The sequence below is a fragment of the Apteryx mantelli genome, chromosome Z (genome assembly GCF_036417845.1).
Source record: "Apteryx mantelli isolate bAptMan1 chromosome Z, bAptMan1.hap1, whole genome shotgun sequence".
NCBI lineage: Eukaryota > Metazoa > Chordata > Aves > Apterygiformes > Apterygidae > Apteryx > Apteryx mantelli.
This window is the reverse complement of record NC_090020.1, coordinates 2,230,698-2,302,786: the sequence shown is the minus strand read 5'-3', so window position 1 is coordinate 2,302,786 and position 72,089 is coordinate 2,230,698.

Sequence of the window (72,089 nt, the reverse complement as noted above, 5' to 3'; positions counted from 1 at the left end):
CTTTGCCACAAGGGCACATTACTGGCTTATGCTGTGATGTGCCAATAGAGGGCTTCTGGTATTCTTTCACAGTCTGGGATTAGTCACACTGAACTCAAGAGATCATTTGTCAAGTATAAGAATTTATTAGAGCCAAGTAGTTCCAGACATATGACAGACACTGGATAACACTAAACAATTAACACCAAACAATCTACAAGTACAACAAAGATAAAAATATGGTAAAGCTAGAAATATAATAGAACTAAGAATATATATATACACATCAGAGCTTTATGGTCAAGCCACAGATGCATCGTACAATGACTGTTCTCAGATGCACAGTACAATGACCATCCTCACACTTTCCTTGCCCTTATGGGCCATCCCTTCAGTATAGTTTTCCTCGGATTGTTCTCATCAAGCTTGAGTTGTGCCAAGATGATTCAGGTTCTCCCTGACAGCTGGCATCAGGGGTGTCACCGCTGATGGGTGGGTTGTCAGGCCCACAGGCCAGCTGATGGTGAGTCCAAGTCCACACAGAGGTATGTGGCTTACTCTCTTGTATCCTTATCAGGCTTAGTTCATTATCCAATTGAACAATGCCAGACCACAGTTATGCAATAAAACAGATGGCCTCAGTCAGTAACAATACATATACCAATAGATAACAGTCCACATGCTCAGCAGATAACCCAGTGCAAAATTCCACACTACCTAGGTGCTTATGGTGTGAGTCTGAGCTGTCACTACCCTTCACTGACTAGGTTTGTTCAGCAATCATGGGGTCATTGGAGAGCTACAGCAACCCCACAGTGTGGTGACTCTGTCTGTAGTACACCCGGGGTTCCAAAACTCTTGGGGAGCACCCCAGAGCACACTTCTCTTCTATGGGCTGCACCATCCTCAGTTCCAAGCTTCCCTGTGTGGTGCCTATCGCATGGTCAACTTCTTGTCCAGCAGTACTCCCAGATCCTTCTCTGTGGAGCATCTTTTTAGCAGGTCAGCCTGCAGCCTGTACTGGTGCAAGGGGCTATTCCTGCTCAGGTGCAGGACTCTGCTCTTCCCTTTATTGAACTTTGTGAAGGTCCTCTGGGCCCATCTCTCCAGCCTGTTGAGGTCCCTCTGAATGGCAGCACTGCCCTCTGGTGTATCAACTACTTCTCCCAGCTTTGTATCATCAGAAAACTTCATCATCCAGGTCACTGATGAAGAGGTTGAACAGGATTGGACCCAGTATTGACTCCTAGGGTACATCTCTAGTTACTGGCCTCCAACTAGATTTTGCACCACTGAGCACAACTGTCTGAACTCTGCTGTTCAGTCAGTTCTCAGTCCACCTCACTGTCCACTCATCTAGCCCATACTTCATCAGCTTAAGCTATAAGGATGCTATGGCAGACAGTGTTGAAAGCCTTGCTGAAGTCAAGGTAGACAACATCCACTGCTCTCCCCTCATCTACCCAGGCAGTCGTTCCATCAGAGAACGTTATCAGGTTGGTTAAGCATGATTCTCCCTTAGTGAATCCATGCTGATTACTCCTGATCACCTTCTTGTCCTTCATGTGATTGGAAATCAGAATTAGCTGCTTCATCACCTTCCCGGGGATGGAGGTGAGGCTGACTGGCCTGGAGTTCTTGGGTCCTCCTTCTTGCCCTTTCTGAAGGCTAGAGTGACATTGGCTTTCTTCCAGTCCTCAGGCACCTCTCCTGTTTGCCGTGACCTTTCAAAGATGATTGAGAGTGGCCTTGCAATGATATTAGCCAGCTCCCTCAGTGCTTGTGGTTGTACCCCATCAGGGCATGTGGACTTGTGTATCTCCAATTTGCTTAAGTGATTCCCTAACTCACACCAAGGGAAAGTCTTGCTTTCTTCAGATTTTTTTCCCTGGTCTCCATGGCCTGGGATTTCTAGGGACGGTCTTACCAGCAAAGACAGAGGGGAAAAAAGCATTCAATAACTCAGCCTTTTCCATGTCCTTTGACAGCAGGGTCCTGCCCCATTCAGCAGCGGGCCCACATTTCCCTTAGTTGTTCATTTATTAGTGATGTATTTATAGAAGCCCTTTCTTTTTGTCCTCGACATCCTTCACCAGATTAAAATCCAGATGCAGCTAGTCCTTCCTAGTTCCATCCCTGCATGCTTGGACATTGTCTCTGTATTCCTCTGAGGTCACCTGTCACTGCTTCCACCTTCTGTATGCTTCCTTTTTATGTCAGGAGCTCCTTGTTCATGCAAGTCTCCTGCCCCTTTTGCTTGACTTCCTGCTCATTGCGATGGACCATTCTTGAGCCTGGATATCAACCAGCTTGTTTGGACCCCCCCCTCCTTTCCTCTAGCACCCTATCCCATAGGACTCTTCCACACAGGTCCCTGAAGAGGCCAAAGTCTGCTCTCCTGGAGCACAGCGCTGTGATCCTGCTTTTTGTCCTGCTCCTTCCTTGCAGGATCCTGAACACCACCGTCTCATGGTTGTTGCAGCCAAGGTTGCCCCTCACCTTCACATCCCCAATGAGCCTTCCCTTGTTTGCAAGTGCAAGGTCCAACAGAGCAGCTCTCCTTGGTGGCTTTTCTATCACCTGTTTGCCATTGCCTCTATCACATGTTGCCATTGATGCTCTCCAGGAACCTCCTGGACTGCTTGTGCCCTGCTGTGTTATTCTTCCAGCAGATAGCAGGGTGCTTCAAATTCTCCATGAGGGCCACGGCCTGCAAACGTGAGGCTACTTCTAGCTGTCTGGAGAAGGCCTCACCTACCTCTTCTTCCTGATCAGGTGGCCTACAGCAAACACCCACCGTCAGGTCACTCATAAGCTCTCAGACTGCTCATCATCCACCACCAGCAGAGCTCCACACATTCTAGCTGCTCTCTCACCTAGAGGACAAGTTCCCCTCCTTGCCTTCCTAAAGAGCCTGTATCCATCCATTGCAGCATTCCAGTCACGTGCACACACCCTTCCCTCTCACTGGCAGGACTGAGTAGAAAACCATCTGGGCCCCCACACCCTGACCACCGCCCCCAGAGCTAGGTAGTCACGTTTGATACTTCCCAAGTTGTCCCTGGTAGTATCACTGGTGCCCACATGGAAGAGCGGCTGGGGGGGGCCAGACGAGCCTTGGCAGTCTCTTCACAGCATCCTGGATCTGAGCTTGTCTGGATCCAAGCCAAATTAGCAGAGGTGGCAGCATTTTAACCTTACTTGCTAAATACGTAGACTATAACATTTTGGCTCCTTTGAGTGTATCCCATCAAGTATGCATCATGTTCCTAGGAATCAAGTCAACATTATTTTGTAATCTTCTGAGAACCTAGTTAGGAAAGTTGATCCTTGAAGATGGTGGCTCTCAGAGCTCCCTTTCAGTTGTTGTCCTTCTGCCCACAGAAATTCAGGTACCTGGAGTGCTGTTTCTTGTAACACAGATTATATTATTCACAAACTTACCTATAACATCTCTCCCACTTAAACTTGAAAGCAGTGCCATTCTGTGTGTTGCCTTGATGTTGTAGTGTTTTGGGCTGCTACTCAGAGGAAGTTTTGAGAGGTTCTGTGTGGGGGAATGGGTGGATATCGATTGTTTCTGACCTGCTTTTATGCTTTTTTAGTATAATATTCTCCAGAGCACTTGGAACTGAAAATTCATGTGTATACTTTGACTAACAGATGGAAAAGTAATTTGGAAGGGGGGGGAAAAAAAAAACAAAAAACCTATGCTTCCCTTCATTTAATGGAAGGTAATCTTTGTTTCTATCTTCCTGGCTCTGGTACTAGTGCACATGAGTGAAGTCGGGCTACAGGTTTTAACAGGCTGATTTAGAGTAGCTGTGCAAAGGTGCAAATAATAGATGTTTGGAGCACAGAATGTTTCTTCATTTGTATGTGTGTCTGCTCCCCTGAACCAGGTGTGTCATTGCAACAATGAAGGGCCAGAGAACAACATTAGCCTTTTCACAGTCATGCCTGGGAAAAGCCTCAGGGTATCAAGAACAGAATTTGGGAAGGACTTTCTGGCCATGGGCCCTTTGCCTTCACTCAGAGGCAATTCCTCTTCCTTCACCAGCCTCCGTGGCTTCCTTAGTTGCCCCTAGGTATTCCTCTCACCATTCCTTTCAGACCAGGCCAGACCTGCTGGGATCCAAGCAGGTACAGAGCCCGCAGTGGAATTTATTTGGGCTGGAGTGGCAGAGAAATGCTCTCAACTCCATGTCTGAAAACGGCTACCGAGACACATCAAAGGTGGAGAAGTAGGTGACCTTTGTCTTCTGAAATCTATGTTGCTCGTGCCTGGGAAAGCCTGAACTCTCGGTCTGTTGTTGTGCACATTGTAGAAGAGGGGAGAGGTGAGCTTGTCAAAGGCTCCTGCTCAGACAGCTTGGTAGTTTGGAAATGATTCTCTTTTTTTTTTTCAGACCAACTGCTCCAATCCAGTGTTGAGCTTCCACTTTTTACTACTGATGTCAGGTAACTAGTAGGAAAGGCCACTGACAACCACTTTAAAGCTGGAAGAAGAAATTTCTTCTCTCTTCTTTCTCCTACCACCATGGAGTTCAGAGCAACTCCGCTGTCACCCCAGACCCTGTGATAGCTGGATATGCCATCCAATCCTTGTGCAAACAGGTTGTGTTCGATAGCATAGCAAAGGTAAAATCATGTCACCCTTTTCTGCTGCCATCATATCCTAACTAATCTACTTAATCCTGTATTAGCACTACTGATCAGAACAGATTCTTTCTCAGAAGAGAACTTACCTAAGTGTTCTCCCTGTCTCCTGTGTTCACACATTGGTGTGGATTCTGGGGACAATAACCTTGCACTTCTGAAAGCAAATGTGGGCTAGATGTTGCTTCTGTTTCTCTTTTGTTGCTTGGTGCCAGGACAAACAACTCGTGACTTGGAGTCCACAAGTTTTTATTATGGAGTCTACTGCATTCCCCTGGCTCTTTTCTCCCGTCTTTTGTGTTGCACTTACTGGGAACTGTCTTGCCAACTGGACTGGAAACCAACTTGATCTCACGTGCTTCTTGGCTGAATGCCACTGGAAAGGAAGCGCTGATATCATGGACCTTGGAATCAGTAGGTATCGAACACTGACTTGACCTTGAACTCCTGTTTTAGCTAGCACTACTCCACACCAGAAAGAATAAAATATCTTGGTCATAGTGCATACAGTGTTGCTCTTTTTCAGCAAGAACAGGACTACTCATTCACCTAGCAAGTCCCTGGGGTTAGATATCTAGCCTATTGCTTAGATAACCAGCCTGTGATTCTGGACATGTGGGCCTTGTAGGCCTGCACCTTTAACAGTCTTCTAACAATACCTCTTCTCCAGCCTTTCTACTTTTCCAGTTGGAAACGAGGAATTAAGTCAGCAAGGAATAACAGAGTTAAACTGCCACAAAGCAGATCCAGGCTGTAGAAAGGAGGAAAATATTTCCAGTAGCTCAGAACTGGAGTAGTTACAGGAACCTCCATCTAAGCGAGTCTTTTGTGAACATGTGAGACAAGCGTCTGTCAGCAATGACAGAGGTGGGACTGATCTGCTCCTGGGTAGGGTGAGCTAGACCTCCAGTCCTAGGCCTCTTTGGCTTATATGTGCTGAAACCTACGCGTGGTAAGAAGTAGGCATCTTTGTACCCTAATCAGTAAAGAATTCATCACCTCCTTTGTCCAGCCTTTGTGATAGTCTCAATTGTGATAGACTTCATTGACACATTCACTGTTTTGAACAGGCAGCTCTGCAGACAGCCTACACTAAATGTGCTTTTGCAGCATCCCTTTGAGTAAACCTGACAACAGCGAAACCCTTTGGAAGGAACCAATCATAATCTAAAAAGTGTGTGTGTGTGTTGGGGGGGGGGATCTGAGCAGTAAGAAAAGAGTGAAGAAGGAAAATGGGGACTTATGATTCTTCTTCTGTCATTTCACCAGGTGTGTAATACACTGTTTTTACAAAAATTACACTACAGTTTGTGGGTATGTGCACTTCTTTCCGTTGGCAAAACAAAGTTTGTAACAGAGATCATGTTTTGTGTTACATCCACTGAAGTATTTGGAAAAGGAAGACATCTCTGCTCTCAGGCTCAGAGATCCTTCATTGTCTGGATATGAAATCCACTTGGCTGATTACAAAGCGTTTTAGTCACATTCATTATTTTGTTAGCTAAGTTGATTTGCACATGAAATTAATTGGATTATGTCTCAGGCACACTGATTAGCAAGGCTTGTGGAATCGTTTTGTTTCAAAAATATGTCTTCAAACTACCAATGCTAATACTGATAAATATTACAAGCAATGAACACACAGGATGACTGGTGTATGAATGAAAAAAATGTGTTTGGGGGCAGCCAAAAGGAAAGTGAAACAGCAAAAAAGATGTACTAGACTCATAGCTCTGTTGTTAGGCAAACTATCAATCGATTATGCTTTTTTCTTTCTAATGAGCATCATTAGGTGCTAAAAATATATCTCAGGAGAAAATTCTCAGTGATTCATGATAATGCCAAAAGAAATTGTATCAGTTGACTTACATATTAATATAGATTTGCATGAGTAGAGCCCCACGTTAACTCCTGAAGACTGGAGGATTTTTCTCTTCAGCGCTCCACATGCGAAGATGGATATTTCAGGTAGAGATTTGGGGATTTCACTTAGTTCCCATGTGGGAAAGATAACTAACTTCCTGTTTATCATGGATGTTTCAGCATCCGTCATTTTTTGAGTGCTGAGTCCAATAACTTGGGCTTCCTAAAACATCTCTTTCAGAAAGACTGCTGTCTGGGCAGGGAAATGTCACAAACAGTCTTTGAAATGGTAGTCAGTGTGCTGGTAGTGAGTGTGCTGTATGAATTCCGTGGAGGCTACAGAACCTTTCACTCAGTGACTCAAACAGTCCTGTGGAAGATGTTATGAAATTCTTCAGACATTGACGGCAACACTCACAGCTACTGCAGAGATACAGCAAGTCAGGTAACAGTAAAAGTGGTTACACGTCTGAGAGCACAGTAGGCAGAGCTGTCTTCGATCACTCACATACTTCTGCAGAAGTTGTACTGGGTAATAAGAAATACTTATTCCAGAATAAGAACCTGCTTTTTGTCCTGCTCCTTCCTTGCAGGATCCTGAACACCACCGTCTCATGGTTGTTGCAGCCAAGGTTGCCCCTCACCTTCACATCCCCAATGAGCCTTCCCTTGTTTGCAAGTGCAAGGTCCAACAGAGCAGCTCTCCTTGGTGGCTTTTCTATCACCTGTTTGCCATTGCCTCTATCACATGTTGCCATTGATGCTCTCCAGGAACCTCCTGGACTGCTTGTGCCCTGCTGTGTTATTCCTCCAGCAGGTAGCTGGTGGTTCAAGTCCCCCATGAGGACGACGGCCTGCAGCATCAGCATCAGTATTCATGGGAGAAGCACTGCATTGCCTGCAGAAAGCATAATAGAAAGTTTTGGGGCCAGTTTCAACTAAAGGGAGTACATTGCCTGCCTGTGGCCTAAATAGGAAGCTCTGCAAATACAGGTGGCTGGACACCAATGGAGGGAGATTCATGGTGCTCTGAAAGCTCTTCAGTCAATGTCTCCTCTGTTTTCTCTGTGCTTCAGAAATGTCTCAGAAAGCATATGGCACAAGTTCAGACCGAAGGGTGTGGTGTTTGAGGAAGGTTTTTTCCCTTGGTCTGTTGAATCATTAGAGAGTGTATGTTTCTTTTGGCAAGCACTTCTCAGCATGTTGCAGTGATATTATTTTGGCAGCTGGTGGAATGCAGCGCGAGATGTTCCTGTGCCAACTTGGCCCTCAGGGGCACATTTAAAATAAATAGCTCTTTGTGGCTCCTTCAGTGCACTTGACTTTGGCCACAGCAGTCTGTTTCAAACCACTTCATAATCTGGGAGACAGCTGGCCCATTGAACAGCTCTTTGGAGCCACAAAACCTCTCTAGATGATAACTTGTATCAGACTCTGTGGAGACAGTCCCAAGATCTCTGAAGACTGGATTTTTTTTTTATAATCCTAAAAATGGAATAAAAAGTTTGCTCTATAAAAGCCTCCACAGGAGATCTGTCTTTGTTGGTGAGTTGCAGATGTCCCCACACAGCCTGCTTCTATTGAAATCATTCTCCTCCTGTTGGACCAGCCTGTGTTACTTCCAGCAACAGCTGCCAACATCCTGGCTTGCTTAAAAGCTCCAGGGCCTGCTTACAATAAGGAAAGTTATCAAGTTTGGAGACGAGCGCTTTAAACACAAAGAGGCTACCAGAAAGTTAGAAAGCAACTGAAGATGTGACGTCAATAGGCGTGAGTTGAAACTTTCCTCTCCCCCAACAAGATGTCCCCAGTCAGTGGTAGAGAATAACCTCCTGTAGCTCTGAATTGAGAATCACTGTTTACACAGACCCAGCCAATCCCCCCAATTACTCAGGCAGCTCTCAGAATCTCTCCTGTCTTGAGAAATGTTCCATAAAGGGCAGCCACTGGAATTTATTTTGTCCCATATTTTTGTCATATTTTGTCCCATATTTGGCTTGAGGATCTTACTCTTGTAAAGACCTTTACTCTTGTAAAGTAACAGTTTCTGAGTATATCTAAGGAGGAAATAGTCCTCTTCGTGCATTGCACAGAGTCATTACAAGTGCTCACTGCCACAGCTATATGGGCCCATCTGGCTGCATTTGACCTGGACATTTATGCAATGTGAGTGCTTCCAAGACCAGCAGCTGAGCAGAAAACCTGCTGTGTTCGGGAGCACTTACTCCCTTTGCCTGCCAGATCTGCCCTTAGGCAGCACATGCAACTGCTCACAGAAAAGGAAGAAAAGGATAGCTCCTTTGTAAATGATGTAAACCAAAACAAAAGCCATAAATCTTAATTACAGGAAGAAGTTTTCTGTTTCCAGACTATTACGCAAACTTTCCATTTCAGTCCCAATGATTTAGTAAGCAACAGATGACAAGCATTTTTCTGTAGGCAATACAGAATTTAAATCAGCTGTATACTTAAAAGAGATTCCAGATATTAAAAGGAGGAAAGGAATCCACTGAGTGGGAACATAACAGCGTTAACATAACAAAGAGGGTAGATTTTGCCAACAGCTCTGTGTGTATGTGTGCATGTGTGTGTGTGTGAACATCTATGTGTAGGTACAAATGTGCACAAATATATTTTGCTGCCATTACAAGAGCTGTAATTGTGCCCAGATAAGTTATATCACCATAAAAAGTTTGTTTCACCAAAGAAATCTTAACGAAGATATGTTATATTATATATACTATATATATAGTAAGCTTTAGCTTTCTCGTACATTTAGGTCTGTACTGTTTCTTTCAAAAAAAGGGTGTCACTGTTGACTACTTGGACTTCATACTAAAATATGACTACTCCTGTGAGAAGTCTTCTATCATCCTAGGAATGCTTTCTTAGGTAGAGTTCCCTTCTGTTTAACTATGTTCATATTTCATTCACCTCTCTGATCATTTTTTCTCTCTTCCAACACTATTTTTGCTCTCGCTTTGATGCCAGACTGTTTCTCTATGCTGTCTGCAACACACGGATCCACAGATCTGCTTTTTCTTTTCCTCTTTCCGTCTTCTGCTGCACACCTGTGAAGCTCTTCTCCCAGCAACTGAGCCCCAGCTTGTCCACGAGCCCATCTTTCCTGCTCTGCCTTAAGGCAGTGTAACTAAATTTTGTTCAGTGCTTGGAGACACCTTGCCACAGGCCAAACTCCAGCACAGTCAGCAGGGCTGGTAGGGAGTTATTTTCCTTCACCTCTTTGGGGCTGGGCCATAGCTAATTGCTTTTGCCTCCAAAGGGGAGGAATTAGCGAGAACAGTGAAGTTGCACCTCAAGGACTGAGCTAACCTGGAAGGACCTTTATGTTTCTCAGTGACAGCCACAGGCCTGAAGTGCAAAACAATTGTAGCTGGATTCAAACTCAAGGTGATCTAAGCATGGCTGATTCTTCTCCTCATCGCTACCAGAGGACAGTAGAGCTGAACACAGTGCTACAAAACTCTGTCCTAGTCCCCAGCCACCATTGCAGGTTCTCTCCTGGCCCTGTGGAAGGACTTATCATTTTACAGATACTCTGTTTTCAAGGCTTACCTCTCTTCTGCTTAAGCAGCTCCTTCCCTGTCCAAAAGGACAGTGCATCACAGGTCTTCAGAGTAGCTCCTGAGGAGACATGAAAGCCTCATCTTCTGCAGAAGCCATGTCAGAAGGCATGAAGATAATGCCAGGAGAAGGGCAGAGAGACAGAGCAGTGCACCTGACCCACCTTCTGCACAGACATTCATCCCTGCCTTCCAGGGGCTGAGTGAACACAGAAGTCTGTGGGGAATGGAGCCAGATAGCAGCAGGGGATTTGTGAAAAGCAGGGACATATGGCATTATGGGATTGTTTGGGGGCAAGAATAAATGGTAGCAGAGAATTGTTCACAAATGCAAGCTGAAATGCAGCAAGGGGAGCACAAATGGGCCAGTATAGGCGCTACTTCTGCTCTAAGTGCAAAGATAAGGATGACACAAGCCAGAAAATTTATTCCTACCACTTCAGGTGGGCCTGGAGACTCATCTGCCATGGGAAGATGCCTCCTAGTGTCCTGTGTGCAGCTCTGCTCAGTAGGACACAGAGATCCAGGATATGCATAGACACTGATTATCACTCTTTGATTTGCAAGCAGAGAAAAGATGATTGAGAAGCCCATCTCCTTTCATGAACAATGTATTTCCTGGTATGATGCACAAATTGTTTCCTGCCTTTGGCTGGAAGATCTATGCCTGCATGTTAGAGGAAATACTTGTCCTCTCTTCATGAGCAAGCCATAGTTTATGTCGATACCTGCTAACAGTGACTACCACTGCCCAGGAAGATCTGCTCCCTTAGATCTCATCCCACACAGTCCTTCCCAGGATCTAAGGCAAACTTTCTCAAGCCTGTCCCATGGTAGGAGTAGTGCTTCTGTAGGAAGGAGGCTGCATGAGCAACCTGCTACCTTCTCTCTTTTGGAATTTGAAGATCTAGCTGATCTTCTCAGCTAACACCAGGACCATAGGAGCAGCTAGATGGGGTTATAGTGCTGCTCCAAACCCACATCTATATTAACAAGCAAAACACAGCTGTAGGAGTTGATTAGTAGGGTCATCCTGTGATAATGGCTGTTTCTCAGTTTGTTTTGAAGTTCCTTGTTTGTCTCATTTGGCAGTACTGAGTGCTTCAGGCAGTCAAGCCTCACAGAACCCTTTTCCATGAACCAGGGTTTGAAATAGCGTTAAAAATACTAGGTGCCAATACATTATGCAAAACCAGAGGAACCAAAGATAGATGCTGTAGCAGTTCTGAAGTTTGGCTCTAAGAGGAAGAATCATCTCACCTCTGGACAGTAGGAGGCAGGTGCTTGCAAGAATATTGTACATATACCTAGATTGTAATTAATTCTTCGCAAGCAGTTGTTCTGCAGGCCAGCACCTTTTGCACAAGAGAATAATGACCAAGGCAAGGCAAAGCAGGAGCTAACTTACTGATCTGAAGAATCTGTATTAAACTATATCATTTCCATACTGCATATGATCTTGAGTCTTTAAATCCATTATCAAAGGTTCTGAAACAGTTGATGCATTTGTGAGGCAAAGTGGCTTCAATCTCTCTCTCTCTCTCTCCATTCCAAGCTAGAACAATGCATTTTCTGGAAAAAAATACTAATTTTGCCTAATAGAGAGGGAAAGTTTGGTGGATGGAGAGAAAACTGCAACTAAATGAGAGAAAATCTTACACTGCAAACCTCTGTAATTTCCAGAGGTTGCATCAATGTATGCATCTTGCACTGCTCAGCTTCTCTGGAGCTCTTGGCCAGGTCTCTTGGAGCCCCAGGCCTGTTAACTTGGCTGGTATCTTGCCCCTGCTTGTCATGATCCTTCCTTAGTGCCGCTGCTTGTCCTTACCCTGATAGACTGCTGGGACCTGATGTAGGATCAACTCTGCTTGAATCTTTGCAAGGTGCTTAGCAAAGGTGAGTGTTAATCTCAGGCGAGTGATAATAGATCATAAAATGAACAATCAGTTATAAGCTGGGGACTGAAAACAGGCCAGTTAGGCAAATATAACTAACAGTTGTTTATGTGGTTGTCACCTTTCCTTTAGCTATAAATTTGAAGGCTTCTTAATATGGTGAAGAAAGGGAGATGAAAGTTCTCAGAGACAGCTCCTCTTCCTTCAATTCACAGAGCTGAGATCAGTATGCAAACCTGACGTAATAAGGCAGACCAGCCAATTAAGATTGGGAGGCAGCTTGGGAAGAGACAGAACAGTATTATCTCACCTCATCTTTCATTGCTCTGCTTTCAGAGGGAGGGAGCCCTTCTCAAAATTGCATCAAGTCATTTATCCTTCTGTGGTGACAATAAGCAAAATTCAAATGCAGTCACATTTGTGCTAGTAATAAGACGGCCAGGTGGTTGAACAGAGAGCCAATTTTATCTTCAGAATTGGTTGTCAAGACTGCATGATTACCACTCAGACACAGAACAGAGTGAGGGTGCCCCTGTAATGCCTGTCATCCTGCCTGCTTTCAATGACAATACATTGCCACAACATTCAACCTCCACTGTTGTCCTGAAAGACTTTTGTCCTTTTGTCAATAAGAAAATATCCAGTCTTCCTAGCCACTTAATATTCTCTTACCCTTAATATTTCACTTGTCTACATCTCTGTCTCCTTTATGTTGATAATCCCAGTTTGCTAAGCATATGTCCGCACTGCACAGAAAATCACTGCTTTCCTTAGTGTGCCATTGTATTACAGTTCACTGATTCCTTTTTTTTTTTTGGTTCATACAATTTCCTCATTGTTAACTTGATTTCTTGATAGACAGAATGCAAATTAGTTTTGCTGACCCTGCAGCACGTTCTCTGTGAATAATTATTTATTTGTACTGCAGGACTTCCTGGAACATAATTTTCAGAGGTGTTAACTTTATCTGACATTTAAAATGAATAAATCCTTATCCTGGGCTGTCAAAGATTCCTGAATCAATCATCTAGGAATGGGACTCATACTTCCCTAAACAGAGCTGATGGCAGGGAAACCGGCAGTGTTTTTGCAGTGGGACTAAGGATAGATTGAGGTTGCTTGTCTGAATGTCTTGACAGACTACCTTTCAGCTGAGGAGGTTTTCACACTTTCTTTCCCCCCAGATACAATCCACTGCCCCTCAGTGCCCTTCATCAGGCTCAGGGTGGGTGCAGCCTGTTGGAAATAGCCTAAAACAGCCGGTGCATGAGGCCAACTGAAAGAAAATGCTAAGGTATCTAAAAATCCTTCTCTTAGCCAAGCACCTTCCCTACCTGGTGAGAGGGAGAGAAGGACTTTGAGAGGTTCAAAGTCACACACCAACAGGCTCTTGTTTCCTAAGGAAGAGTTCTATCAAAGAGCAGTCACATACCAGAGAAGTATGTTCTCTCAGGTGTCCTCCAAGTTACTGATCCTGCAGCCCATGTCTGCGTGGTCTCAGCATAGTCGCTGGACTGTGCTCATTTGGATGCTGATTCATGTAGACCTGGAGGTGCTGGGCTGACATGGTGAGATAAGACTGTTCTGGATATTGGGAGAAGCAGTAATTTCAGCAGTGAGGCTGTGCCTCCATTTCTGGGGGAAGTAAACCCATTACTCTGACTGCTTGCACTCCCTTGACCTTGAAGGAGAGGAAGAAAATCTCTAGTCTGGCCCACTGTGACCATTCTTATGTGGATTCAGCCAAAATGGCTGGGTCAGGCTGGAGAGAGCTCTTACATGTCAGCCTCTATTCATTTTCTCTTTTCTCCTTTGGTAGAAAAGGGGCTTTCTTTTTACCAAGCCGTCAGGGCAGAGGTCTGAGATTGAAATAGATTTGTATGGATTCCTGGCCACATGAATCTCGTGCGGCTTGAGTTTCACTTTTTGCTTTCCCTTTTGTTATGCTTGTCCCTTTGTGATATGTGCTAATTTGTTGCATCAAAGTGAGAAACAGCCTTGGGAACATCTTGTATTGTGGTATGTACTAATTTGTTACATCAGCGAGAAACAGCCTTGGGAACATCTGTGGGAACATCCTACAGCCTGTGGTGGGGGGCATGTACCCCGCCTGAGAAAATTGAGCTGAGCTAGCGAAGCGGCAATGTTAGTTTAGATAGCCTAATATGGCACACAATGCAGAGGAAGACTCCAGCCTTCATCCCCACGACCACCAGAGGGCTGAAGAAGACCCCCTAGCAACAGCCGGCGCAACCACAGAAGTTCCAGGAGGTGCCCCGTATACCCGGAACTGGAATCGCATATAAGGAGACTGTGAGGGGGGGTTGCGCGCGCCGTTGGTGGAGCAGGAGACTCCCCCCCGGCCACCCAGCGCTGTTTTGCTTACTTGTGACTTGCTCAATTATTTTATAAATTGGAATTTATGCAACCTGGCCCCAGTGGTTGTCAATTTGTCACGTTTACCTATAACAATTTTGGTGTCGTGACTCGGATGCAGGCTTCCCTGGTTTCGGGACTCTGACTCAGGGGAGGCGCCCCATCCCGTTTTCGGATGGCCCCTGAGTGGGTAGTTCCCCTACCATAACCTGTATTTCCGAACCCTAAATCAGGACAAGTAAGCAAAAGAACTGCAGTACCCCATAAACTTTGTGCACGAAGATCCGAACGAAGACTCAGGACTGAGTGAGTATATGTATGCGGTTCCGTTCGGTTGGGGTGGGATACCCAGAGCACGTGAGACGTCCCCAGGAAACGGAGTGAGCGCGGATCCTCCAGGAGAGGGGGTCCTTAGCGCGGACCCTCCAGGAGAGGGGGTCCTTGTGTAACCGGGGACGGTGTGAGTGCGGACCCTCCAGGAGAGGGGGTCCTTGGTGTGGATCCTCCAGGAGAGGGGATCCTTGTGTAGCGGGGGACCGAAAAGGGGCACCCGACAGCCGACTGGGCCGCCCTCTGCGAAGGGACAACCGTCCTAGCAGTAGAGACTCGGGTGGTGTGAGTGTGGTCCCCTGCGGAGAGAAAGAGAGTTGTAAAAGAAAGTGACTGAGGTGGGTGCTCCGGAAGATGGGACAGAAAAAGAGCAAGTCTTCTGATCCCATAGAGGGCTTTACGGTACGGTTACCGGATATACCGCCCGATAGCCCTTTAGGATTAATGATTAAGTATTGGAACGATTGGCCCTCCAGAAAAGGCAAAAGCCGAAAAAAAAAAAGAAGAAGAAAAAAAGGTATATTACTGTATGCAAGTATGGGGTGGGAAGCAGATTAGAAGAGACCACCTTTATTGGCAAGTATACGGGTCTTTTGAAAATTGGATGTCAGGCTCTATATATATATGTGAAATCAAAAGAGCCCTTTAGTTTAGAAGAAAGTGAGTATGCTAGTTTATGGATAAGACCAGATACTCGGACCATGATATTTACCCTGAAAGAGAAAGGTCCGAGGAAGAAAAATAAAATGCTGGAGGAACTTCCCGTTTTTCCTCCCCCCCCCCATATTCCCTCAGCTCCGGCTCAGAATGCCGAGCATCGGACGCATATGTCTGATCTAAGGACCATAATGGTTCAGGGAATCAGGGAATCTGTTCCCAGGGGGCAAAATATTAATAAGGCCTTCATGGAACAACAGAAGAAGGACGAAACACCAACAGAATGGCTCGAGAGACTTAGGAAAAATCTGCAACTTTATTCCGGGGTAGACCCCAGTACCCCTGTGGGACAGGCTCTATTGAAAACAGTTTGTAGCAAAGGCCTTTCCAGATATCAGAAGGAAGTTAGAGAAGTTAGATGATTGGCAAGATAGAGGACTGGACGAATTGCTGAGGGAAGCTCAGAAAGTGTATGTGCGAAGGGAGGAGGAAACCCATCGGCGGCAGGCAAAGATCCTGGTGGCAGGAGTCCGAGAAGGACAGAGAGGAATCCAGGCACAACCCTCTAGGTCATATAACAGACCTAAAAGGAAGCCACCTCACCAAGAAGGACAACCCAGGGAAGTTGTGACGAGGGACTTGAGGCAGGTTGAGTGTTTTTATTGCCAGAAGAAAGGGCATCTGAAGAGAAATTGCAGGAAACAAATGCAGGATGAGCAAATGTTCCAAGAAGAGTAGGGGGGGGTCAGGGGCTCTATCTGCTGGGGACTCATAAAGGAACCGAGCCCTTGATAAAACTGAAATTGGGTCCCCAGCGACAAGAAGTAGAATTCCTTGTGGATTCTGGGGCAGAAAGATCTACTGTCCAAACGGTACCCTGGGGGTGTAAACCATCCCCAGAGAAATTACAAGTGATAGGAGCTAAGGGAGAACCCTTTAAGGTCCCAGTAATTAAAAATGTGGAAATAGAATCAGAATCTCGACTAAGTGTTGGATCCTTTTTATTAGTTCCCGAAGCTGAATATAATTTACTGGGCCGAGATATGATGGTTGAATTAGGAGTCAATTTAGAAGTAGAGAATCAAGAATTAGTTATAAAATTATGCACCCTTACTATTGAAGATGAGGCCAAAATCAACCCTGAAGTTTGGTATACCCCAGAATCAGTAGGAAGGCTAGATATTGCTCCCTTTGAAGTGAGTATACGAAATCCAGAAATCCCTGTTAGAGACAAGCAATATCCAGTGTCACAGGAAGGGAGGCAAGGACTCCGACCAGTAATCCAGAGGCTAATAAATCAAAGGTTACTGGAGCCTTGTATGTCTCCCCATAATACCCCCACCCCATACTCCGTGTGTTGGCTGAAGAGCCTGTCTGCCCCATGTGCGGCTCCAGGCACAGAGCGATGAGACAGCCCCCGCCCTGGCAAGGAGCCCCCTTCCCGCATCAGCCCCTACACCGCCCCGGGAAGGCAGGATGAGACCCCGGCTGCTCCTGGGCTGAGCACCCTGCTTGGGGTCCCAGCAGGCGCTGCGAGAAGTGGGGTGCAGGCTTCCCCCTTCTCCCCGCTGGAGACGCTGCTGCCCTGGCTGGCGGTGGGAGCAGCCCCAGGCCCCCCCCAGCAGGCAGGTAGTGGGGTGACGGTGCCTCCCCCAGCCCAGCACCGCCTGTGCTGCTCCGTGCGCCGAGGCGGCTCGCTGTCTTCCTCTGCTTTAGTCTGGTGCTTGGAGCCGGGGCCCCACCTCAGCTCTGCCAAACAGAGACCTCCACTAGATGTAGCCATTCACCGAGTTAACCCTGGAGACAAGGTTTTAATTAAAAACCTGGAAAGACTCGTCCTTGACTCCCCGCTGGGAGGGATCTTTTCTTGTCTCACTTACCACAGACACTGCTATTCGTACCGCAGAGCGAGGATGGACACACGCTAGCAGAATTAAAGGACCGATTTCAGAATCATCGTGGGAAGCCTTTGGAAATCCGGACAATTTAAAAGTAACCTTTAAGAAGAAACCTGGAATCCTCGATAAGTGAGACCACATTTTGTAAAACCTAACATAGTATTTGTTATAACCCCACATTGTATTTGTTATCCCTTTGTGTGTTATGCATGTAGGGTTTGTAAAGGGAAGTAGTGGACTCATTGTTAGTACGGGTATCTCCCTAGCGGCATTTGCCGCCCTTGTTACTACAAAATTGACTTATTAGACATTAAAAGATCTTAAGAAAAGGTCGGTAGAATGGTGGGAAGCCTTTGTTAAAGGAGTACAACCTGAGAAAGGTTGTACCCATGCCAACCACCCCGATCACATAAGGCTAAAATTAAAAACACCAATTGTAGGTGGACTGTGCCGTATGTTGGGTGTCTCTCTCAAAAAACTGGGAAGCCTTTCAAATCAGAAAGGCACATAAAGGAGGTTCCCCTGAAGAATACGGCTGCTGTCGAGAAGACAGGTACACCCTGCTGCTCTGAGCAAAAGAGTAGGCAGAGGAGACAAAGACGTATAGAAACTGTGGGGATCGAGGCCGACAAGCCACCTCCTAAGCAGGAATACCTAAAGTTATAAGATCCAGACTCTTTAAAGTCCCAGAGACACCTGGCATCACGGATCGCCCCTCCAAGGCATTAAGGGTTTGTAAAGTATCTGTTAACCAAGCCATGGGTCCACTACTCCTCTGGAAGATGATTGTGCTGGGCTTATTAGGAAGACGAATCAAAGGGGAACATAACGTACACCAACCCTTTAAATGGTAGAAAAATCCATCACCTCCTTAGAAAAGTCGTTAACATCACTATCAGAAGTGGTGTTACAGAACAGAAGAGGGATGGACCTCTTATTTTTGCAACAGGGAGGATTGTGTGCAGCCCTAGGAGAAGAATGTTGCTTTTACGCGGATCATACAGGAGTTGTCAGGGATACTATGGCGAAATTGAGAGAAGGCCTTGAAAAACGTAAAAAGGAAAGAGAAGCCCAGCAAGGGTGGTATGAATCATGGTTCAGTCGTTCTCCCTGGCTAACAACCTTATTGTCTGCAATAGCGGGTCCATTAGCTTTACTAGTACTTGTGTTGACCTTTGGGCCGTGTATAGTAAACAAAATTATTAACTTAGCAAAAAGCAGACTCGAAGCTGCCCACCTACTGTTGATAAAAAGTCAATATAAACAACTAAATGAAGATGAAAGTAAGCATAACCCTATGCTCTCCCTGGCACAGGAGGCTGTTGCTCGATTTGATGAACAAATTAGAAGGGACCAAAACAAAAAGGGGGGATTGTGATATGTGCTAATTTGTTGCATCAAAGTGAGAAACAGCCTTGGGAACATCTTGTATTGTGGTATGTACTAATTTGTTACATCAGCGAGAAACAGCCTTGGGAACATCTGTGGGAACATCCTACAGCCTGTGGTGGGGGGCATGTACCCCGCCTGAGAAAATTGAGCTGAGCTAGCGAAGCGGCAATGTTAGTTTAGATAGCCTAATATGGCACACAATGCAGAGGAAGACTCCAGCCTTCATCCCCACGACCACCAGAGGGCTGAAGAAGACCCCCTAGCAACAGCCGGCGCAACCACAGAAGTTCCAGGAGGTGCCCCGTATACCCGGAACTGGAATCGCATATAAGGAGACTGTGAGGGGGGGTTGCGCGCGCCGTTGGTGGAGCAGGAGACTCCCCCCCGGCCACCCAGCGCTGTTTTGCTTACTTGTGACTTGCTCAATTATTTTATAAATTGGAATTTATGCAACCTGGCCCCAGTGGTTGTCAATTTGTCACGTTTACCTATAACACCTTCAGGCATGACAAGTGTGGAGCTTCAGGCCAAGGCTCTGTGAACTGCTGTCTGGGTCTAAGCTGTGGGGAAACTGTAGGAGTCACCTCAAGATTTTGTCTACAGCATAGTTCTCTACGCCTGCCCCAGACAACCTGAGTGCACCTGTAAGGCAAGTAGTTAGTGTCACAGCTCAGGACATAGGAAGCAAACAAAGTCTGTCCACATAACATCCAGGAGCCAACTCATATTTCATTTGTTAAAAAAGTAAGGCGAACACTGAAACCCTTGCAGAGAGCAATATGACTGCTGATTACATAACTGTTGTTTCTGGTATAATAATTCCGCCTGAAGAAAGCCAGATTTTTCAGCAACTATGTGCATCCCTCACTTGGCACTGACCTGAAAGAGTTTTGGTTTGTGTACCTGAAATAAAAAAAAAAGAAAAAAAAAAAAAGGATGGCTAAGATTTCATAGTTGAGATGACCCATTAGCATGTATTATTAACTAAGCATCTCTCTCTCTTTCCACTCTGGATGGTAGAATTAAACTCTTGGTAAGGTGTGGTCATGTCTATGCCAATAGGAGAAGTTTGTACTTCATTCCAATAGGAATGTACTTCATTCCAAAGGTTCAGTGAATGTTGTGATAAGATAGCAAGTTGGCTCTTTCTAGAAGGTCCTGGAAATTTCTCAGTGCAAAGCTTGTCAGTGCTCTGGACATTTTCAGGGAGGGCTCAACAGTCAAAGAAGATGTCACCTGAGGGAAACTTTCTGGTATCCTGCTGTGAGTCTTCTGGGATTCTGAAGAAATTAGGGGAAGAAATCCCCAAAACTATACAGGTGAAAATGGGAAGAATTTATCTTTCAAGTTTAGAGCAACCAGTGGATGAGAGTTTCAGAGAACTTAGGTAAACAAGTCCTTCCAGAAATCTGAAATGGAGAGTCCCTTGCATCCCACCTGGAGATCACAACTTAGGGATTGCAGAACTTGGCCAATGTAAGACAAAGACAAGGGAAAGATTCAGTGGCTTGTGAGACTTCCTGTCCTCAAAAGACTTTTGTAGGAGTAGATCTAAGATGATTCAATTTCACATGCTACATTGTTCTTCAAGAGTAAGTCCTATGTAGGCTCACATGCTGTCTTTAAAACTAGAAGTTTCTACATTTCTTAGCAAATTTTCTATAGAAACAACTCTACTCAACTCTGAAATGTAAAAAGATATATTCAGAGTATGTTCCCAAACTGAGTAACTGAATTTAGACTTACCCAATATATGTAACCTTTTGTTATCAAAAGTTGCTGTTTAGTGTGTATATTCATCACATATGCTTGTATACTGTCTTCATGGAGCATAGTATTCTGAGTCTTTTAGTCTCATATCCTGCAAAAGGTTGCATATATTGGGCAAATCTAACTTCAGTTACTCAGTCTGGGAATAAAAAGCAAATACTTAGATCCTGCTCTTAGTGTGTGTTCTCCACAGTAAGCAGGATCTAAGTATTTTCTTTTCATTGCTTCTAAAGTTATTTGGCTTAGATTCTTTCCTAGATCAGGACTATGGAAATGATTGCACTGATGATGTTCCTTCATTGCAAGATAGTACTGTCAGTGAAAATATAAGGATTTGCACATTCTTGAATAAATGGATAAAAGATCTTGTTTGGATCAGTAACTACATGAAAAGCTTTGATATGGGTTGATGATAGTTTGTGCAGACCCCAGTTGCTCTTAGGCAACAATTACATAGAGGCAACTGTAGGAAATCAAAAAATAATGCTCATGATACACACCTTCAGGCTGAAACCTTTCATCCTGTACCTACAATGCATTAGCTCTTCTTTCACTTGAGGAAGAAGTTAAAATTATTGAAAGGCCATGTAATTTTCTGTGTTCAATGATGGCTCCAATCAGAAAAATATCTAAATATTTCCAATAACTGTTTGTTTTTTCACAGCTGAAAGGAGAGTAAGCCAATATCTGCTCCACTTTTTCCAAGACAGCATCAGGAATATTTGAAAATATGGAAAACAACCTAAACAAGTGGCTTTGATTCATCAGTGTCACACTATTCACAGCTGAAAATGGTAGCACTCACTCCAGCAAAACCCATTAATCAAGGGAAAACAAGAATGAGCACTTGTTCCCAACTAGTCATAAATCTCAAATTTTGCGTGATACAGCAAAGCATGTACTACAGCTACATTAGCATTTGATTATGCAGATCCCAATCATTTTTTTCTTGGCTGCCAGAGAGTTTCAAAATTTGGGGGATATATTACTTCTTTTCAGCCTTGAATTCACAAAAATATTGAGACATGTCTCTGCAAAATGGAGTTCTCTAGAAACTTCCACAAAGAAAATCTTAAAACATTTCTGAGCTTTTGGAGACAGTTAGTCCAAAAGGTGAGGATTAAATAAGCTGCTATTTTGGCATTATTCTAGGATGACAAAAAAGAGGATAGGGTGGGGACACTGTCAGTGACATACTTTTTCACAGAGTGCTAGAAATGTTTTTCTTCTTTTATAGTTTTAAAATTTGTTCTTGCATATGCTGACTATGCTGACTTTTGGCATAACAACAATGAAACAAAGGGTAAATTGTGGCAAAAATGAGACATCCTTTCACAAAAAATGTGGTTCTGCTCTACATAAAATTGGAAAATCGCCAAAAGTGGAAATGGTGCCATTCACAGGCATACATTCGTTCTCAAGTGTTTAACTTTACATTTTGACTTCAGCAAACAAAGTTACCATAATCTGACCCAGCCACTTTTTCATCTCTTTAGGAAATTTTAAATGTTGCTGAATGGCTGAAACTTATCCAAAGGCCACATATTTGTGTGATGAATATTCTGATCTAGAAGATTTGATAAAAGATGTATGAATTAAGGAGATTTTAATAGGAAAAGCTGATGTTTCAGCTTGTGATCCAAATCCTTTCAATTTCTTAAAATGTGTGGAACCTACTGTGCAGAAGAAGAATGAATGTTCTTCTTGTATCAACAGACCTGGACAGAAGGTTTCCATAGAGGCTTAACTTCAAATTTGATTTAGTGTTGCTGGTTGTATATAAACAGGTTTTAGCTGACTTGCAAAAATAAAGAATGTTAAAACATTTTAAAATGGTAAGTGAAATTTTCAATAATAAATGGAAGAGTCATAATATTGAATCAGAGATCAGAGGCAGCAGAAACCTATGTTTGAAAGGAAGACACTTTTTTTTTTTTTTAAAGATGAGTATGTTTTTTTAAAGACAAGTGTCTTTATTTTCCAGCCGAGTAAGATGTATCCTACAGGAACCAAAGACTAATTCTACTGTGTCTGTTCACAGCACAGCATTTTATTGCAGGTCACTTTAGATCATCCAGGACAAAGGCCTGATTATTGATCTCTATTCACAGAATCACAGAATCACTGAGGTTGGAAGGGACCTCTGGAGATCATCTAGTCCAACCCCCCTGCTCCACCAGGGTCACCTAGAGCACATTGCACAGGATTGCATCCAGGCGGCTTTTGAATATCTCCAGAGAAGGAGACTCCACCACCTCTCGGGGCAACCTGTTCCAGTGCTCTGTCACCCTCACAGTGAAAAAGTTTTTCCTCATGTTAAGATGGAAAAATTATTATCTCAGGCAGCACCACACTGAAAAGGCCTCTTTCAGCTCAGTCCTATAAAAGCTGCTGTGAAGCATAGCAGCCTTCCCCTTTGGAGAGGCCTTGAGCCCCATACTGTTCAGAGCACAGTGTCCTGGTTTCTGTAATGGTTCTGTATCTGTAATGGCCTCCATATTCAGCAGTGTGTGCCACAAAGCAAAAAAAAAGTGTTGGCTCAAAATGTTTATGCTGCATTAAAAATGGAGTTCATAAGTTCCTGTGGTCTTTCAGCACAAAATATACTTCATGTATGTTTTACTGCAGAACTCATTCATATTGTCGGATCTTTTAAGAGCTTTAGATTACTCTATGCAATGGGAAACTAGTAGTAATAATAATGAAGACTATTGTAAAATGGCATATTCCACTGCTGGGCTGCAAGCATGTATTCTTTTCTTACAAATAAGAATCCTAGAAGTAATTTTTTATTTTCTCTACAAAAGGCTGCATAAATAATTACAGGGATTTTGCAGAAAGAAATTGGGATACATTCTGTGGAAAAGAATATCTCCACATGTGATCTATGACGACACTTTTGAATGACACATTATTTTATTGTTCTCTACTTTTAAGTTCTCTTTTGTTATTTTTTGTCTTTTTTAATTAGGGTAGTTGTTTGAATGCCAACAGACTCAAGATGTTTAAATATTTTGTCTATAAAAGTAGGTCTCCAACTGCTTTTATCTGTAACATCACAAATTGCTTAAATATTTCAGCAGATTTCTTAGCTGAGACTGGTTTTAATCAGAGGAATTCTTCATTTTGTTGAGCACTGTGGTAGAAAAGAAGAAAAAATTTTCAAATTATCATTCTCATCATAAGGACTGAACATGCAGTTTGGAGCTTCTGTAATATTTCAGAACTGAAGGATTTGCATTCGCTTATGCTAGCATGGGACTGGTGTCTTTGAATGCTTTAATCCAAGCATTTGTAAGAGTCACCACTTTCCAGTGATGCTGGAGATACTGCTCCTTTCTGGCAGAAGCATCTTTTCAGTATAGATCATAGCGTTGGTACTGAGTAAGGGCACAGAATGGACATTTTTCTCTTCTCTCTCTGCAGAGAAAGAAAAACTTGACTAGCATGGGCTAAAGAGCTTTTGGAGGATATTAATCCTAAAAATCTGTCAAATAGTGCTTAACTATCAAATCTGGAGTTCTGCACAATGCACTCTGTATGAGGAGACATATGAATAGGTTAAATTACATTGAAATTTGCTTTTTAATAAAGTGGACGGATTTTCCCACTTGTTCATGACAAATTTATGTACTCTTTATGGATGAATAACAGCAGAAACTGCTATGCTGGTTTACGTTATTGGCTGGACAATGAAAAAAACCCAATCCGATTAACATGGAGGAATCATGCAAACCTGCTAGCTACATGCTTTAGAATGGAGCTTGCTGTTATGGCCCTGATCAATTTCTACGCAAATTACTGGTCGATTATGGTCAATAGGCAGAGCTTGGTAGAAAGAGATTTAACACACTACAGGCAATACTGTTGCAAACGGAAGCAAGAGTGCCCTCTGTCAAGGATGCAGACAGAGAGAACCTGAAATAAAATATAAGTTATCCTTTCATCTCAGAGGACAGTTAACTCCAAGCCTTGTCACAATACTTGCAATGCCAGGCCTGATTTTTGTATTTCATTGCTGTTCACTTCAGCAAACACATTTGGCTCCTTAGAGAATGTGCATTGTGGATTGAAGAGAAGGTCCATAGTTGTCCGAATGCTTTACAATACCTAGATCTGTTTGAAATATGTTTCACTGGGATGGATTTATAATGTCACAAATGGGAGACATTGGCAGTGTATTGTTGGGTTTGCCAGTATCACAGATTCTTCACCTCTACTTGGACTAATTGCTGAGACTGTCTGTTCTCAAGAGCTATGCCAGGATATTCTTTTATTCTCAGTGAGGTATTCTAGCCATATGATCACTGGAAGAGTGTGTAGCAAAGAGTAACCCCTCAAATTTAGTGTGCTCCTTCTTTGTACTAACATACCAGATGAGGAACATGTGATTGACTTTAGTCTCCAGGGCCTAGCAGGGCAGTTCGTAAGATATGGATTGTATCTACAACATACACTGGCCTGTATACGCTGCTGCTGTACTCTGATGTTTTTTTACCTTGTTAATTCCTTGCCCAGGACCACCACCTTTACAAAACCTGGATTTATTGTCTCAAATTTTCCCTCTTCTGACCTTGTTAACTGGTAGATCCAAGAACTCTCTGCAGCAGTTCTCCTGCTAGAAGTGCTGCAGCAGAGCTGAGAATGCACGGGCTTTACTATTCTTCTGAAGATATTCCTGTGTCACCAGCTCAGGCCCTGGCAGGAAGGGTCATAAGCCAATTCCCTAGCAGTGGAAGGAAATGATAACTAAAACCATGATCTTAAAACCTAAAAGCTTTTCAGCCTCATTTGAATGTCTATTTGCCCTCATGAGACTAAATTCCACTGATTTTAAATTTCTTTGAGAATTTTGGTCCAGTTTCTTCCCTTCCCTCTGTGGAATCCCAACTGTGAATATGAATTACTAGGCTGAGTATGGGATACAGTCTCCTGCCATCTTCATCAGGAATCTTTTGGATTATTGACAGGGAAGATGATCAGGAGGCTCTAGGACAGATACACCACTATCAGCTCCATCAAAATGGTTTATAATGTAGAGTGGCATGTCAGTGATGCATCCTTGTGGCAATCAAAGCCAACAGTACATGAGACTGGGATTCAAGCTCCTGCAAGATTTAGAATCTGAAGTCAGCCAAAAGCTACTGAGCTTGGGAAAACTGGGTGTTTTCTTCCTCTTCCTCTTCCACTTCTTCTTCCTCCTCCTCTTTTTCTCCCTCCTCTGTCAGTTTAGAAAAAACATATTAAGTGGTCTGATGCCTTTTTGGAATTAGGCTTCTCTTGGGACTGAGGAGTCATACTCCCCTAGGAAGCAAATGCTGCTCTTACTAGCCTGCTCTCTGAGCTGTGTGTCTTGGAAGCAGACTTTGCTGTTGACACTGTGCTATGTGTCTAACACACACTGATGTGGTGGTTGCACTCTGGTCAGGGAATGCCTACAGTATTTTCCATACAGGGATGAAATTGCTAGCTAGGCAGGTGCATGCCATTTCACTTTCCCACCTCTCCACAGAATACTCCTGCTCTTCCTCTGAGGGCATCTCTGCAGGCAGCTAGAGATAAATGTCTGGCATGTTATGTGTGGGAGAGGAACATCTTGACACCATAAGGAATAGGTGGGTCTCCCTGAATGGAGGCCCTGGGAGGACATCTCTTATACCCTGATTTGTGGCCTCAGCACAGATGTAAACATGGCTGCTCCATGACCTGCCTGCCTCCTGCTTGCTGCACCAATGGCAGACAGTCCGCAGTTACACTGGGCTCAGCCAGACCATGCCTCTTTGGAGAGCCAGAACAATGGCATCCTGTTTGTGCTATGATCCTGAGACAGGCAGGGAGCTGAATGGAGCCTGCCCTCCCACCTCTCCCTTCAAACTGACCTCCTCCTGGCTTCGAATCTTACCAACCTATCAGAGGGACAAGCAGGAAAAAAGGAAACTCCTGAAACACAAATTAAAATTAAAAAGATGTTTATTTTCCTGACATCTGCATCATCTCACTCTCAGTCCAGCAACACCTTGGACGGGGGTAGAACATGCTCTATACCGGTCCCTGGGTGTCTAGGGAAGTCTCTTCTGACTCCACGTCCTGGCTGCCTTGCTGCTGCTCACAGTGGGGCCTAAGCTGTTTGGATTCTTCTCTGTCCGCCCTGCCGTCAGCCCTGTACAGCCGCTCCTCCCCTCATAATATACTCAATTTGTCTCAGGAAAGGCATGGTCTCCTAACCAAAGCAAAGCAATCACGAGTAGATGGACATCTTTCTCCCTGATGTGAAACCAAACTAATGAAAGAGGTACTATCTGCTCTGGCTCTCTAAAGGCTGCTCTAAGGTGTCACCTGCTCAGCATTTTGTCAAGCAGAAGTGAGTAAGAGCTGGCTAGAAACAATTCATTTTTCATTACTCCTGCAAAGGACATGGGTTTTGTTTTGTTTTTTTAATGGAGAGGTAGAGACAGTAGCTATAGCAAGTGAATCACTGGAAATAGAGCACCAGAAACTATCCTCTGGGCAGAAGAGTATTAGGGAGCTGGAGGCAGAAAGAAATATTGTTGAGATTTGTTCAGCCAGAAAACTAGAGGAGGCACAGAGGAGGAGAATAGCAATGCCTGGCAGCCCTGAAGTTTTGTTGATTTTTTCCCCTAGGAAGCAGAATGACTTGTGAGAACGTGTTGGCAAAAAAAAAAAAAAAAGATTTTTCTCATGCCTGCCTTCTATATGGAAATTATCTTGGAAGATAGAGTCTAGCAGCAAGTTCCATGACAGCCCACCCTGGCAGAACCCCAGAGCTAGTAAGCAGGATCAACACTTCAACTGTAGAGTGGGAATCACTATTTCAAGCTTGGTTTTCTGCCTTGCTAGTTCTTGGACATAATTTTTTTCTTACACCTCTCTCCTTGCTCTTCAAGGGCAAGGATTGCTACTGAACCTCTATCCTTTATTTCACGTTGCACACTCCAGTGTAGTTGACAGAGCTCTCCCTACTGCCTTGTAATTTAATTCCTAAACAAGCTTCTGCATTACATATTACCAATGGGATGTTCAATGGATAGGTGATCACGTGTCTTTCATTAGCTCCCAGGAATCTAGATGGACTCCAGCTAATGTCAGAGCCTGTGCCCAGTCTTTGCTCAGAGCCAAGTTCATTCTGGCTGCAGACATTCATAGAATAAATTTTGCTACATGGTGCTACTCAGGATACAGGTCAGAAAGGTTTGAGGGGGCAGGCAAAGCATTCTGATAGCTGTATTTTCCATGATACTGCACTGAAAGCAGCAAGTCTGAATTCCTGATTGATACAATTTCTCTGGCTTTATTCAAGGCCCTGTGTTTTGCTTAGTGCCACTGTGTGGTTGTTTTGGAGCTGACAGGGACGAAAGTACTACATCTCATGTGATACATTCCTTGCTGTTTCCTGTGCATTCTCAAGGGGTCCCAGGAAGCACACGTACATTACTGAATCAGTCTGTCTTCTCCACATCTGCTGAGGGTGGGCCTCAAACCCTTCCTGGTTCTCACAGGGCCTCAGCTTCTTTCTGCTTTCTGCTACTGTCTGGTGTGGTAAGGTCTGGATCTCTCTCTGCAGCTTGAGTAAAAAGAGGGTGTTACAGAAGGATAGAATGCTCTAAGCTGAGAGAGGAAGAAGGAGGGATATCACAGAGACTGGATTTGGAGCATTATTGGCTTTTCATTGTAATATTACAAACCCAACCTGGTCTCAAAGTGCAGCAGAGAAAATATATAATTAAGGTATGTCTATTTTGGCTGATGTTCTGTATTGCTTTTTTTCTATCAAAATAAACAAATAAATCTATTTGGAATTGTCTTCAGGGAGCCTGGCTCAGTGCCTGTGCTAAAGAGCTTTGAACATGCTCTGCTTATTGTCTTTGAAAGATTTTTGGATGGAAATTATCTGTCTTAGGTAATTTGTTTGAGGAGGGTTCTCAGTTTCTGTAAGTCTTCTATTAACTATGTCTTTTCCTTGGATGATAATGCCCCATTATCCATAAAGGGATCAAATGTTCCCTGAATAAAGATGTTTCCAGAGATGATAATACCAGATACTTTCTGAAATGGTGATTCAGACCATGTGCTACTCACTCCCCAGTTAGTGAGAGATAAAATTATTACCCATTTGTTCTGTTCACATAGTGCATGCTAATTTTCCCACCTTATTTTTCGATTTCTACATATCACTCACTTCAGTTGAAGCAATATGTTTTCCTCCTAACCAGATAGAAGGCTGTCCTAGTATCTGAGTATTTATTAAGATTGTGTCAATTTACTTTTACATGGATCCGCTTTGTATCTTTGCCAGGTGTTGAGTATTTCAGCAAGTCATGCCTTACCCTCTAGATTTGAATATGAAGTGGCTTGACTAGAGCAGGCTCTAGTTTGCCTGTATGGGCAATCCATCCCCATCAATGAAATGCTTTCTTCTTAGTCCAGCTGGAATCGTCATCACTAGATCACACTCTAGTGCCATCCATGTCCAGTACTGTGCAAACAGAGAGACTGTAGCCTCTAACACACCTATTTTGTATCAAAAATCTAAGATTTTAAGGAAGTGAAAATTAAAATCATTAGAACTGATCATTATATCAGTGGATCATTAAAATGGAGAACCTTAACCTTCATAAGAGAGTGGGAAGTTATGAGAGAGCGAAACTTTATGCTTGTGGTTTGAATATAGCAACAGGTGACAGGAGAGACTCTTTTGGTATCTGCAGGTGCAGGGACAAAGTGCACTGTTCAGACTGTTGTTTGGCCTGGTCAGCTCTCCCACACTTGAGTGAAGGCATGACTACTCTGGACTTTGCTTTCTTCTAAGTGGAGCATCTGTTTCAAGCTGCATCATAATGGACCTAGGTATGAGGAAGTACATCTACTGCACGTGTATCCAGCTGACAGGTCTGTGTGTTTCTCTGCTTTATCTTTTCCCAAGGTGATGGTCAACAGGCACAGCAGGTAAGAATAAGAATACACATGATAGTCACAGTAGTCCTCTTTTCAGATACCTTGTGACTCTGGGATTTACCTGCCTTCATGATAAGGCAATTTTCTCCTTCTATTTATCTTATGTATTTGTTCCTCTTCCCTGTTCTGATTTCTCTGTATTCATCAGCCTAGATTTGCCTGGTTTGACTGCTTAGGTGCAGGGTCATAAAGACGGAAAGCATAGGCTTCATCTGTTTTCATACTGTAACCCCATCTAGCGGGTTACATCTGTAGAAAAAAACAGATAAGTACTTTGTTTATAACTTGGAGCATATTCAGTTCCCCTATAGCTGGACCCATTTACATTATGCTCTGTATGTTCAGAAGGTACCTTCTGAAAAACCCTTCTCTCCCCCTCCTACTAGGGCATGAGCAGATGAAGAGTAAGCCTTAGATTCAGTGGAAAAGGAAAGTGTGCATTATGTCTTGACTATAAACACCTGCTATGCTGTGGGTCATTCCTGCTCTCTCTCCCAGGCTGTCCAAACAGTCTGTCCATGGCCTGCCATTCTGCATGGGGGCAAGACTAATGTTGCCTGACAGAAAACAGAATTAGACTCTGCTGTACAACTGGCTCAATGACTTTCAGTTTTCCAAAATTTCAAAGTTCAAGGGAAGCACTGAGCATGATAGAGACACATGAGGGACTTAGAAATTGATGCAAGGTTTAACAAAATGCTGAGTGATAGAAGACATCTCTTTCTAGGCAAATTGTAGGCCCAGTCTTGTATAGGTCTTCCTCATCTACTGTGAACATTGAGTTCGCATCCACCACTCATGTCGGCTTGCTGAAAATAAAACAAAAAAACTTTTCCATCCTGACTGAATGGCATGGAGTGTTTCTGGTAGAAGACAGAACCTGCTCAAGGTCGAGTTGGAATTTCACTCCAGAATGGGCCAGTCTTCCTATAATTTGGGCTAAGTGGTGAGTTTGCATATATTTTGATGTCAACACATGCACTCTGTCTTGGAAATAAATAGCTAAATAGAAGAGTAGGCTGGATGGGCCTCTTCAAATCTTCCTGAGTAGTGTAGCCACCCCTGTTCTAGACACACTGCCATTCAGCCTGTGCTGAATGCTGATACTGAGCTTAGCCCTGCAGCTGCAACATCCTCCGCATGGCAGTTGCCTAGAATCCCTGCTATGAGTTCCATCCCTGGCAGACTTTGCTGCCTTAGCCTTTCAGGTAGCTAGCTAAAGGCCAGCTCCGGTGTGTCCATGGCGTTCCCTGAGGTTGAGAGGCTCCTGAGGTTCTTACAGCTGCTGGCCAGCTAGGTCACCTCCACTGATCATCCTCCCTGTTTCTTTTAAACTTCAGCCTTAAGCTTCTGTTAGATCCATTTGGACCGGTGCATCTGATAACTCCATGGTTTGCAGCACTCTGTGGTCACAGTCATGGGAGAAAAGAAGACTGCAGCTCCCTTTTTGTAGAAGCCAAGAGAAGCTCTGTGGATCGTTTAAAGTTGATGTTGTTGATATGTTGAACATATGACTAGATTCCATTGAGCCTTGGTGGCTGTACCCATCTGAGAACCTCCTTTTGATTTGAACTATGTTTTCTGGGGGCTGCTGGAGAAAAATGACCCCTGGTATCTTGGACATTCCACCTACCACAGGTTTGTTTGCTATGATGTGGGGAGCAGCACTGCTTTGCTGTCCTTGCCAGGCACTTTGAAACTGTGGGGCAGCTGCAGGTCCCCCACTGTGCTGCCTCCAGTAGGACAAATAAAAAGGGAGGAATACTTGTCCTCCCTCCTCAAACTTCTGGGGCTGGAGTTGAAGACGGAGGGTGTATCTTGCATGCAGGTTGGCAAAAAGGGGCGTTGCCTGAGACAATATCTCTCCTGTTATGCAGGACTTTGCAGGCACAAGTAACTTGGTTTTTCATGGGGAGCAGTGATCTAAGCTTCCTTGTCCATGTCAGAGATGCCAGCTTGGACAGAAGGCACTGGGAGGTAAGCCAGCCTGGAAAGGAGATGCTGGGAAGAATTGATGCTTACTGGGATGGGAAGCAATCCCCAAGCTTTGGCCTTTGGACTACTCAGAGTATCTTGATGTGGCTTCAGTCTGTGTGTGGGGAACCTGAGCTGAGAACTGATTGCTGAGCTCAAGGTTCCACAAAGGAATGTCACCTTTTGTTATGTCTGTTGTCGGGGGATGTGTGGGAAAGAAGTTCTGCAGGATGTCTGTTGCCACCATCCTCACTCTCCTGGATGCCTGCCTTCCAGACAGACTCCTCCTCCAGCCTCTCACCAGGCCTGTGCTGTGAGTGGGGGAATCCACTGCTGGGCAACCACATGGCAGTTAGAAATGTAGGTCCCTTCCTGGATAGTCCAGGTGGTACCAAAGTGCTGTGATCTTTCCTTTTGTTATGTCTCTTGCTGCTGCACTTCATCAGAGGTATCTTCAGCCTTCTGTGCTATGGGCATGACTTGGCAGCACTACTGTCTTACACCCTTCCTGGTAAGCCCAAATATAGGCTATTACCTCCTGTCTGTACATGGCTTGGAGACATATGACAGGAGATGGTGTTACTGATCTTTGCATGCACAGATCCCTGCAGATAACTGCTTTTATGTTGATACATGCTGTTCACAGTGCTCGCAGGGTATTTGATTGATTGCCATATGCTAGGAGCTGCACAAGAAGAACATGGATGGTAAATTACTCTTTGATTGATCAGAGAGAGCTATAACAGCTCCCAGAAGTGAAACCTAGACAAGTTCAAGCCATGGAGAAAGACTTCCATAGCTTAGCAGCATGGCAGATTACTTTGCTGCTTAGTATTATTTTCTCATGCTCAGCTTATTTGTGCAGAAGGTGCAGTGCAAGGTGCTATTCTGTCCTTTGTGCTATAGAGAAAGTCAGAAGGTCTCTTCTGGCTTTCATGCCTAGGAAAGTTGCTAGTGAGCAACTGAATAACTTAGGACCTCTTCTAATGAGTAAGATATTTTGCTGCAAGATCCCCGCCCCCCAGAGGACTAAACTAACAGAAATCTTTATCAGTATAACTGCTTTTCCTTTGAATACTCTTCCCTCTCCACTTCTGCCCATCTTTCATTTGTCACTCTGCCCTCCCACCTGCTCAGGCCCTTTGCTTTCATGTCTCCATGCATTCTCCTCACTACTCTCCTGAGAAGAATGCCATACTTTTGATTTTTGTCTTTGTGCCAAGCCAGTCCCCTTCTCATGATTTTGAGGGTTTTGGAGTTGTGCAAAAAAAGTAGTTACCACTAAGGCCTTTATTCAATGAGAGAGTCCTTCTGGGGTTTCTCAGGTGTGATTTCGCAAGTGGGAGTCCACAGGAGGGTGAAACACAAAGCTTGTTGTTATCAAGAAACACTGTAACCCACTCAAAGATTCCCTGGTGTTGTGGAAAACATCAGGAACTGTTTAGCACACAAAGATATTCATTGCTTACACTAAGGCACTTCACAATAATGTAGATATGAACAGATATGAACCAGTCTTGCTTTTAAGAGATTAAGTTGAAAGTTTCTTAGTCTCAATGTCAGAAAAATTACTGGATCTAAGCATGAAATAAGTTTACAATAATTTACTTTAAAATAGTGGAGGTCACATTTACCATTCAGTAGAATAAAAGGGATGATTAGCCTCTCATTGCTTTCATGAGATAGATGGAAAGTGTTTGAAAAGTACATAAAGAGATGTTTTAGCAATCACCATCTTTTGTAAGACGTTAGAGAAGTTAGACTATGTTTAGATAGCTGATTTTTAACAACAGTGTTACTTTCATGATACTGAATGTAGAAGTAATGCAAAAAAATTATAATATAGAAGCAATAATGCAGAAGTGAATGTAACATTAACTGACAGAATATAGTGTTACATGTTGATAGTACATAGGTACCGAGTACGGTGTTCAAATGCATATGCAAAGTGGATGGTTTGGCATAAAAACATTATGTTTCATGGGTAGTTAAAAGATATGTTTTCCTGAGGTGGAACCTCTACTCCCTCCACAGCTCACTCCTACCAAGCCAAAAGAATTGGGAATATAACAACAAGGTGGTGGGCTGTGTAACCTGCCTCTTTATATAATACACCAGGCTCTTCTGGGATATCCTGTTCATTGTCATCACAAAACACACACACAGTGGACATGATCATGGAAAAGGACTGAATGAATGGCCACTTTTTTTCTCACTGGCAAATGCTTCTACTCTGTGCTTCAGCAGAAACTTAAACATAATCTGCCTGCCTGTCAAACCCTGTAAGACCCTTACTAGCAAGTCTCAAGGAAAGATTCCTTCCTGGATTGCAATAAGACACTCAACTGTGCTATAGGCTGGAAAAAGAAAAAGGTTTAGTCTTTCCTGATTATGTAATATCATGACAGCTGGAGTTCAGTGACAGGGACTCCCACTGACAGCTCTGCTTTCATAAACAAAGTGAGTTCTAGCTGTCTCCACCACTTTCATTACACATTTTCTTATCTTTACTGGAAGTCAGTTGTTGCTAGTCATATTGACTTAGTCTAGATTAACCTTTGTTAAGGTTAACAGCTCCAGCCCCAGCTCTTCTCCTCTTACTGCGGGGGTGGGGTGGAGAGAAGAAAGGCACAAAGCCTAGCTAGGATAAGAGGAACAAAGCTTACAGCTTTATCCCTGATTCTCATGGATACCTCATATCTTTTGCCTTATTTTTGCTGCTTCCTCCCTGTTGTGTAGAAAAGACTTGAGGGAGACACTCATCTCGACTTGAGCATCTACAAAGAAGGATTATCTTGAACACATCCATTTGCATTGGCTGAGCTGTCTAGAGACACTGATTTCTGCATGTAGTAGTAGTTTTTGAGTAGGAGTTTTGGACGAGATGCCTAACACTTGGATGAGCAAAATTTAGGGGATCTGTTTCCTGGTGGAAGCGGTAGGTTGAACAACTGAAAGCTTTCTGAAGTGGTTCTCTGAAAGCTTATGTTATCATTTTGACAGATTTCTCTCTTGGGAAGCTGTTGGAGCTGTTGACTTATAGACGTGAGCTGCAACTCTGTATGAAAGGCTTGAACTTTTGTGAAACCCAACTTCCCCTTGTCTGGCAAAAGTTCAATGAATGCCGTAGTGCTTTGTGGCAGACTGAGGAATAGAGCAGGTTTGGAGATAGTCTAGACCTTTGCTACAACTTTCACAGAGCAAGCATATCTAAGCAGAACAAACATTTTAATCTCTATCTGCCTTGCAGCTACTGGTCCCCAGTTGCCTTTGGAGGGGCTGGAAGCAAATGTAAACCTTTCTTGTGGTATAATTAACACTTCTCTGGGAAGTGCGAATCACAGGCTAGTGCTAAGCAATTAGTTGGCTATGACACACCTGCTTGCTGAAAAGAAAACCAATTACATGTAATAATATGTGAAAAGTGATTGAGATCAGGAGGTAGCCTTGGAAAAGTGAAGATGGAGGCTACCCTTTACTGTTACATGTCACCCTGCCCTCTATGGCAGGGAGGTCAGCTAATTTGTACTCCTTGGAAAGCTAGCAAAATGCGGTCTTTGTCTGTGGGCTGCAAGCTGAATTGGAGGAATTTGATTAGCAGTTGTACTGTAAAACCACTGAATCAATCAAAATCCTCTGTACAACACTCACAAACCTCCAGAGCAGGAACCATGTTTATTTTCCCTATTTGACAACCTGAACAAAGCAGGACAATAGGTTAAGGAGGCATCTTGTCATGCAGTTCTGAGCACTTAAGGTTTGAATCAAATCTTTCTGCCAGTCCAGACAGTCTAAATCAAGGTCACTTCACTGGCTTGAACTCAATAATGCTGGACTTATATGTTATGACAGAAGATCTCCCCAACAAAGTCTTATCTTCTCCTACCACAGGGATTTCATACAAGATTTGAACCCTGAGATAACATCCTTGTCTTTTAGAAGCAGAGCTAGTAGCTCTCAAGCCTCTCCATGGCACTGGCACTACATATTTGAGCTATCTTCCTCCCAGCTGAAGTGGTTCCAGTTTTCTTAATCCCTCCATGTTTTCCTCTTTTCTGTGGTTGAAATTTCTCTTCTGTGGCTTCCCAGCCAAGGGAAAAGAGCTTTAATTTAGGAAGATGGACAGAAAGAAGTTTCACCTTGCTCTAGTTGATGGAAGGCATGTGCTGTGTGTGTTGCTGTTCCCAGAACTCCTGTGTGAAGTCATACGGTCTGGTGGGATATTGAAAAAGGCACTGGGAATATCTGGACAACCTGGGTAGAATTTCAGGACAGCTTCAGGAAGTCCAGGCCCCTGAGACAGTACTTGTTGGACCAAGAGGCATGCAGTTTGAACTGGATTTGTCTGCAGGGTGGACTTGTGACCCAAGTTTTGGGGGTAGTAGCTGACGTCTTTCAGATGATCATTGCTCCCCAAACCAAACACTGTGCCTCCTTTTGCTTTTTTTAGAACTGGCCTCTCCACCTCCAAGGAAAGAAAGACCTTCCTTTCTTCCATGTCAGACTCCTCTGGGCTGAGCTACCCAGGCTCAGGGATGTGCCTGCCCATCTACCACAGGCAAGCTTGGTCCAGATTGAGACTGGGTTCCGGTTTTACATCTCATCATTTGAACCTTCATAACAGCTCAAGTCGGGATGCCTCCAGCAGGTGAATGAGGCCAGGGAAGTGTGCATGGGATGTGGCTATGGAGGATCCTTTTGTATCCCTCCTGGGAAACCTGCATACTCCATCACTTCTCTGAAAGCCTGTACACCAGTGCACGCAGCATGGGGAATAAACAGGAAGAATCAGAAATCTGTGTGCGGTTGCAGGGCCATGATCTCATTGCAATTACAGAGACATGGTGGGATAGCTCACATGACTGGAGTGCTGTCATGGATGGCTATGTGCTTTTTAGGAAAGACAGGCCAGGAAGGAGAGGTGGTGGAGTTGCTCTTTATGTGAGAGAGCAACTGGAATGTATCAAGCTCTGCCTGGGGTGGATGAAGAGCGAGTTGAGAGCTTATGGGTAAGGCTTAAAGGGCAGGCTAGCATGGGGGACACTGTGGTGGGTGTTTAGTACACGCCACCTGATCAGGAAGAGGAAGTCAATGAGGCCTTCTACAAACAAATGGAAGTAGCCTCACAATCACAGGCCCTGGTTCTCATGGGGGACTTCAACCACCCTGATATCTTCTGGAAACACAACACAGCTAGGCACAAACAGTCTCGGGGGTTCCTGCAGAGCACTGATGATAACTTTTTGACACAGGTGGTGGAGGAACCAGCAAGGAGAGGTGTGCTGCTGCACCTCATACTAACAAACAAAGAAGGACTGGTTGGAGATGTGAAGGTCAGGGGCAGCCTTGGCTGCAGTGACCATGAGATGGTGGAGTTGAGGATCCTGCGAGGAGGAAGCAGGGCACTAAGTAGGATCGCAACCGTTGACTTCAGGAGAGCAAACTTTGGCCTCTTCAGGGAGCTACTTGGAGGAATCCCATGGATTAGGGCCCTAGAAGGAAGAGGGGGTCCAAGAGAGCTGGTTAATATTCAAGCATCACTTCCTCCAGGCTCAAGAGCAGTGTGTCCCTATGAGTAGGAATTTAAACAAAGGAGGCAGGAGACCTGCATGGACGAGCAAGGAACTCCTGGAAAAACTCAGAAGAAGGAAGTGCATAGAACGTGGGAAGAGGGACAGGCCACTTGGAAGGAATTTAGGGACATCGTCCGAGTATGCAGGGATGCAATGAGGAAGGTCAAGGCCCATTTGGAATTAAATCTATCAAGGGATGCCAAGGACAACAAGAAGGGCTTCTTCAAATACATCAGTAGCAAAAGGAAGACTAGGGAAAATGTGGGCCCATTGCTGAATGGGGTGGGTGCCCTGGTGACAAAGGATGCAGAGATGGCAGAGTTGCTGAATGCCTTCCTTGCTTCAGTCTTTACTGCTCAGGCCAGTCCTCAGGAATCCCAGACCCTGGAGGCAAGAGTGAAAGTCTGGAGGAAGGAAGACTTTCCCTTGGTGGAGGAGGAGTGGGTTAGAGATCATTTAAGCAAACTTGACACCCACAAATCCATGGGCCCTGATGGGATGCACCCACGAGTGCTGAGGGAGCTGGCGGACATTATTGCTAAGCCACTCTCCATCATCTTGGAAAGGTCATGGAGAACAGGAGAGGTGCCCGAGGACTGGAAGAAAGCCAATGTCACCCCAATCTTCAAAAAGGGCAAGAAGGAGGATCCGGGAAACTACAGGCCAGTCAGCCTCACCTCCATCCCTGGAAAGGTGATGGAGCAGCTCATCCTGGAAGCCATCTCCACGCATGTGGAGAAAAGAAGGTGATCAGGAGTAGTCAGCATGGCTTCACCAAGGGGAAATCATGCCTAACCAATCTGATAGCCTTCTATGATGGAATGACTGGCTGGGTAGATGAGGGGAGAGCAGTGGATGTTGTCTACCTTGCCTTCAGCAAGGCTTTTGACACTGTCTCCCATAACAGCCTCATAGACAAGCTCAGGAAGTGTGGGTTAGATGAGTGGACAGTGAGGTGGATTGAGAACTGGCTGAATGGCAGAGCTCAGAGAGTTGTGCTCAGTGGCACAGAGTCTAGTTGGAGGCCTGTAGCTAGCGGTGTCCCCCAGGGGTCAGTCCTGGGTCCAGTCTTGTTCAACTTCTTCATCAATGACCTGGATGAAGGCACAGAGTGCACCCTCAGCAAGTTTACTGATGCTACAAAACTGGGAGGAGTGGCTGATACCCCAGAGGGCTGTGCTGCCATTCAAAGAGACTTGGACAGGCTGGAGAGGTGGGCAGAGAGGAACCTCATGAAATTCAACAAAGGGAAGTGCAGGGTCCTGCACCCAGGGAGGAACAACCCCAGGCACCAGGACAGGTTGAGGGTTGACCTGCTGGAAAGCAGCTCTGCCGAGAAGGACCTGGGAGTGCTGGTGGACACCAAGTTAAGTATGAGGCAGCAATGTGCCCTTGTGGCCAAGAAGGCCAATGGTATCCTGGGCTGCATCAGGAAGAGTGTTGCCAGCAGGTGGAGGGAGGTGATCCTCCCCCTCTACTCAGCCCTGGTGAGGCCCCATCTGGAGTACTGCGTCCAGTTCTGGGCTCCCCAGTACAAGAGGGATGTGGCACTACTGGAGCAAGTCCAGCGAAGGGCCACAAAGATGATTAGGGGACTGGAGCATCTCTCTTATGAGGAAAGGCTGAGAGAGCTTGGCCTGTTTAGCTTGGAGAAGAGAAGGCTGAGAGGAGATCTTATCAATGTGTACAAGTATCTGAAGGGAGGGTGTCGAGAGGATGGGGCCAGACTCTTTTCAGTGGTGCCGAGCGACAGGACGCGAGGCAATGGGCACAAACTGAAACACAGACACTTCCATCTTAACATGAGGAAAAACTTTTTCACTGTGAGGGTGACAGAGCACTGGAACAGGTTGCCCCGAGAGGTGGTGGAGTCTCCTTCTCTGGAGATATTCAAAATGCGCCTGGATGCAATCCTGTGCAATATGCTCTAGGTGACCCTGCTTGAGCAGGGGGGTTGGACTAGATGATCTCCAGAGGTCCCTTCCAACCTCAGTGATTCTGTGATTCTGTGATTCTGTGATTCTGTGTGCAAATAGTGTAGGACACCACTGTGATCCTACTCGCTTCCTTCTTGACACCATCTGCTTGGGTCTGGGGCTGAGAAATGTGTAGCTTGGAACCTCTGTATGAAGCTGCTCCTGGAACAGCTGTGGGATGAACCCTGCAGCTGTTGGCACAAGAAATGAGATATGTACATCAAGATGTGTATTTTAAACCCTGTTCAGCTTAACATCTATGAATGTGACTGACTGTGAGCAATCAAGTCCATGTCTTGCTTCTGCTTTTCCTCCAAGCAGATCAGCTTTGATCAGCCCTGGGGGTCCTCATACACACATTGTTTTGAAGCTAAGTGCCAGGTAGGCTATGAGAAGAAGTGCTTGGCCTCTCTATTTCTGTAGAGAGGAGAGCTGAGCAGAGGCTCTGCCATAAGAGGGCAATGCACAAGCTGATCCTGCAGCCCAAATCACTGCTCATGAGGGATCTGGGAAACTCAGTCCCTAACATGTTTCCCTGATTGGAAAAAGGCCAGGCTGGATGCTTGGCAGGCTGACCCAGTCTTTTCTGTGCACTAAAGCATCCCTGGTTAGTTGCATAAAACTGAATAATGAGCTGTTTACTAAGGGAATGGTGTACAAGTGCATGTCCTGCAGCTGTGTTCCAGGTTTCTGTAGAATGTATTGTACTTCAGTAGCAGAAATTTGCTGCTTCCCTGGATTCTGGTTCCAGAATGAAACCTGGAATTGGGTCACAAACCATCTCACTTTGGCTCTTCACAGGTCCCTTGCTAATCCAAGGTGGGAAGGAACCTGGAGCACATGGCTGATGAGAAGAGATGGAGGAAGCCAGCTTTGGTTAGTCTGGTGAAGAAGAGGCCAAGGAAGATCCAACAGCAGCTCACAGCTACCTGACTACCCTTCTCAGGAGTGCCAGAGGATACAAGAGGCAGTGGGCTCAAGCAGCAGTTTGAGAGGTTCAAGTGAGACAGCACAGGAACCTTTGTGCCCGGGAGGATGGTGCAGGCCTGGAACAGATCAGGAGGGAGGTGTGTGGGATGATCTCCAACCCTGAGGGATTTAAAAACCTTGGCTAGATAAAGCGAGGGCCACCCTAACCTAGGGCTGGACATAGCCTTTCTCCAAGCATAAAGTAGGACAGGAGACCTCCAGAGCTCCTTTCCTACTGGCACTTCTGGGTTTCCAGTTAAGTCAGTATGATAGGAAGATATATACACCACTTCTCCAGGAACTCTGTGATGTTTCTGCAGGCAAAGAAGTTTCTTTCCCATGGCACTCACATGGGCTTGAGTGTCTGGCATCTTGCTCTGGATCAAACAAAGTATAGAGAAGGCCACAGAATACAGAACTGGAGCAGTAGAAGATTGTCCTGGGGGATTGCTTCAGCATACCAGTCCCCTGCCCACTGGCTGCACACAGACGCATTGTAGCTGGTCTTTTCTGTCACTACAGGACAGGAGCAATCCTTTAATGTCTTACTGTTTAAAAGAATCCCAGCTCCCTAAGCCAGGCAAGTAAGCAGGGCAGGGGTCAGTGGCAGAGCTGTCCAGGGTGTTTGCCTGCATCTGAGAGTGCTTTTCCTTTTCTTGATTGCCCAGCTGTGAATCAGCCTTCCCCAGCTGTGGAACTGTGCAGGAGGGGCTGGCTACATGTGTAATTCACAGCAGGCTAGTCAGATACATGACTTTCACCCTATATCATTCAGGAGTAGCTGCGCTGAACTTGGGCCTGTCGTCTGTATGGCTGGGGCTGGGACTGGGGCTGTCTTTCAGTTTGTTCCCCAGAAATCCAACCCCTGCCTGGGACACCACTGGAGCAGAGAGCCTTGCCCAGAGCTGATCCTGCACTCTCTGTTCCTTGCTTGTGCTGTCAGGACACAGGAAAAGCTGTGAGAACATAGGTATGGGAAGACTTGGAGCCTGGAGAGCTTGTCTCTGTAGAGTTGGTTCTGCAGCTTTTTTGCCCCTCCATACTCCGTAGCTCCATACATGTGTTTAACATGTATTTTCCTTGAAAAAATGTTATATCATTCTCTCCCTTCTGGCTGGGTCACCTGAGTCATGTAGCATGTGGGCTGGGTTCTGCACTGCCACAGCAGACAGCTGGAGTTGGAGAGGTGCAAACCCAGTTCCCTTCCTCACTGTCAAGATGGACTTTGATTAGCTGTGGGGGAGTCCTGAGGGATTCCTAAGTTGTGTCCCACTTTCAGTGGCTTCTGGAGGAAGCTATATCAATAGTGCCTCCTTCCGCACTACCTCTTGGCCTGCAGTACTTTGAGGGAGGCTGTAGAGATGGCTCTGTGCTCTCTCACAGGACCTGCACCCTTTCTCTCCCCACGCTCAAGATGGTTTAGAGTCTGGGATAAGCCTTCATGCTCAAGGCATTGTTAAGCAGCATCTGGATGTCATGTATAGGTCTTCCTTCCCCTCTTTTTCCAAGAAGCACTGGAAGAGAGGTTCATTCCAGGTGCATGGATGCTACAGCTCCAGCCCTGCCTACCTGAGTTCCTGTGAGATTTCCCACAACCAAGGCCAAAATACATCCCAGAGAGAGTTATGAAAGGCCTGAAAAACAATTTTCAGTCAAATTCATTGTTCTGCAGCCATGCCATAAAGCTACCATTGTAAATGATGTTGCTCTGGCACCTCTCCTTGCTTTGGTCATTCCAAGCCACATTAAGAACCCCCTGAGAACTCACCTACGGACAGGTGATCATCCCAGAAACACCATGGGGCCTTGCTTGGGAGCTGCCAAAGTGTTCTTCTGCATGAGAGAGGCAGGCCAACAAGCTTTCAACCCCAGAGAGCAAATGGTAGGCCATTATGCATCATCAAATCACTGACACTGAAACAGAGATCTGTTGCAATAAGATATCAAGCAGATGTGTTTTAGAGTGTTTATGCACCCTGTTCCTCTTAACCTGGACTGTAAGCTAAGCATCCAGTCCCATAAAAACACATCTTAAAATCCTCATCAATAACTGGTCTCCTGTGAAAGCCATGAACATTTATTCATGAAGCCTCAGCCATTCCATCAGCTGCAAGAAGAGACAGTACTGCCCACAATACACGTGTTGGGCAGCTCATTGTATTTACTGTCCTTCTGCCAGCTGTCAGATGCAGCACTATTCCCAGCCAATCGCCTCAGATGCTGGTAGAGATTAGCTCTTCTTCCTGTAAAGGTCCGGTGGGGGCGACGCCTGGACCCCTGGCAGGAACATATACACAAACGCAAGGCACACTAAGGTCAATACTGAGTGTTTATTACCTCTGCGTCTGAGCAGGGCTTCCCCAGCGATTTCCCAACCAAGGCAATAAAGAAGTGGGAGAGTCCCTGGCACCGCTGAGTGTTGGTCCATGGTGAGGAATGCCGAGGGGGGGCACTATATGTGGGTTTTGTGTACTGTACACATGCGCAGAAAGCACATTGAGCTCATCGCTAATCTCGAGTCAAAGCCCAGGTGCAGTGCCATGCTGGCATAGGCCCAGCTACATGGCTATGGGTCAACACGCCCTGTGAGGCTCCTTTTCCCGCGGAACAGTGTGGCTAGCTTCCATCGCCTATCTTCTCAACATTCTTCCGCACTTTCACATACACTTCCCAAGACTTCAGCACTCAGGAGCCCAAGAGAAGTTCCTATACTCCCATGATGGCATAGTCAAGGTAGTCTAGGCATGTTTGTTAGGTCACAGAACAGTAAATGAAATATGGCTGGCATTTTACCTTGCTATCATTAGGGTAATTATATCATGGTAAAGGACAAAGTCTGCTGCTGGAGGAGCATAGGTGTCAGAGCCCTGAGTGCACTAATAGGCCTTAGGGGCACTGACTATCATCACCTGAAGCCTCTACCTACATGAACCCAGAAAGCCCCTTTTAAAGGTCAGGCCTGGACTATCAGTCACTGCCTGAGCTATGTTGCAGGTGTACCAGTCTCTACCTTAGCCACAGCCATGCCCATGCATGATCGTGGACCCCATTGTTCCGGACCCTGACCCACAGCTTACTTCCTAGCTTGACTTCAGACCTGTCTTGTCACTATGGGCCTGCCTAGCTATCACTGGGTTTGGTCTGACTGCGGTTAGCCTCACCAAACCTGATCTTGACCTATGGATTGACTTCTTGGCTTGACCTTAGAACCGCTTCATCACCACAAACTTGTCTGATGATCTGGACTTTTGGTCGAACCTAGCCATTGTCTCCAGGTCTGCCTTGCTTGCCTCACTGTGGGATGAGGCCCTGGCTGGTGAGGCCCCTGCCCTGTCAGCTGTGTTATGGCACTGGGCTCCCCTTCCCTTATGAAGCAGCTGGCCCTTGCTGTGCCCTGACAGTAAGAGATAAATCTCTCTTCCTTGACTGGAAAGATCTTTGTGAGTTTGTGAACTTGCCAGAGGTTACAAATTCACCTCTTATGTTTTCACCAATTGCTTTGGTCAGTTCTTTGGTTCGGGGTGTGATGTGCTTTTCTGAGAGCACTTACACGTCTAGGGGCAGCAGCTGTGACAATGAAAGGTGTGAGCTGTCAGAGCACCCATTGCTGCTTCTGCAGGATGCTGGTTGGGGTAATGCTTGCAGTTTGCTGAGACGGTGAAGAAAGATTTTAGGAGCTGGTTTCAGGTGCAAGTATTGCAGATGTGTTTTGGAAATCTGCTCAAGGAGTGAGGGACTGCCATGCATATTCCTAATTCCACAACAGTGTTGATTGGAAGGATCACAGTGTATGACACTGTCTTTTCAAACCTGTGAGGAATCAGTGATAACTTTTGTCTAGTCACCTTTAGCTCAATTTAGTGGCAGTGGAGATACCCTCTCTGCTGCTGAAACAAGACAAGGACCCTTAGTTCCTTGACTTAAGCACAAATAGGATGGTCAAGCAAGGGCAGTAGTCCTGCCCATCCTGAACAGATTTGGCTTCACCTTACTCTTGCAACTTGAAAAAGCAGTATCTGCTCTCTGCTAAGATCTGACATGGCACTAGGGGTCATGAGACTCTCTGAAGATCTGCTTTCTGACTTCTGCCAACCATTTAATGGAAAAAAGTGAGACTGGGATCAAACTTACGGCTAGGGCTTGATATCTGAACAGTCAGACTTAAGCATAAAAGTCTTTCTTCTCCGTCACCGGACTGGGCTGTAGTGGATTTCATCTCAGTTCCCCCGAAATACTACCTGAGATCACAGAAGCATTGCTACCAGTTGGTCTGTCCTCAAGGGTAGGTTCTTATGGAAAGACACAGGTTTGACAAAGCTGAAGTTTTTCATGAAGAAGGTCAGTTGAAGCTCTGGTATTCAGCTGTTGGGTGTCCATTATTATTGCCTATCCTGAGGTCTGGCAGGTGCCAATAGAAAAGCACAAATTCCAGCTACCATATTCTCAGGGTCTGGGGCTCATAACTACCTTCTGGAGGCCATCTCACCTGTCTAATACATCTAATATCAGGCATGAAATATCTCCATATTCCTATGTCAGATGCCACAACTTTTCATTTGTAGGTTCTTATGAGAGCAATGGAGCATTGTGGCTGGGAGAGCTATGTCCCTAGCTCTAGGATATATGGACAAAGGAACAGTGGGGACAAATCTGAGATCAGATAACAGCGTAAACTGAAGTCCAGAGACCTGAGGGAACTCACAGCTTTGTTTCTCACTGTCAACTTCATTTTGATACAGGATGTTCTAGTGGGATGTTCGTTAGCTTACCTGGGCCATGAATTCATCCCTGATGAATAAAAGTGGGTTTACCCATAGCATGCATTTCAGTTGTAATAGTGCTCTCTTTTCTCACTCAGATTTAGCAAGGGTGGGGACCCTGTGTGCACTGAGGTCTGTGCCTTGTTGGGGCCAGGCCCACTGAACCCATTACAGCAGCTATTGCCAAGGCCCTCCAGTGAGTACCAGGTTAAAAGCTGGTAATCTGCAGATCCAGGCAGATCATAGGGGAGAACAGGGATTCTCAGCTTTTCAAATTAGATGTTTTTAATGGCACTGTCCTCTTTTTACAAATGTTCTGAATACAGATAAGATACTGATTGCATCATTAAATTACTCTTCTGCTTTGTAGCAACCCATATCTGGAAACAGTCTGACATCCAGGACTAAAATGGGCCTCACATGACAAAGAACTCACCCTGGCTATAGGTAGACCCGATTTCAGACCCTGCCACTGACAGCATTGACACTGTCCCCTTGACTTTCCCAGATGTTACAGTGCCCTTCGGTGAGGTGATAGGCAGTGCAGAAATTTGGGGTCAGAAGGCGATGGTCTGTCTTTGCAGCTCCCTACCTCACACTCTTTTCTTCTGCTACTCTGGCCTGGGTTTCCTCCACGAGCCATAGTTTCTCTGGGCTGTCCCTGCTCTGGCATGGGTCCTTTGTGGTTTGCAGTCCTTCAGGGGTGTCCCTGCTCCAGCATGGATTTTACTTCATGGGCTGCTGTCCCTTCAGAGGTACCTCCTTTTTGTTTCCCCAGCTGTGCTTCCTCACTTGTGTGTCCTCCTGCTTCTCCTCCTGCATCTCATCTTTGTCTTTGTCTTTCCCTCTTGCAGCAATTCCCACCCTTTCTTAAATATGTTTTAGCAGTGATGCCATACACTCTTCTGATAGATGTGAATTTTGGTGCACTGGGTGTTGTTTCCACTTGTTATAGACTGGCTGGAACTGTAACTGTGACTGGTACAGGGCAGTTTCATGACCTCCTCCTGCACAGTTCACCCCTGCAGCCAAAACACTACCAGTTATGCCCAACAGAACCCCACCCACAGTGCTTGTCTGTGACTATGTCACACTGGCAATATTGTGTAGCAGTGATAACTCCTGAGGACCTGATGGTATTAAACTTGATTAGAAGTTTGGTTTGTAACTGGATTTCTCTTTAAAAATGGCAAAGAGTTGCTGGCCACACCCTAGTCACCTAGTGAGATAGCAAATGGCAAAAACAATTTGAATATTATTAATATAATTGCCAAAGAATCTATGAAAAAACCTGTCCATAATACCTTTAACCATGAGGTCCCTCAGATTCACAGGATTTACTCTTTAAAACACCATATAAGTTAAATATTAATTAATGGCTATGTAAAAGTTCATCATCCATCAGTTACAATCATAGAGCATTCAATGTGCACTTTGATTCCTGTTAACTGGCTTACTCATTTAGAACTGTGCCTTTAATTGGATCATCATTACGATATACATTATTAATTAGACAAGCTATGCTTTCAGAATTTTGAGTCCCAAAGGGATTATCTTGGTTATTAAACTTTCATAATTGTCATAACCAATTAATATTTTATTAACATATGACTCCTCCTAATTCTAGTAGGAGTCCTTTTAGGTCCTTTCAGATCTCATCTTCAGACATTCAGTGCTGAGACTGAAGTACTGCTTTTACAACCTCAGAGCTTTGTGTTTGCTCATATTTTACAGATGACAGCCTCATTTCAGGCTGGATTGTATGGGTGCTTTCTTCTTGATGAGGGCCCTGAGTTACTCCAAGATACAATTCTGGGGAGAGCCATAGCAGGTGAGGCTGCAGAGAAATTGTTTCCCTGTTCATGTGGTGACTGGGTCCATGTGGCACATCTTAGAAGCAGCAAACTTCTCCAGAAAGTAAAACAGCTGTTGGGTTTGACCTCATCTGTTTCCTTGCTTTCCTTCCCCTTTTTATTAGTGCAGCACATGGTGTCCTTCTTGTATCCTGAGAGTTCTCCTGAGGCATGAACAGGTGGAGACACTGCAGCAGCCTGTAACCCTGTGTGGAGTAACTAGAGCAAGTCACTGACTGTAGACAAAAGATAAGGACATCTTAGGACACTTGTTTATTTGTAATCTGTTTGTACAGAGAAAGGACCCATGTTAGAACAGTAGTCATACTTTCTACTTAGTGCAGCTGCCTTATTTTCCAAAACAGTATGAACATGTCCCTTCCCTACAGCCTTCCCTTATTTCCTAAAGATTGCCCGAGAAAAAATATTCCAGACAAAAAAAGAAAAGGAAAGAAAACACCCCCCCAACAGCTCTCTGGATTTATTGAAAGGTTTTGGTAGACCTCAGAATGCTCATTCAGAAAATTCCTTTTCTAAATCTAATCCCATTGTCTGAAAGGAAAACATGAAAGGGCATTCAGATATGAAATGTAATCAGACTCTTCTATTCCGAAAAGATAAACCAGGCTTTTTGACCTTGTCTCAGCTGGCTGTCTCAACCGTTCCTCCTGCTATCACCACATAAAAATTCACCAAAATCAAGCCAATAAATATTTTTTTGCTTCTGACCTATTGGTACTTTTCAGCAGAAGACTTTTCCAACTGAAAATTTATGATCAGCTCTTGGCAGACCTATAGGCATAACACCTTAATTCCCATAATACTTATTTTATCAAATGCTAAGAGGGACCTCTCTCCTATACACAGCCATATCTGCACTTTAACTATATACAGGGATCTATCCAGGCATTAGTTGTGAATTGCTTGCATGAAACAAAGGGTAAGTAGCTTAGTTGCAACATATGTTGCCTAGAGGTTCACTCCTTCAAGAGGCCTTGTGTTCCCTGCTTCCACCAGTTTCTGTCAGGGAATATCTCACAGGTGAGGTATTCGGTGTTTTGTGGACATCCCCAAGAAAGAAATTTGGAGTCAGAGGGTAAAGAAAAGCTTGTGTTTCTAGACTTGTGCCAGGAACCTTTGGAGGAAGCCAAATTCAGGGTAGTTTGTGGCTTCCTGTGAAAATTTCTCACCAGAGCAATTCAAGCTCAACAACTTTATTGTTCCTTCAAAGCTTAGAAAACTTTCCCAGTAGCAGAAAAGGGCATCTGGGATAGCCCTTGCCTATTTGCAAGCACTGGTCTTGCTAGTCTTGGGAATATGAGACTGCTACTTTGCTCTGGGACAAAAACACAGCAACTCATTCTTCAAATAAAAATAAATCCAGACAACACTAGTGAGAGCAAATCCCATAGGCCCAGTGTTTACTGACTTGTCTTGGCAGGACCAGTGACCCAAAGGCAATATCCAGACACTCACAGCTCACTGAGAAAGCCAGCTGGACACAGTGATGGGAAATGAAAGCCCCTTCCCACTACCATGCTCTGGTTATTTGTGTTGATCTCTTCTGTTCTCACAGAAGGGTAGGATGTCAACTCTATGTGTGCATCTGTGTCCTTCAAGCCTGGTTAACTCCAGCTTCACTATTTTATCAGCCACTGCTCCTTCCAGTCCAGTTTGACACTAGATTATCAGCCATTGTTCCTTCAATTCCAGACTTGTCCCTGCTACTCTGGTAGGGTCCAGCAGTGCCTGTCACAACTGTTCCCCATGTGACTCCATGACCTTTAACACAAGAGAGGACACAGCCATGTGCCCTGGAGCTAGAGTCCATCAACCCCTTCCTCATTCTACAAGCCATTCATTTATGTGTCACTCCCCCAACATGCATAGACTCCCAATAAGCCAACATGATGTGCTGCTGCTGTAACTGTGTGGGGACAGGAGAACACCACCCACAGCTGTCTACAGAGCACTGCACAGGCTCAGCCTTCTCCTGTGCCTCATTTGTAACATGTCAATTCTGTGGGCTAACACTGGCATGAGAGATGCAGTTATTGTTTGCTAGTCAGATCGTGTCATGGGAGACAAGTGTCTGAGCTTCCAGCCAGCTGCTAGAGTAAGGATCATAGTCTGTCCATGGGGACCTGACAGCCAATAGCTATCTCCCTGGTCTCACCAAGTCATGTAGATTCACACGTGGAACCCCATTACCATAGACAACTGGTATAGGATGAGTTGAGGGACAAAAAACAAATCTATGAAACCTTAGGTTGGAGCTGGGATAGTTGCTTTTATGCCATGATGAATTTATTTAACTTCCTTTTCAAGCTGTTTATCCTTTGGCCTCCCCAGCACCTTGTGGCATATATTCCATAGAAACCAGAAACTCCTGGTTCCTGGTTTGTGTACGAGGTGACAGACTCCTTTTTCTTTTTTTTTTAAGCTTGAAGCCTTGAATTGCTGGGATTTTATTTTCCTACTGCTTGTGCTGGGGGACTTAGTGAATTCCCTACTCACCTTCCACATGTTTTTTTTTATTTTATAGGCCACTGTCACATTTTTCTTCAGGCCTTCCTTTTCTAGGGCAAAATATGATAATCTGATTTATTTAGTCTATCCTCAGATGGCAGATTGCAGATGCACTGGAACAGGTTTCCCAGAGAGTTTGTGCAGTTTCCATTCATGGAAGTTTTCAATACTGAAGTGGATGAAGCCCTCAGCAACCTGGTCTGACATCACAGCTGATCCTGCTTTGTGCAGGGGCTTGGACTAGGAGTTCCCTTCTGTAGGGATATGTGGAACATAACAGTGTCTGCATTACTAAGGTTATCAGTTCAAGGACCTTTTCAGTGAAAAGGGGACAATAATTAAAGGGGGAAGCATAAACAAGACGCTGTAAAGACTGTAAATCCCAACAATGTGAAAACTGACCTATTCTCTCTGATTGTGCCCAGGTAGTCTTGGCAGGGTGTTGTGGAACATGCTGTTTGGCTTGCAATACCTGTATTTGTGCTGTGAAAGAGCTGTGCCAGCACCTGACAAACTGCAGGAATTCCAGCTCTAATTTGTTCTCCTGGTCGATTTGTCCAGTGTATTGAAATGCCACCACAATGAAGCAGAGGGATTTATATACAGACAGCAAAACATTTAATTTTGAAGTCAGACACTTAAGAAATACATTGCTGGGGAAAATTTATTCCTTTTGGTGGGCTAGGGAGTCAGTTTCTACTTTTCTGGGAGAGGGAACAATGAATAACATGAAGAAACTCCCTTTCAGGTCTCTAAAACTGATCTAATTTCTTGTTACTTGTGGGCTCCCATCACCAGTTCCTAGTCAGACCTCCAGCAAGATCAAAGCAGATTAAGACCCATTCAAAAGACCAGCAGTAACTTCAAAGAAAGATAAATGATGAATTATAATTGTAGGGGAAAAAAAAAAACGAAAACAACCTGTCTCATCTTGATACCATACAGAGGAAGGCAAATGAAAGCACTGGTAGGAGCAATAGTAGTAGTACTAGTAGCAATTAAAAAAAAAATAGCAAAAACAACAACAACAATAATAAAAATAATAAAAATGTGACAGTTTTATTCTTTAAAATCACCTCCAAGAAGTAAGATTTTCAAGATTTCCAGCAGACCTTTTGAAGCTACACTAGCTTTTTGTACTTGCAGAGGTCTTTCTGAATAGATCGTTTATCAGCTAACATAGCTGCTTCAAATGCATGTACAATTACAAGACCTCCATTTATAATAATTAGAGCTTTTATCTGGAGGATTGTTTTCCTTAAAACCTTGCATCAGCACACCATTTCAAAAGCCTTGTCTGAGTGATGGCTTCTTTTGTTTGCCTGAACTAGCCTGGATTCATATTCCCAGTGATAATGTTTTTATTGGGATCTATGTGCATCCTTGCCATGGAGGTGTGTAGCAACAACTTTTGATTAATGAAAGCAGGGAAGAGAATTTCACTACATCACAGATTACTTCATTAATTTGATGGGCACAGTTCATCTTTGTTCTTTACACACCCCTTAATCTTAAATGAGCTTTGTTTTGCCAAGTTTCTGATATATAAATTGACACTCTCCCTCATCCATTGGAGTTGTTTTTACCTAGCTAACACTTTAATTAAATTTCATGAGATCATGCTTGTAATTCTTTACAGAGCATAGGTCCTAAAAGGGAATACAGTTTTCTTTATTTGGTCTTCATTGGCCTCTGTAAACTTCTCTGCAGTCTCCTGCGTGAGAATTGCCAAAGTCATGCACAATATGTACCATTAGGATCATTTTGGTGTCTTCCATGGATGATGTTGTGTAATAGATAAAGATTTGGCTTCTGTGTGGGATGACCTTCTCCCAGCATAAGTGACACAATCTGTTTGCTGGAGTTGGTCAGCACAGAAAAACATGATCTCTCATAAATCAGTCTGACAAAAATGATGTGACATCAAAAAAACAGTGCACAGGAACTAAGCAGTAGAGTTAAAGAAAAAAGAGGACCTTCTAACTCTGCTGCAGGAAGGCTCTTCAACTTCTGTCCAACCAAAGATTTACAAACTGTTTAAAGTGTAGCTATTATGTTTGGGTGCTGACATGATTATGTCAGAACTTCCAACTTCCCCCCGGGAAATTGTCAATTGGGATGAAAAAATACTGACTCTGGCAGCTTTCATAGCCAGCAGATAGCTGTTACTGATACTTCCTACAAATATGGTGCTTCCTAGTTCACTGGAATGACAGAAAGGAATGACCCAAAGATTAAGGATTTTCAATCAGATCGTAACGGTCAGTAATAGATCCTGCTTTGACTGCCATTTGTGGCAGTACACAGACAAAACAAGTAATGTTCTGCCAGAAATGCTGGGATTTTGAAGCAATTTCTCTTATTCCCATTTCTCCTGTGTGAAGTAGTCCCTTAAGTTATGTTTTTTTTCTCATGACACTTTCATCAGCAGTTTGAGTGAAATGACTGCAACTACAAATGCAATAAATACAAGAATCTCCCTCATTTCAGTTTTACCTCTTGAATTTTTGAATCTTGAGAGACCATCCTTTCCTGATTGGGGGAAATACAGACAGCAAGTGATTCAGAGATCAGTCTGTTAAATTTATCCAAAAGGAAATTGCAAGGTGATTTTATGATAGCCCCTGAGAACAGCCAAGAAAGCAAAAAACAGGTGCCACGGGGCTCTCTAACGTCTGAGGGAAAACATCACAGAGTAATCAGAAGCTGGGAGCTCAGGACAGGTAATTTCCAGCAAGAAACTAGACCCTTATTTCTTTCTGCTGTTGTAATGACCTAAGATAGGATATGCTTGTGGAATGTATTACAGGTTATTGGGTTAAGCATAGGAATAGTGAGGTGCAATTCTTCAACCTTTGATGACCCATCGGGTGGTTAAGTTACCTGTTACCCACATAACTGCTTTCTTTAAGCACCTGTTTGCCGCTTCTGATAGCTAACACAAAGCAAGTGGGGAGACTGAGGAAGGCTGACCACATCCTGGATCAGCTTTATACAGGACTGGCACCTCCTTGGTTTTGGCCCTTCATTTCTCAGGGCTTAAATGTGGGACCTGAAGGACTCCCACACAATCAGTTTGTTCTGGCAAGGATATCTGTGCTATACAGACACGGTTTGCCTCTTTCTCTCCTTTATAGCAGAGGCTTTCTACATGCAAATCTTCCCTGCTTCATCCTGACTGCCTTTAACTGCACAGTTAAAGAAACAATAACCACTGTTTATGCACAACATAACAATAGTCCCTCTATACTTTTGAAGGAATGGTAGCTCTGGAGAGAACAGGTATTGGCTGAGAAAGGGAACAAGATTTCTTCTGCCAGGAAAATTCTCTTGGCTTTTTCATCAATGCACAGCTCATCTATTCAAGACAGTCTCCTCATCATGCAGCTGTGAAGGCCCAGATTGTTTAAAATGCCAGTGACATATCCTGTAATTATCTGTTGGTGCTCACATCTTCTTTGGCCTCTGCTGGAGGTAATGCAGATTTGATATAATGACTCAAAAATCCTAATGTTTGTACCTGAGTTGAAGAAGTTATTTACAGAATTTATTTTCACAGTATCACAAAATAGTTGAAATTAGAAGGGACCTCTGGAGATCATCTAGTCCAACCCTGCTGCTCAAAGCAGGGTCAACTAGAGTAGGTTGCTCAGGATATTGTCAAATCAGGTTTTGAATATCTCCAAAGATAGACACTCCACAACTGCTCTGGGCAACCTGTTCCAATACTTGACCATTCTCACTATAAAAAAGTTTATTCTTGTGTTTAGTGTTGGTGCTTCCAGAGAGACTTTCCCCTTTGTCAGGTCACCCTGCTCTGTGGGGTCTCCAATGGGGGTGGTGTGAGATCAGGTTCACAGAGAAGGCTATCACATGCTGTGAAACAGATTAGAAGATGGGACCGGAGATAATATGTGGTGCCATGATGTCACAGCTTTCCTAAGTAAAGTGGGTCTAGGGGACAACACTCATAACCCCTCTGTTTTGGAGGTCAACATCACCAACATTACATTCAGCATCTTGAAATATGTTGAATTTTAGACAGTGAGAATTGGTTTGTGTCACAGTATGCCTCCCAGACAGCAAAAGAGGATACAAGTCAGCTTTGGGAAGGCTTTTCCTAACTCTCTGTGCAATCTGTTACCAGCATATAAAGGATTGTAGGCCCTGGGATGCTTACTTTTGGGATCTGGCCCTTCCCTGGTCTTCCACTACCCATGTAATTGTAGTCAGCAGTTATAACCTCTTTCGGACTCCCCTATATGTACCAAATGATCCAAGCTCTTCCTTTGTGCTCTACAAAAGGACATCCTTCAGTCATCTGTGGAGATTGAATACAATGTGGTCCATGCATCAGACCTTGCTTTGTCCTCTGAGTCAGCCGAAAGCCGTGTGACTGCATTAGTACAATCCAACCACTAAGCAAAGGATAATCAAGAGGCTGACCTGAGCACATGTAGCTGGAATCAAGCCCAGTTTCCGCCTGGTGTCTGTAACTAATCACAAAAGCCTGCTATCCTCAGGCTGTGCTCTGAGAGATTCCTTGAGTTTGTATGGGGTGGGAGTATAGAATATAGGTATAGAAACACTGAGATAGCTCTCACGTAAATGCCAGAGATGTGATTCAGCCTTTGTCTTTACTGTCAGCCCCCCACCAGCCTAAGGCAAAAGAATACATTCATGAGCTCATTTTAATTTGTACTTCAGCTCACTCTGTGGTTCAGTTTTACCTCATGGATTTTACTTTCCATTATATCCTTTTCTGTCACACAGTGGCTCATTTGCCTGCAAGCTCTGTTTCCTACCAGGGCACTAGGTTTCCCACTGGAAGGGGCACAGCACTGCATTTGTCTTTCAGGACAGATACTTGGGCATATGAAGGCCCCAAAGTGAGTTTGAGGGAGTTCAGCTTCATATTCATGAAAGAAGTGCAGATTTCAGTACCTGGGGGAACTTGGGCTGTGTCACAATGTTAGAATGATTTCTGCGCAGTCCTGTGATAATGAACTAACCCAGAAATGCACATATACAGACAGTCACAAAGCACATGAGGCAAACACCCATCCTGTCCTTTCAATGAATTCATTATCTAATCCAGATCACAGAAAGATTATTAGAGAAAGGGAAAGAATGTTGTGGAACCTTGGCACTGTTTTAAATGGAATTGTAAAGCAAAGCCACTGAAAAGGGAAGCCTATTACCCCTGTTCCTTGGCACCTTCTGTAAGGGTCTGGCAGGGGCAATGCCTGGACTCCCGGCAGGGACAGATACACAAACACAAGGCACACTAAGGTCGATACTGGGTGTTTATTACCTCTGCGTCTGAGCAGGGCTTCCCCAGCAATTTCCCGACCAAGGCAATAAAGAAGTGGGAGAGTCCCTGGCAGCGCTGAGTGTTGGTCCATGGCGAGGAATGCCGAGGGGGGGCACTATATGTGGGTTTTGTGTACTGTACACATGCGCAGAAAGCACATTGAGCTCATCGTTAATCTCAAGTCAAAGCCCAGGTGCAGTGCCATGCTGGCATAGGCCCAGCTACATGGCTATGGGTCAACATGCCCTGTGAGGCTCCTTTTCCCACAGAACGGTCTGGCTAGCTTCCATCGCCTATCTCCTTGACATCCTTCTGCACTTTCCCATACATCTTCTAACTGCAGCTTTCTCAAAGACCACAAACCTGAGTGCCAGACTTGGAATCTGCGAAGAGTTAGGTGTTTAATGGCATGGACTTATTCATAGCTTTTCTGATGAAAATACTCCATGTACTTAAGAGCATAGGAAAAGTATCTGGAGCTAGATCTGACCTTTTTTCAAAGGCTTAGGGCAGACAGAGACTTTTAAGTTCTGTTCAGAACCTCTTGGCCACCTGATCAATACCCCAGAACACTGTGGGTTCTTGTGTCTAGGAGTAAGTCCTGTAGGACTTTTCTTCCTCAGAATCACTTACCAGTCTTTGTCACGCACAGCAAGGAGAGGTGGGGTGATGACTTTAAAACCATTTGTCTATGACAAAATGCAGTGCCTGGAGGTCCTACACTATCCCTGGTTCAGGTCCTGGAGGACCCACAGTACAAAACACCTGTCTCCTGAGCTGCCATTTTGTTCTGAAAGATGGGGTGCTGTACCCTCTGTTGGGGATGACCACAGTGGACACATAGGGAGAATTTTAGTATGTTTGATATGCCCTCATGACCATGAGCAAAACACAGATTACAAAATTAAAAGGCTGGAAGGTCCCAAACTGAGCAGCTAGTTGAGAACTGCTATATGACACATAGAGCTGCTCCCTGAATTCACTCTCATTTGAAACAATCTCTGAAAAGAAAACAAACAAAACCCCAACATTCTTGGGGTTAAAATGTCAAGGAGGAAGGTGTTAGCAAAGCCATAGGAAGATGGTACTGGTGGTTTAAACACTCCTACAGTTAAAATGACTTGCTTTTAACTCCGCCTAAATTTCTCCTGCTTAAACTTTCATGTGCAGATTCTCATTCTGTTTTGATCTTTAGGATAACAATGGAGCTCAGCTGTCTTTGTGGTAGGGAAAGTGATTTCTGATTCTCCAAAACAGAGCCCTTTCCTGCATAAATAAAAATTAATAAGAATAAATTGGGTATTGCTGTGTCTCACAACCATTGCCAAGCTCTGCTCAGATCATGTTGAGAATCGTATAACTGGGCTAAATTAAGTTATCCAGACTGATTAAGTATTTATTTCTTTTGCTTTTATTTGAGATAGCTTCACTCCTTAGGATATGAAAAGCCCTTTCCCAAGACATATTTATCTGGAAAAAAACCTTGTAGGGTTGAAATTTTGATCACAGTGTGACAGAGCCTACAGTAAATATTCCCCTTACAGGAAATATTATCTTAATCAAGATGGTTTCAGTCATAAAGAAACTGCTACATATTTTTCACCTGAAAGTAGAAGCAAAATCTTCTTACTCCAAATCCTGCCCTTCCCTGGCACAGCTCATAGAAAAGTAGTAGCTAAGAAGTTCCCAGGAAGTTTCTTGTTATGGTGATTTCTCCATCAAGTATAATTAAGGCTATTTGTTGCTTTATATTAGTCTGAGGGGAGTGAAGAACCCTGACAATTTGGACAGTCTAGTTTTTGTCAGTCATGTAACCTGTGCTGTGTAGTCTGGATGAGATAAATCACCAAACTGCTGGTACTGAAATTTTCCATGGAACAATTTGTAATTGAGATGAGGGGAATATAAATGTGACATTCACTTTTGGCAGTGTCTGCAAAAATAGGCTTTGTGAAGTGCAATTATGTCCTTGAATACTGTCATCATTTGGGCACAGCTCATCCGGACCACAGTATAAATTGGTGTGCGATCAATGCAAATAAACGTTCACTTTACAAAGCAGTCAGCCTGGAAATCAATGTATTTCAGAGAAGGTAGCTTCCGTTCCAAAAAGGAAATATATAGTGAAGAGAAGTGAGGAAACCAAAAAAACCCCTCAAAACAAAACAAAACAGATAATATGTCTTTCTCATTTTAATTTCTGATTGAGGTTAGACACAAATTAACTATATTTTAACAGCTACAAGGGCTGATCTGATATAAAGATTTCTTCCTGAAACAGTGTCTGATGAATAGCTGAAGACTATAGCCACTCTTCCCATTAAAAAATGATAGTGGCTTTGATAAAGGAAGAAGTAGCTAAACTTAAGGCAGTTTGATACCAATAATACTGAAAAACAACATTGTTCCATAAATGTAATGAACTGCAGTGTTCCTCAGATTCTTTTTATTTCTTTGATCATCTGGAAATGCTATTATATTTTGTTATTTTTAGAGAGTGTGTGTGTCTGTGCATGTCTACATATATATACATGCACACATGCACACACACATATATACACATACCTTTATATATCTACACACACATATACACATATGTGTGCATGTTCATCTAGAGAGACAGAGGAGATTATATTCCAATATAGCCCGTTTTTTAGTATTTTCAGCTGCAGTCCTAATTTCTTGGGGAAGTTATTGTATGTGCACGTGTAATGTTTCCGTAGTAGAGGAAAACGTTTCAAAGACACTTAAAAATGTTAACCTATTTGTAATAATACCTATTGAGGTTCTTTTATAATTTTACTTTTCATACTTAAGCTCCACCCCTCCACAAGCTTTGCTGTATTAAAGGTACAGGAGGGTGATATCTTGTATTAAATTCTTCTGGTGACCTTTTGGCCTTGTGATTGTAATGCAGAAAGCAAGCAAATCCTTCTCATACCTCCTTTACCATGAAAAGCAGAAGACAAGTGCCAGTACAAACATAAGAGTTTCTTTTAATAATAAGACACATAGGAACAGTTGCAGTGGCATTTGTTAATTCTATCTTATTGATAACCGTAATCACTTCCCAGAAACAGTCATGTGTTGATTTCTGCAGATGGTCATGAATTCTGGGCTGTAAGATGGAGACTGTATGCTAACCTCATGGATCTACAGCTCCCAGGAAACTCCCAGTTGCTTTATCTGCCTCGGTGGATGCATACAGAAACAAGCTGTGACTAGGTCCTTGTTTGCATTTACTGACAGCTCTGGTACCAACCTTTTGGGTGGGTTTTGTAGCAACTCTAGTGATACCAGAACTAATTTGGGGTTTTGGTTTTTGGAAGCTATGCTGAGGCACCTATGATGGAGCAAATGTGAATCCATTTATATTTCTCCAGCAGACTTGCTCCTGGGAGTGGGGCTTTGGGTATTTCGGTGTTCTGAGACAAAAGAATGTTTCATTTTTCTGTATGTGCAGAGCCTAATGTTTGACCCACAACACCACAGGACTAGGGCCACATTTATAGACTGAAATAGCTCTGGGATATCTATTTTTCACAACATAGTGAAAGCTTTGAATACAGCTAGTTGCAACTTTCCTAGAAAAATTAGTTTTTGTCCTAGTGCAGCCTGCATTTATGCCTTTAGAGTAGAGATAATTGGCTCATGCGGGCTTTGTACAGTGGTTCCAGGCTGACCTAATCAATCAGATCCTCTCCAGCAAATGTGAGGTGAATCCATTCCCTTTCAAAATTAAGACTTGCAAGACTTGTTGATGCAAAAGACAGCTGGGACTGTGATGCTCAGGGACTCTAATCTACATTGCATAGGGGTTTCTCTTCTCCTAGCTGCTTGCTGATAAATGCACTCAGCTTAATCCAGCCTGGAGAGTTCTATAGCTTCTGCTTAACCAAAAGCAGGGAGAGTCATAACCTTCAGCAAGCTAGGCTGCAGATATCTTGCCTGGAACAGTTTATCCCTGATACTCATTTGTGATTTTTGGGAGCACAGCTCCTTTCTGCCACTGTATGTATTCAGTGATTCTAGGACAGCAGCAGTCAATACACCAGTAATATTCAAAATAGGGAGCAAAACACGTGACTGGCCCATTGCTCTTTTTCTCCATTGCACTTGGAGTACCTTTAATGAATTGAAGAGTTGCTGGGTTTTGCACAGTGCTTTCATAATGTGAAGAGAGCCTCCTGTTCCCAAGACCACTATGGTCAATGTACGCAGTTTGCATGACACTGTGACTAGCATAATAAGCATGACAGACACAGCAGAGAGGCAGAACTGCCAGGGTTATGCTGAGAAAAGTTGTGTACACACCAAGTAGGGGCTCAAGTGTGACATTCTCACCTGTTGAATTGCAGAAAGGCCTGACTCATCATTTGAAATTTCTGTGCAACCCTATTCCTTGCTACAGCCAGCCCTGGGGCCAGGGCTCTACTCTATTTTACAACAGCCTCTCAAGAGGTCCCAAGCCCTATATCCTGAGAAACTTCATTTCATTAACACGGTTCTTTCTGGCCTTACACCTCATAGTTTCAGTTGTCTATGGAAATCACTCAGCACTACCTGGAGCCAGTCCTTTATTTGGTGTAGTCTGTAGAAACTTTCAGTATTGCTTGTAAGTTTGTAGGACTGAGTATCTGGGTAGAACAGGGACCCTGGAGCTGCTTATGATTGTCAAGCTAATGAACTGTGCCCTGGACAGAAAAGGCGATTGGCTTCAATAGGATTTCCCAGAAGCATTTTTTTTTCCCCACTAAGACGATTATACAAACTTTAGTTGCTCTACTGAGGCCTCATTGAGCCTGGCATAATCTCCCTTATTTATCTGTAATTTGTTCATAAATTAAATATTGTTTTGACTATTTAATTAGAACCAATTACCTTTTCACTCTATTCTGCTGCATTCCACTGGCATTTATTTTAGTACATTTGGTGCTTCCTCTGACAGCCCTCACATAACATAAGATTCATCATAGTAGAACTGTAGAAATAAGTTGTTTTTCATCTTAGGAAGCAAAGCATGAAAAATAGGTGGGGATCTTTACTATAAATTTCTCTAAAAAGCTGTGATTTTCAGGCAGTAGTATGCCTAGCATTGAGCCCTAATTTCCTAGAGATTTTGGTTCACTCAGAGCCTGCTTTTGGTTACTTTATTGTTCACTGTAAGATCCTTGCGTAGCTCTAAACAATTGTCCATTGTCATCACGGACAGGTAAAATAAGTTCTGGGCTCCCCCTCTTTTTTGGAATCCTGTCAGAAAGGCAAAAGACAGTCAGGATGTAGGATTTTACCACATCGCTGTTTTGTTTCCAGCAACTGAGATCAGGAAACAGACTGTTGAAGTTTTTACAGTCCCAGTGAAGCTTACAGCCTAACAGTGAAATCAGCTGGTGGACAGCCTGCATCCATCCTGAACATGCCAGCTGTTGCACTTTGAGTATTAGACACTGGGTTACATTTCCTGAGGAAGATGCTTGATTTTGGCCATGGGATGAGCACATTAATTTGATTTCCTCCTGCCATCACTAGTAGGGACCTGCTAACAGGAACCTAGAGGCCCTTTGTTCTGGGCAGTCATTTTGGGTAATGGTAGCCAAAAGTGTTGGGAGATAAGAGCCAGGCATGGCTAACCCTGTTCAAAAGCTGAATACTGTCCCGGATTCAGAGAGGACCCCATGCATATAAAATGCCAGTCACCCTGTAGTATCTCAAGGAAGGCCACTCCAGACCTGGGAGCTGTTATACCACCAGAAATGAGTGGAGTAGGTTATGAAATTGGATGTTCCTGTGTTCTGAGCATCCTTGAAACTGGATCATCCTGGGCAGAAGCTAGAGAGAAGGACAATGAATTTATGTATGTTTAATCCATTTGAACATGGGACCAGGAAAGATGGGCTCACTGATTGCTCCTTTCTAACCTTCATGTTGTGATCCCAAGGCTTCAACCATCTGACCCTCAGAGCCTTAGCTCCAGGCATACCTAACCCATCAGCCTTTGTGGTACACAGCTGCAGGGCCTTGTCCCTAAAGCTCAGCAGCTGTGATGTGGTGTTGCCTGAGGGCTACGTGAGTTATGCAAGGGAAATGGTGTATGCTGAAGGTGTTTTATCTCCTGAGTTTACAGGGAGCCACTAGAGGAGCCCAGCCTCACATTCACAGCAAGCCAGGCTTGGAAATGAGCATGCCACACAAAGAACTGGGTATACATGATTTCTTTTTCCATCCAGGCTCTTATGCTCCCTCCTGCTGCCCTTCTTCAAGGGGCAGCACTCAGGAGTGCATGGGGTATGAAATGGGATGAGGTAGGGACAACATGACCTCCACAGATGACTCAAGACACCTTTTGCATTTCCCTTCTTTCCCTTTGCTCTGTACTTGGATGAGATGCAGCATGCACAGGCATAGGACAGCTGAAGATCTATAGGTTGGATGGTAGGTGAAGAGGATCCAATTGGTGGTCTAGAGTGAACACTCACAGGAGGGGAGGTGCATCTCCTTCCAGTCTTTTGCTGACTCTGGAAGAGGAGAGGGCTGGTGTCAAGGAAGATAGGGGTAATGAAGCACAGAGAGCTAGATGATCCATCCTAATGTACTTTGCTGTAACCAAGCACCATGTCTGGATGGGCTCCAACAGACAGCACTGCATCCTAGTCTTTCTATGGAAAAGGTAAGAGGAGAAACTGCCAGCAAAGGACCTCACTGCCCTGGCTCAAAGACTCTTTGGCCTCTGTGGGAGAGGCAACACAGTGCCATTGTGTCAGGAGTACTGTAGTAAAACTCCAGTACAAGGCCAGGAAGAAATGTATTTTCCCTCCTGATACCTCATATGGCTTCTGGGCTGTTATTTCTCTTTCATCTTTCCCTGAAGTACTAGAGGTATGTTTTGCCTTCTTGTGTTGTGTGACCCCATCCCAGGATCTCCTGGGAGTTTAAGCCAATAATTCTCTGTTGTTGCATGGCCTTAGGATATTGCTTGTGTTCTAGATATCTCTGCCTCATTTCCACATTACAGTCTTCTACTGCAAGCCTCAAATTGTAACTGGGTGATGGGAAGATCTTCCCCTGGTGAAAACTGGGTGTGGTACAGGCTCTCTGTGCAACAGACATGTGACACAGAGAGCCTTATAAATGAGGCTGGTTTTACACCTCCTCACAAAATGATGGGGATTGCTCCAGGAGGTGCTCTCCTGGAGTTCTCTGTACAGTGACAGATCTCTTTCCATGGCTGTTCATTGCATGCTGTGCCTGCTTCCTGTCATGCCAGGCCCATGTGTTTTCCTGAGTCTGAGCAGGCTGCAGCTTTGTCTTCTAAAGTCCTCTGCCTAGGGCTTGGCCTTGCCTATTACCATTTAATGGAAATAGGCTGTCACACCACCTGTGCCTCCCAGGACAGGTATGTACTCTCCCATAGCCTGGTCAGCAGTGTGAGAAACACTATCAGAACATAGCTGCCCTCTTTGGAGGCATATGGAACAAACAGACACAACCTTATCAAGGATCCAAACCCAAGGATTTCTTATTCAGGATAGCACAGCATGTTGTTCTTGTATCAACATTTTTATTCGTTCTTGAGAAGCAATTGGGCTGATGCTGGATCCATCACTGTGGCAGAACACTGCTTTTCCTGTATCAGAGTCTCTAACTCCTTCCTGGGACACAATCTTGCTCCTTCCTGTGCCCATTTTCTCAAATAGGAAGTAGTCTTTGTCATGACTGCCCATCTACTGCTGAGGCTCCCAAAGAAGATCTTGAGATGTTCTGAGAACCTCTCCTCAGAGTTTTCTCCAGGGCTGCAGGTCAGATTTTCATACTGCATACTCTAGCTTTTAGGACATTGCTATCCTTATTTGGAGTTGTTCCTAGTCTTTAATGACTCCTTTACCCATGGGCAAATATAGTCACTTGCTACTCCTTAGCTCAAAGGGCAGGGCACATCACAGAAGAAAAGAAGTAATATCCATATCTGCTAGGTCATTCCTAGTTCCAAACACATGGCATACAGCCTACATGGCAAATGTGGAGAAGCTGAGGGAACTGGACTTGTTCAGCCTGGAGAAAGGAAAATAAAGTGGAGATCTAATTACTGTCTTCCACTGTCTAAAGAGGAGGGTAGGTCACAGAGAATACAGAGCCAGGCTCTTTGCAGAGGTGCAAATACTCTTCAGGGTGAAAAGGAGCAATAGGTATAAGCTGCAACAAAAGATATTTCCAATGGACACCAAGAAAAATGTTTTCCCTGTGAGAACAGTGTAGCTCTGCGACAGAGCCCATTGAGTAGATACCAGAACCAGGGGGAGAATTTCCAGCTCATCACACAACAGAGCCAGCTGTGAGAAAAAGGCTCTTTGTTTCAAACCTCCCAGTGAATGTGAGCCTCTTGGGTATCAGGGTGTACTTGCTGCACAACCCAACCAGAAGAGTGCTGAAGGGTGAAGTCTTTTTTTCAGCTAGTCAAATTTTGAGCAGCCAGTCAAACTTTGCCTGGCTCTGATGGAGACCCCTTTTTCAGAGGCAGGCAAGTTATTCATCCCCTGGGAGCTAGATGGGAAAAAAATGCATTGTCTGCTCCTGTATTGTCTGCTTCTGTCATGTATAGTGCTGAAAGAGCAGTGACGGTCTCCAAGTAAGTCATCAGTGCTGTGCTGTTGCCTTGCCTCTCTGCAAAATGAATCCTCTCTAAACAAGATGATAATGAAAACACTTGAAGGAAGTCACTACTGAGAGTTTTGCTATTGAGGAATAAAGTGTCCATGCCAGGACACACCTGGGTGAGAGAGGGAAAGAAATCTAGCAACCAATTTTCTTAAATAACAGGAGAGCTCTCTGCAGCTGAGCCTTGGCACACAAGTCATGTGCAGTTAATACCATTCCTCATTCTAAGCAGCTGCTTTTCTCTGTGGTGAGTGGCTTATGCCAGAACAGTTACTGAAATGGTCTTCCCCATCTCAATTCCCTAGCACAGCTCAAGGAACTGGGGAAAGTTCAGGTTTCAGAAAGTCTGGAGAAAGCAGGGTACACATGCTTCACTTAAGTGTTGGTAGTAGAGCAGTAATCGCAGACAAAAAGACATGAATGAGATGCCTGGGTCTGGGGTTCAGAGATACCAAACCCGGTAGTCTGCTTTGTCTACTCTAAGGCTCCACAGGCTGTGGATGTATCTGGAAGTTGGGAATATGGCAGAAGAGATGAAACAGAGGAATGAAACAGGTCTGACCAGACATACCTAAAAGCACATATAGGCATAGAACAGAAGAAAGCTTTTCCTGAGGCCTGCCTCTTGTCACCCCTTGAAAGGGACAGGGAGGCAAGGACATTGGAGAATATAGCCATGCCAAATCGGACATGAGGAAAAGTTCACACAAAACACTGGAAGGTTTTAAGACAAATCTTCAGGGATATGCACTGTACTGGTAATCTGAGGCAAGGTACTGGTGGGACTGAAGAGCTTGCCTGTCTTTGCAAGCATCTTCCCAAAGGCAATGCACAGACCTCTCAGCTGCAACACTAGCACCTGAACTTACACTCTCTGGTGAGCAGAAAATGTAGAGAACTATGTACTGACAGGATGAACATAGAAGGAAAGAGTATGTTGAAGGAAAGAGCAGAAGAAATGAAAATAGAATGGAACAAAGGCAAGAAACTTCTTGTTTTTCAGGGAGATGATTCAAACATCTCTCTTTGCAACAGAATGAATACTCTTGCAGGTCATGGAGTGGAAATCACTGATTTTGATTTTGTTTTCCAGCTGGCTGCTGCCCTGCATCAACACTGAGCTTCCCTTGTGATAGTGGCTGCAAGCCTTGGAACATAAGTGGATTTAATTAGAAAGTTCTGTGGCAGGGACTGAAACTGGAAATCAAAGCAGTTCATCCATCAAGCCTCAGTACTGCCCCTGCAAGGAAATTCACCAAGAAAGGCAGACTGTGCCATGGTCTCATCCATTCCATCCATTCATGGACCAGCCATTGTTCAAAAAAGTGGCCTGGATAGGGAGTCTTCTTACCACACTAGAGACTGCTCAGTCTGAGAGACATCCCTAATTTTATGCCTTAAACCTCTCAAAACTTTGCCATGAATTAATGTGACATTCTAGTATGAAACCTTGGCAAATGAGGAGTGGCTCAGTCTGGGAGCTCCTGAGAGTCTTAGTTCAATCTAGCAGTAATCTCACTGGCTTACATACTGAGGAAAACTGGGATGCAACATGACTGGCTGTCACAAACGAGTGAATAGCAAGAATTCTCATTCCCATTGCATGGTATAGCAGAACTCTAGGAATAGTAGAGGAGGGAAGAGGAAACTTTGAACACTGACCATCTTTGCTGGAAAAGGCTGAAGTGAGGGCAGAGGGCAACAAGGGAGGTGGAAAAGAAATTGTATCAGCTGAGCTCATTGGAGAATATACTCATGAAATTCCTGATTACACGCCACTTTCATATGGAGGTGCTGGCAACACCACAATATTTGCTCTCTCCAATTAATCATCCACCTGGATCTACTCTCATTTCCTTGAATCTTTGATACAACATGACTCACAGGACTAACAGAGACTGAGGAATGAGGGGGAAAACAGCCAAACCTGGCAACATCACTCACCAGACACCATGCAAACAGAACATGCAATTTCATAATCCATTTAAAGACATCTGCTGTGGGGCGGGGGGTGGGGGGGTTGTGCTGCTCTTCTGCTGTGCTTCCGAGCTTGATTTCCAAAGGCATGAATTCTGAATTCCTGCAGTCCCCAGTGAGGGCAACAGATGGACTTCCTCCAGGATACTGGTTTCCTGTTCCACAGTGGATCCTGGTGTAGCCATTACTCTCTTGTGCTTCAGGTGCAGATCCTTGCAGTGTATATAGCTGGCTGTGGAAGCTAATGACTCCCAAAATTAAGGGAGTCATAACTGTGGAGAATTGGTCCATGATCCTTTTGGCTGGGGTAGCCTGGATGTTTTTTGGTTAGCACCTGCCACCAAGGATGGACATTGAAGATGGGACCTAGAGAGCCTGGCAAGAATGGCCTGGGGATTCCTTTCTACATTCTTTTACTTTGATCTGGATTTTTCCTAGGGAGGTTTATGTGAAAGAGAAAATGACCAAAACTATATCTGTGGGATAGCTAATAGTTGGAGGTCTCAGGACCTGCTGAACTTTGGCTCCAGCTCCTGCAGTACTGATTAGAAGAGCCCTGGACTCCTGGTCTTTGCCTCTGTTCTAGCATGGCAGAAGAGGCAGAAGCACAAGACAAAGGCCTAGCATGCATGCCCTCTCCCTAAAACAGTGCTGGAATTAGAGTAGTGGAACTCCTGGCACTTTGCACCACTCTTAGCCCATTTTCTGCTTTGCTCCTTCCTCTCAGAAGGGCTGACCACTTTGCCTGATGTGACTACGCTTCACGTGGGCCAAGGGTGTGGAGGAGTATAGCTTGCCCAGAGGTCTGAATCATGTCAGTTTGCAAAGTGAAGGTAAGTTCTGACAAAGCAAGCTCCAGTGATTGTTGTGTAACCCTTGCAGGAAACAAACATCAGTTTTGCTGTTTCACTTATTTGCTTCTTGTGGGCAGGTGGATTTTATCAAGAAATCACAGGACATGTGTGTTTGGTCAGAGCACAGAGACCTTCAGATAAGACATTCTTTTTACCTTTACCACTACTTTTCACAAGGAGGAGCCATGGCAGAATCTCTATTTGGAACCGACAAAGCTGAAGCAGTGACTCACTAGACTGAGCCTGTGGTTTGCTCAATCTTTCAAACTTGGAGAGGACAGACAAGCTACGTGTTATGCAAAGAACAGGCAAAGGTCTGGGCAATCCATCCAGTCATGGACTGATAGACAGACTGGCCCCTCTGCCTAGAGGGTTATCACTGGTTAGTGAAAGACAAGAGAGCTCATCAGCTGAAAGGGAAGTACTTTTAGGTTGGAGTCACATTGGCAGGGAGGTTAAATCAACCTTACTCAGAGGGGAATAAACAGAGGAGGCTAGGAGTTAGACAGCTGGCTCTAGGTCACAATGCATAGTGGCAAATGTGTTGGCAGCCATTTCAATCGGTCTTGACCTGACCCTTCCAGATAGATCATATTTCCTCAGCCAGTAGGCAGCAGGCTTGTTTACATGTTACTTTAAAAAAAAATCCATGAAAAGGCTCCTTTCCCTGCACCTCATTTATTTATAAGTGTATTATAAGCAAATGAGTCACTCCATTCACTCCTCTCAGTAAGACTGCTAACAGTTGACCTGCTATTTCAGGAAGGTGTTCATTACCTTAAGCGACAGACAACTGTGGCTGATCCAATGCTAACTGAGCATTGCTCTCCCTAGAGGTCTTATAAATTTTCACAGAGAGTTTTGACTTTTCGTGTTCTGAGAAGCATTTCAGCAGCAAAGATTGAGGCTTGGTTGAAATGTGTTTCCCTTAGGGAATGAGTAGCACACTGACCTCTTCAAAGCAATAGTGGCCAAAGTTCATGTCTTGACTCTGGCAAACAAAGACATATAACCTTTACATAGCATTCCTATTGTTTAGCAATGAACTGAATGTTTTGGATGCTTTACTCTGGCTGTGTGTCAACTTTGGTGAAGAGAACCAGCATTATCACTACAGCTGAAGATTAGAAGAAATATAATGTAATTCACTTGAAGGAAACAGGTCTCTTATCTTCTGGCACATTTGATTTAAGCTAATTCATTAAGATTTAAGTAACAATCAGTTCTTAGTGTCATATAATACTTTGGATAAGATCTGGACAACGAACTTGAAGCCTGCTGTGTCAGTTGGGGCAGTTCTTTTTATTTCTTTGATCATCTGGAAATGCTATTATATTTTGTTATTTTTAGAGAGTGTGTGTGTCTGTGCATGTCTACATATATATACATGCACACATGCACACACACATATATACACATACCTTTATATATCTACACACACATATACACATATGTGTGCATGTTCATCTAGAGAGACAGAGGAGATTATATTCCAATATAGCCCGTTTTTTAGTATTTTCAGCTGCAGTCCTAATTTCTTGGGGAAGTTATTGTATGTGCACGTGTAATGTTTCCGTAGTAGAGGAAAACGTTTCAAAGACACTTAAAAATGTTAACCTATTTGTAATAATACCTATTGAGGTTCTTTTATAATTTTACTTTTCATACTTAAGCTCCACCCCTCCACAAGCTTTGCTGTATTAAAGGTACAGGAGGGTGATATCTTGTATTAAATTCTTCTGGTGACCTTTTGGCCTTGTGATTGTAATGCAGAAAGCAAGCAAATCCTTCTCATACCTCCTTTACCATGAAAAGCAGAAGACAAGTGCCAGTACAAACATAAGAGTTTCTTTTAATAATAAGACACATAGGAACAGTTGCAGTGGCATTTGTTAATTCTATCTTATTGATAACCGTAATCACTTCCCAGAAACAGTCATGTGTTGATTTCTGCAGATGGTCATGAATTCTGGGCTGTAAGATGGAGACTGTATGCTAACCTCATGGATCTACAGCTCCCAGGAAACTCCCAGTTGCTTTATCTGCCTCGGTGGATGCATACAGAAACAAGCTGTGACTAGGTCCTTGTTTGCATTTACTGACAGCTCTGGTACCAACCTTTTGGGTGGGTTTTGTAGCAACTCTAGTGATACCAGAACTAATTTGGGGTTTTGGTTTTTGGAAGCTATGCTGAGGCACCTATGATGGAGCAAATGTGAATCCATTTATATTTCTCCAGCAGACTTGCTCCTGGGAGTGGGGCTTTGGGTATTTCGGTGTTCTGAGACAAAAGAATGTTTCATTTTTCTGTATGTGCAGAGCCTAATGTTTGACCCACAACACCACAGGACTAGGGCCACATTTATAGACTGAAATAGCTCTGGGATATCTATTTTTCACAACATAGTGAAAGCTTTGAATACAGCTAGTTGCAACTTTCCTAGAAAAATTAGTTTTTGTCCTAGTGCAGCCTGCATTTATGCCTTTAGAGTAGAGATAATTGGCTCATGCGGGCTTTGTACAGTGGTTCCAGGCTGACCTAATCAATCAGATCCTCTCCAGCAAATGTGAGGTGAATCCATTCCCTTTCAAAATTAAGACTTGCAAGACTTGTTGATGCAAAAGACAGCTGGGACTGTGATGCTCAGGGACTCTAATCTACATTGCATAGGGGTTTCTCTTCTCCTAGCTGCTTGCTGATAAATGCACTCAGCTTAATCCAGCCTGGAGAGTTCTATAGCTTCTGCTTAACCAAAAGCAGGGAGAGTCATAACCTTCAGCAAGCTAGGCTGCAGATATCTTGCCTGGAACAGTTTATCCCTGATACTCATTTGTGATTTTTGGGAGCACAGCTCCTTTCTGCCACTGTATGTATTCAGTGATTCTAGGACAGCAGCAGTCAATACACCAGTAATATTCAAAATAGGGAGCAAAACACGTGACTGGCCCATTGCTCTTTTTCTCCATTGCACTTGGAGTACCTTTAATGAATTGAAGAGTTGCTGGGTTTTGCACAGTGCTTTCATAATGTGAAGAGAGCCTCCTGTTCCCAAGACCACTATGGTCAATGTACGCAGTTTGCATGACACTGTGACTAGCATAATAAGCATGACAGACACAGCAGAGAGGCAGAACTGCCAGGGTTATGCTGAGAAAAGTTGTGTACACACCAAGTAGGGGCTCAAGTGTGACATTCTCACCTGTTGAATTGCAGAAAGGCCTGACTCATCATTTGAAATTTCTGTGCAACCCTATTCCTTGCTACAGCCAGCCCTGGGGCCAGGGCTCTACTCTATTTTACAACAGCCTCTCAAGAGGTCCCAAGCCCTATATCCTGAGAAACTTCATTTCATTAACACGGTTCTTTCTGGCCTTACACCTCATAGTTTCAGTTGTCTATGGAAATCACTCAGCACTACCTGGAGCCAGTCCTTTATTTGGTGTAGTCTGTAGAAACTTTCAGTATTGCTTGTAAGTTTGTAGGACTGAGTATCTGGGTAGAACAGGGACCCTGGAGCTGCTTATGATTGTCAAGCTAATGAACTGTGCCCTGGACAGAAAAGGCGATTGGCTTCAATAGGATTTCCCAGAAGCATTTTTTTTTCCCCACTAAGACGATTATACAAACTTTAGTTGCTCTACTGAGGCCTCATTGAGCCTGGCATAATCTCCCTTATTTATCTGTAATTTGTTCATAAATTAAATATTGTTTTGACTATTTAATTAGAACCAATTACCTTTTCACTCTATTCTGCTGCATTCCACTGGCATTTATTTTAGTACATTTGGTGCTTCCTCTGACAGCCCTCACATAACATAAGATTCATCATAGTAGAACTGTAGAAATAAGTTGTTTTTCATCTTAGGAAGCAAAGCATGAAAAATAGGTGGGGATCTTTACTATAAATTTCTCTAAAAAGCTGTGATTTTCAGGCAGTAGTATGCCTAGCATTGAGCCCTAATTTCCTAGAGATTTTGGTTCACTCAGAGCCTGCTTTTGGTTACTTTATTGTTCACTGTAAGATCCTTGCGTAGCTCTAAACAATTGTCCATTGTCATCACGGACAGGTAAAATAAGTTCTGGGCTCCCCCTCTTTTTTGGAATCCTGTCAGAAAGGCAAAAGACAGTCAGGATGTAGGATTTTACCACATCGCTGTTTTGTTTCCAGCAACTGAGATCAGGAAACAGACTGTTGAAGTTTTTACAGTCCCAGTGAAGCTTACAGCCTAACAGTGAAATCAGCTGGTGGACAGCCTGCATCCATCCTGAACATGCCAGCTGTTGCACTTTGAGTATTAGACACTGGGTTACATTTCCTGAGGAAGATGCTTGATTTTGGCCATGGGATGAGCACATTAATTTGATTTCCTCCTGCCATCACTAGTAGGGACCTGCTAACAGGAACCTAGAGGCCCTTTGTTCTGGGCAGTCATTTTGGGTAATGGTAGCCAAAAGTGTTGGGAGATAAGAGCCAGGCATGGCTAACCCTGTTCAAAAGCTGAATACTGTCCCGGATTCAGAGAGGACCCCATGCATATAAAATGCCAGTCACCCTGTAGTATCTCAAGGAAGGCCACTCCAGACCTGGGAGCTGTTATACCACCAGAAATGAGTGGAGTAGGTTATGAAATTGGATGTTCCTGTGTTCTGAGCATCCTTGAAACTGGATCATCCTGGGCAGAAGCTAGAGAGAAGGACAATGAATTTATGTATGTTTAATCCATTTGAACATGGGACCAGGAAAGATGGGCTCACTGATTGCTCCTTTCTAACCTTCATGTTGTGATCCCAAGGCTTCAACCATCTGACCCTCAGAGCCTTAGCTCCAGGCATACCTAACCCATCAGCCTTTGTGGTACACAGCTGCAGGGCCTTGTCCCTAAAGCTCAGCAGCTGTGATGTGGTGTTGCCTGAGGGCTACGTGAGTTATGCAAGGGAAATGGTGTATGCTGAAGGTGTTTTATCTCCTGAGTTTACAGGGAGCCACTAGAGGAGCCCAGCCTCACATTCACAGCAAGCCAGGCTTGGAAATGAGCATGCCACACAAAGAACTGGGTATACATGATTTCTTTTTCCATCCAGGCTCTTATGCTCCCTCCTGCTGCCCTTCTTCAAGGGGCAGCACTCAGGAGTGCATGGGGTATGAAATGGGATGAGGTAGGGACAACATGACCTCCACAGATGACTCAAGACACCTTTTGCATTTCCCTTCTTTCCCTTTGCTCTGTACTTGGATGAGATGCAGCATGCACAGGCATAGGACAGCTGAAGATCTATAGGTTGGATGGTAGGTGAAGAGGATCCAATTGGTGGTCTAGAGTGAACACTCACAGGAGGGGAGGTGCATCTCCTTCCAGTCTTTTGCTGACTCTGGAAGAGGAGAGGGCTGGTGTCAAGGAAGATAGGGGTAATGAAGCACAGAGAGCTAGATGATCCATCCTAATGTACTTTGCTGTAACCAAGCACCATGTCTGGATGGGCTCCAACAGACAGCACTGCATCCTAGTCTTTCTATGGAAAAGGTAAGAGGAGAAACTGCCAGCAAAGGACCTCACTGCCCTGGCTCAAAGACTCTTTGGCCTCTGTGGGAGAGGCAACACAGTGCCATTGTGTCAGGAGTACTGTAGTAAAACTCCAGTACAAGGCCAGGAAGAAATGTATTTTCCCTCCTGATACCTCATATGGCTTCTGGGCTGTTATTTCTCTTTCATCTTTCCCTGAAGTACTAGAGGTATGTTTTGCCTTCTTGTGTTGTGTGACCCCATCCCAGGATCTCCTGGGAGTTTAAGCCAATAATTCTCTGTTGTTGCATGGCCTTAGGATATTGCTTGTGTTCTAGATATCTCTGCCTCATTTCCACATTACAGTCTTCTACTGCAAGCCTCAAATTGTAACTGGGTGATGGGAAGATCTTCCCCTGGTGAAAACTGGGTGTGGTACAGGCTCTCTGTGCAACAGACATGTGACACAGAGAGCCTTATAAATGAGGCTGGTTTTACACCTCCTCACAAAATGATGGGGATTGCTCCAGGAGGTGCTCTCCTGGAGTTCTCTGTACAGTGACAGATCTCTTTCCATGGCTGTTCATTGCATGCTGTGCCTGCTTCCTGTCATGCCAGGCCCATGTGTTTTCCTGAGTCTGAGCAGGCTGCAGCTTTGTCTTCTAAAGTCCTCTGCCTAGGGCTTGGCCTTGCCTATTACCATTTAATGGAAATAGGCTGTCACACCACCTGTGCCTCCCAGGACAGGTATGTACTCTCCCATAGCCTGGTCAGCAGTGT